At 37.5% G+C, this 72,089-nt stretch overlaps 3 protein-coding genes and 2 pseudogenes across 3 annotated transcripts; 2 read left to right on the top strand and 3 right to left on the bottom strand.

Annotated features, from left to right (window-relative positions):
- The first annotated feature begins 14,094 nt into the window (after nucleotides 1–14,094).
- LOC113306019 lies at nucleotides 14,095–21,761 on the top strand (annotated as a pseudogene).
- Nucleotides 21,762–23,429: 1,668 nt separating this feature from the next.
- Nucleotides 23,430–24,575, top strand: LOC113306018 (DNA topoisomerase 3-alpha-like). The gene has a single exon (XM_026555007.1). It carries the CDS (start codon nucleotides 23,430–23,432, stop codon nucleotides 24,573–24,575), a length of 1,146 nt encoding a protein of 381 aa, XP_026410792.1.
- Nucleotides 24,576–24,746: 171 nt separating this feature from the next.
- LOC113302975 lies at nucleotides 24,747–31,816 on the bottom strand (annotated as a pseudogene).
- A 10,118-nt stretch (nucleotides 31,817–41,934) lies between these two features.
- Nucleotides 41,935–44,980, bottom strand: LOC113302973 (calcium sensing receptor, chloroplastic-like). The gene is made up of 6 exons (XM_026551952.1): nucleotides 44,559–44,980; nucleotides 44,219–44,464; nucleotides 43,100–43,292; nucleotides 42,795–42,936; nucleotides 42,478–42,609; nucleotides 41,935–42,360 (listed from the first exon to the last, which is right to left on the bottom strand). The coding sequence occupies exons 1-6, from the start codon at nucleotides 44,823–44,825 to the stop codon at nucleotides 42,117–42,119; spliced, it is 1,224 nt and encodes a 407-aa protein (XP_026407737.1). The 5' UTR covers nucleotides 44,826–44,980; the 3' UTR covers nucleotides 41,935–42,116.
- A 273-nt stretch (nucleotides 44,981–45,253) lies between these two features.
- On the bottom strand, nucleotides 45,254–49,094 carry LOC113302974. Its single transcript, XM_026551953.1, has 6 exons — nucleotides 48,613–49,094; nucleotides 47,747–47,869; nucleotides 46,416–46,595; nucleotides 46,248–46,329; nucleotides 45,770–45,834; nucleotides 45,254–45,681 (listed from the first exon to the last, which is right to left on the bottom strand). Exons 1-6 carry the CDS (start codon nucleotides 48,901–48,903, stop codon nucleotides 45,415–45,417), a joined length of 1,008 nt encoding a protein of 335 aa, XP_026407738.1. The 5' UTR covers nucleotides 48,904–49,094; the 3' UTR covers nucleotides 45,254–45,414.
- Nucleotides 49,095–72,089: the final 22,995 nt, after the last annotated feature.

Here is a 72,089-nt window from a genome sequence, read left to right as displayed (position 1 = left end):
GTGAACGTTCTATTCTACGATGCATTCAAACGAATGAAGCTCCATGAAGAACAGCTAATGACCTCTTATTACACCATCTACGGATTTAATGGAGCACCCACGAAGCCCTTGGGAGACATCGTGTTGCAGGTTGACGCTGGACCCATGAAAGTAGAAACACGGTTCAGCGTAGTGGACGCCCCGTCCCCCTACAATGCCATCATTGGACGAAAATGGTTACATAAACTCAAGGGGGTGGCGGCAACGTACTACCAATATCTCAGATTCCCTACACCTGAGGGAGTAATGGAAATCAAGGGAGATCGGGTCTCTGCAAGAGAGTGCCAAGCCACTCAGGATCGCATCAACAACGAACAAGAAAAGCAACACAAAACCCGAAGACTTAAAAATAAAGAAGCTGCGAAAGAGAAGGCCATAGACCAGTTCCTCAAGGAAACTACAGGAAGGGATTTGACCAAAGATGATAATGTCCGGAACACAGAGACAAGTACTTCAGCAGCCAACGCTGTACAGAAACATACCAAGTAGCAATTAAAGAACGCCCCGGTCCTCGGGGATCTGAAGCCGGTTTTCACGCCAGTAGAGCCCGTAAAAGAAATCAACATAGGAACGGAGGAAAACCCGAAGATGATCAAAGTAGGAACCATAATGTACGAAAAGAGAGAAGATTCCCTGACCAAGTTACTTAAAGAATACGCAGATGTATCCGCCTGGAAATTAGGAGATATGCCTGGGATTGACCCAAAAATAATCCAACATGAGCTACGCATCAAACCAGGCACGCCACCTTTCAGACATAAAATAAGAAAAGTCGCGTCGGAATATCATAAGGCAGTGGAAAAAGAACTTCGAAAACTACTAGACGCAAGTTTCATCAAGGAGGTCAAGTACCCTACGTGGATCTCCAATATGGTCGTCGTTCCTAAGAAAAAAGGGGGGGGGGGTTAGGATATGCATCGATTTCACTAACCTCAACAAAGCATGTCCAAAGGATAGCTATCCATTGCCAAGCATAGACCATCTAGTAGAAGCAGTAGAGGGATATGAAGAACTGTCATTCATGGATGGACATTCTGGCTACAACCAAGTGGCCCTGGCAGAAGAGGATCAGCCACACACAGCGTTCTACACACCACATGGTCCTTATTGCTACACTCGAATGCCTTTCGGACTTCGAAATGCAGGGGCAACATACCAAAGAATGGTCGATGCTATTTTCAGGCCATGGATTGGAAGCACTTTAGAAGTCTACGTTGACGATATGCTCGTCAAAAGCAAGCTGCGCAAAGATCACCACAAGGATCTGAGAGACATCTTCGAAGCAATGAGGAAACACCGCATGAAAGTAAATCTAGAGAAATGTACTTTCGGTGTCACCTCAGGGAAATTCCTCGGGTATTTGGTAACAAAAAGGGGCATCGAGGTAGACCCAGCGAAGATTCAGGCCATAGTAGAAATGCCATCCCCAAAGAATTTAAAAGAAGTTCAGAAGCTCAATGGGTCCATAGCAGCCTTGGGCAGATTTATTGCCCGATCTTTGGACAAATGCAGACATTTCTTCAATATTCTCAAAAAAGGGAGCAAGTTTGAATGGACCGCAGAACGCGAAGAAGCTTTCCAAAAAATCAAAGAACGCCTAGCTTCGATTCCGATCCTGCAGAAGCCGGATCCTGATGAGGTTTTGGCATTATACATAACAACAACCGAAGACGCAGTCAGCACAGTGTTGGTCAAAACCAATACGAAGATAGAACAACCTATCTATTACGTCAGTAAGACCCTCAATTCTGCGGAAAGGAACTACACAAAGATCGAACAGCTTATCCTATCATTGGTATGGGCTACTCAAAAGCTGAGAACCTACTTCCTAACTCACTTCGTCCGGGTCCCATGCAAAGCACCACTGGAAGCAGTCCTCAAAAGCGCGGGAAAAGTGGGCAGAATAGCCAAGTGGAACACCCACCTGGACCAATTCAACATCATTCATGAAATTCAACATTCTCGAAAATCCCAAGTTTTGGCGGATTTCTTAGCAGACCTTCCCCTGGACAACGACGATGAGATTAAGGGAATACCAGAAGCCGAGGAAGAAAGCAAGGATCCAATGGATATCCTCGAACCCTCGAGTCAAATACAATGGGAAGTCTTCGTCGACGGTTCCAAAAATAAGGAAGGAGCAGGAATAGGCATTGTCATCACCACCCCAACCGGAGAAAGGATTGTACATGCACTAAGGTTAGAATTCAAAGAGCATACCAACAACATCGTCGAATATGAGGCAGTCGTACATGCGCTCCGAATAATAATAGAGATGGGAGTAGCCGACTTAAGACTAACAAGTGATTCACAGCTTGTCATACGGCAAATAGGGCTCGAGTACAATGTGTACGATGACACCCTCTCAGCTTACATGGCCTTGGTCCAAACATTGGCGTCACAAATTCCGAACATCAAGTTCCGGCACTTATGCAGAAGGGATCTCAGGCACGCAGATGCCCTGGCATACATATCATCCATGCTGAAGTACAAAAGCATCGAAGCTATTAAAATAACAAGGGTATACGAGCCTTCGATTACACCTCAATTATCCTTCGCTACCAATCAAGATACAGTGGAAGAAAATACCGAAGACCAGGTAGAAGAGGACATCCATAACAATTTCGACGAAGAAGATATCCTGTCAAGAGCAAATCAAGACGAAGATGATTGGAGAACGGTGATCCATGCGTTTCTCGAAAAGGGAAGTTTACCCGCGGACCATAAACAGGCTAGGAAAATACTCTCCAAAGCAGGGAGATATGATCTTCGGGATGGGGTCCTGTACAAGAAATCCTTCCTCGGACCGTTACTACGTTGCTTATCTCGAAAATAGGGGCACCGAATTCTAAATGACATCCATTATGGAGACGCAGGGAATCATAGCGGTATGAGATCACTAGCCGACAAAGCCAAAACGCAAGGATATTACTGGCCCACGATGATACAGGATGCCGCAAGAATGTCCCGACGATGCGAAGAATGTCAGCGTTTCGCCAAAAAGATACACGCGCCAGCAACAATGTTAAATTCTGTAGATATCCCATGGCCATTCGCAAAATGGGGCATAGATATCGTCGGGCCTTTCATTGAAGGATCAGGGAAAAGACGATTTTTGATACTAGTCACGGACTACTTCAGTAAATGGGTGGAAGCTAAAGCCTTAGCTAGGATCAGAGACGTGGATGTGTTTACTTTCATATTCCAGAACATCATCTGCAGGTTCGGCATACCAACAGAAATCGTATCCGATAATGGTAAGCAATTACAAGGGAAAAACATAGACATGCTCTTCGATGCTTTCAAAATAAGGAAGAACAAATCCACCCCTATATACCCTCAAAGCAACGGACAAGCGGAAGCCACCAACAAGACCCTCGCCCTTATCCTCAAAAAACAATTAGACGAACATAAGGGGGCGGTGGTGTGAACAGTTACACAATGTGTTATGGGCATACAGGACAACGCGAAGATCTGCCACTTGGGAATCCTCGTTTCTTCTCACTTATGGAGCTGAAGCAGTCATCCCTACAGAGATACTCATGCCAACCACAAAGACCGAAGCGTGGGAAAAAAATCTCACAACAGACATGATGTTAGAGAGATTGGACGACCTAGAAGAAAGAAGGGAAGCAGCATTGCAGAAGATGGAAAATTACCAACGAAGACTTGCAAGGGAGTACAAAAAAAAGGTAAAGCTTCGGAATTTTGTAGAGGGGCAGTATGTGTTGAGAAAAATCCCACAGTATCAACGGGAGAAGAGATGGGGAAAGTTAGCACCTACGTGGGGAGGACCTTTTATAATACACGATATTGCGGGAAGCGGTTCCTACTACCTTCGTAATCTGAAAGGCGAAGTCCTCCGACATCCTTGGAATGCTAAGTGGCTCAAACCATACTTCCCATAGGGGCAACGCAGCCTTGCAACTGCGTGAAGGGTACCAGAAGAAGAAGGGAGCGTGACCACTCTACATGTTTCTGTCTCTGGACGAGGAATTGCAGGCCTCAACCTATCAATCAAACAAGCTTTCTATATATCAACTAAACCTATCGACAATATTGGGGAAAGTAGTTAATCTACAATCTCTCAGGGATCCCCCGTCAGTGTCCATAAGTGTAAGACCAGGGGGAAGGCACCCAGCAGAAAGAGATACCCAACCAATCTTAAGGCAACGGGTCGACGGAATGGGTGTATGTAAATTTTTTAACCCCATATCCTAGAACGTTGCCTCGGCCCCCACCGTCTGGGAATCCTCTGGCCAAGGGTTCGCCAGCGGGGTGACAGGTCTCAAGACGATCACGAAGGTACCTCCCTTCGGGATCGCACCCAAACACTTCAAATCCTCTTATATTTTTAGAGTCTTTCATCACAATGACTAAAATAAAACAACAAACTGATATTGCAGGTATATCAAAAAAATGATCCATTTCATAAAGGTTGGTTACAAAAAGCGACAAGGCCATGGATTGTAAATATACACATCCAAAATTTACAAGGAATACACAAAAATATTCTCTTTTCACCAAAAATTTACAAGGAATCTCAACGGAAGGATAACGATGCTGCGGTCTCTACTTAGAAGAGGCCACCACATCAGCAGGATTGTTCCGAAGAGTTGAAGGGACGCTCCCACCAGACGAGGGTCCCGAAGAGCCAGGCAGGGAAGCAGGCACTGGACGACGTGGATAGCTTTTCACAAGGCCATGCTCGGTCTTAAGGCCAAGCTCAATCTTCTCCAGCATCTTGTTTGTCTCCTCAGCCAATTGACACCGAGCCTTGTGCTTAATAACTATCGTCCGCTGTTGGGCTTGGGATAACAATGAAGACAGACGATTCACTTCTTTAGAAGCTGCACCAACGGCCTCTTCGCGGGACGCCGCCAAACTCTTAAAATGATTAGTCTGTTCTTCCTGCTGCGTTAAGGAAGATTGAGCCTTTTTAAGCTTTTCATTTGCAACGCGGAGTTGTCCCTCGAGCTCTGAAAAAGACAACACAAGGGAGTTAGCACAGTAAAGACACAATCACACTCGATGAAATAGAGTTATACCTTCGACACAAGCCGAAGCCTCTTCATACTCATTAACAACCGCATCTCGCGCTTCATCAAGATGGTCATATTCCGCGGATAATTTCTTATAATCTAGTTGAAGGTTGGTGAGAGTAAATTGACTGGCATCTAATTCTACCTGCTTCATCGAATCCATGTGACGAAGGTGGTCGACCTCTTTGTTTATCTCTGATACCCCCTTGCTCAATCTGTACATACACACTTCAAGATTTCTCTCAGACTCAGCCTGACGAGCTACTTCAGCGCGGGACGCGGCAAGGGCCTTGCTTAGAGCATCGGCTTCGGCACGGGCATTGTCCCTTTCTCTGGCAAGACACACACACTATCCTTAACTCCTGGAAAAGGGAGGGATCGAGCCTTTTGTAATTCCTCTTCCAGAAGTTGTATCCTAGACTCCAACAAGGAAGTACGCTCATGGGATTCCCGCAAATTCTCACGTGTCCACAACAGTGTACCGTTGAATAAAGCACGGTCATGGTTATACAGATTCTGCATATCAACTATCTGAACATGCCTTGCGCGCCATACCTCAGCCCGAGCGTCCCACTTTTTGGCTTCGCTTTTAATTTTCTCAACAAGCTCTTTGATACGAGATTTCTGCCGTGCCCTTTCATTGCGGAGCCATATCAGCTCGGGGATGCCACCCACTGAAGATAGCGTGGGGAGACTCAGACAGAACACCCTAAGTAATGAAGGAATTATGACACATTGCGAGGGAAAAAGAGGAAAAAGAGCCAAACCTGTGAAAGCTGAAACTTGGCCGCGAGTTTGTTCTAACTCGGCGCGAACGACTGCAAGCTCTGAACGAAGACCAGCCTCCGCTTCACCCAGCTTTTCTTTCTCTTTGAGGTTTTTCTTCAGCTCTTCAATTTCCACCTCAGCCGCAGATAATTCCTTTTCTCTGTGACGAAGCTTAGCCTCGAGCTTCAGAGATTTCGCTTTGAAGAACTGATACAGCACGTGGTTACAATGCTCACTCCTCATCATCTACACATCAAGACGACAAACATTATTTTACCGAAGAATTCGATCGTCACGAAGAAATATGTACGAAAATTTACCTCCAAGACACGCTGCTGAGGAAAGCCATATTGATACCCGTCGGCTATGGCCATCATATCCGCAACGGAAGAAGGAGGCTCAGACACAAGGGTAGCTTCGGGAACACTCAAATTTCTTCCCCAGGCCTCAGATACCCGCGCCTTGGAAGACATTTCCATCATACGACGGGTATACGCATCAGAATCCTTTTCACCAGTAATAACCGGGGCGGGATGAGGGACAAATAGCAGATCCTTTTTCTTGAGCCAATCCATTATGGCGTCCTCACCCTCAGATGTCGGCGAATGAGGAAGATCCGCGGCAGGCGAATCAATCACCGACTTCCCCTTTTCTGATACGGCCCCTTCAGCACAAATGTCGGCACCAACATGCGCACCATGCTCCTCCGCGCCACCATCCTGAACAGCAGCGTCTTCGTTATCAGCAACCCCGAGCACATCCCAATCGTCATTGGGGGAAAGTAGAGAGAAGTCCTCAGGAAAATCGAGGGCATCGTCGAAGAACTCCCCTGTGGAATACATCCGGTCAAAAGAAAACTCTTGAGAAAGGGTGGGGAGAGTATCCGCGGCATCACCAGCAGGGACAGAAATATCACCATTAACACCGCCATCAGCTACCACGGCGTTGTTTCTCCCTTCATCACCATCATGACCCGCACGGACCTCTTCTTCGACATTGAGAGGGGAAGTATCAGTACGTTCCTCCCCATCTGTAATCTCCTCATCCTCAGCAAACTCTTCGTTCACCGGACTGGTAACTTCTTCATGAGCCTCAGCCTCACCCATCACAATGGTAGAAGACTGCTTCGACTTAATCTTTTTCTTCTTCGACACCTGAACCAACACCAAAAAGAGTTATTTTTCCCCGAACAGTTGAATTTCTAAAGAAGGAAAAGCGCAGCTAGAAACCGCATACCTGGGCAGTCGAGGCACTCCTCGGTGGAAGTATAGCACCAGAACCTTCCTCCTCGTCTCCCTCAACGACGTCAAGGGCATAAGGAAAATTCATACCTGAGAAGTTTAAACGCCAGGGACAGAAATCTCCATAACGAGCAGGAGGAGATTCACGTGGCCTGCTACTCTCAGTAGGACGCCAACCGCGTGGACCGGGAATCCAACCGTACGCCCAAGGACCAACAACTTCGATAACGGTAGCGTGCCACTCGTAGTCATGGTCGCGCTTGATCCTCTCGCGTGCCGGAAAAAGTTTCCGCTGACTAGACCCTTCCGTGCCGGGAACATACTTCAGCTTGGCATCGCTGACCTCATTTAACATACGAATTTCGCCCCGAGGAGCAGCAAGATTCCGAAGTCTAACACTCCACGGCTTACGGTTCCTACTATTGACGTAATCACCGAAGGAGTTATTGAAATTCTCAGGAGTATACCATTCCTTCTCCGCGGGATTGGGAACGTAACAAGTCATTGTCGTCTCTCCCTTACTCCGCAGATAGCACTCCCTCAGTGCACGGAGATAATTCCCCGATAGTTGCGATACAGAACGGCTGTGAGTATTGGTGGAAGAGCCTTCACGACTAGCAAGCACATCATAGTAGAAGGAATCACCTGACTTGTATAACGGCAGCATAAGACCAGCTTCGAACGCTCCAACCGTAGTCAACAAATGAAATTCATCGAACTCATACTTTGAGATAAGCTCATAAGTAATATCATCCTCAGTGGCATAGAAACGAACCTCGAAGGCTTGAAGCTCATGCTTTTCTTTGAATATTTCGAGATCAATATGCTTGAACGTTACTTTTTTCTTGCTGACCGAAACGCTGCGTATCAATGGGGCAGCCTCATCCTCCTCGGCGGGACCGGATGAACCAATGAAAGCCTCGGAAGCCTTTCTCTTCAAAGAAGGATTTTTTGAAGACTCAGCCCTCGGAACACTACCTTTGGTATTCTTCCATTTAAAAGAACTTATAGGAGGGGGCGGCAGATGACGCTCAGGCTCTACAGAACGTAGTGGAGGAACATCAAAAGCGACAGCACGGGACGGTGGCTGCGTACTCCTAATATCATCACGAGGACGAGACACCGCACGATCGACAACTCTTCGAGACCCAGAAGGATTTGTCGAAGGAACCTCTTCCCTAGAAGATGAGGCCTTCCCCCCAGAAGAAACTCGATTTCTACGAACATCATCTTGAAACTCTCTACGCGGAGGAGATCTCGATAGACCAGAACCAGGAGTCTGATAAGGAAGCCGCGGACGGTCAGACATGGCTGCGAAAAGATTAATCATAAACAAGTCAAAAACAAACACTAGGCCATCATAAGATCAAAAAATCCACATAAATAGCAATCCACACACGATAACGCAGAAACCCTAAAATTAGCATACATGCTCGAAACTCCTTAAATCACTACCCTGAAAGGCTCAAGCAAAACAGTGGCCTCCTTGATTTAAGACGAAGAACAGGGGCAAACTAGCATGAAAGCATTAAAAGAAGTTTTTCATCACAAACAAGGGACAACAGTAGCAGAAAATTTACAAATCAACATAGCGTAAAACAGTGGAAACAAAGAAAAAAAAAAACTTACCAGCAAAAACAGCAGCAGAAAGAACAAATCAGAAATAAAGAGGAGGCAAGTGTGATTAATGCTAAGGCGGAGAGAATTTAAGGACTGAAGAATGAAGACTGACAGAGAATTTAAGGGCTGAAGAACAAGGAATGAAGAGCAAGGAATGAAGACGGAGAGAATGAAATTAATTTTTCTCTCTTCCTTAATATACTCGAAAGAAAGAGGAGGAAGTTAAGAGAGGAATGGGAAACGTGCCCATTAAATGAGAAATTAATGCACGAATAAAGAAACATGCCCAAGTATCTAGGAGAAGTTATTAGGAGAGAGGAAGAATATGTAACGACTATTTTCTTCAATGCTCCCGCTAAACACTCAAGCCCGAAGAAAAGGGGCAAATTGTGTGCACATATTTCATCATCAAACACGTGTATATAGGAACATACGTGGAGAGCATGCGGACAAAGTCATCAAAGCATGATGACATGTTCCCACAACCAAGATGCTCATCCCGCCGACGTTGGATCGTCGCCCGAGCAAATCTAAGGGCAGAAGTTAAAGGATGTTCCGGTAACACGCTGTACTGCGGAGCACCAAATAACTCCCAATGAGTTACTTTATCTCATCCCCAAAAGAAGTCAAGATCAACGATGGAGAGAAGATGTACTGACAGACGCGACAGAGGCAGAGAACACTTGCCTGACACGAGCAGGCGCCTCAACTACCCGCATTAAACACTCTGAGCAGCATACGTGTCGATCAACCCGTGGAACGAACGAGGATGACTCTGCGTGATGAAGTTACGAACGAAGACCCCTGCGTGATGGACACAAAACACAAGAAGATAAGGTTCCAACGGCCTTCAGAGATGGGTCCCACACTCTAACCCTATAAATACCCCCTCTCCACCAAGAGTAAGGGGAGGGGAAAAAACAGGGGAAGGAGAGAGAGAAAAGATTGTAAGTGTAAGTTAGTCCTTTATAATAGATAGACCAATGTAAACTACAAAGTCACTCGATTATCATTGTAACCATCAAGTACATAGTGAAACAACAACCCCGTGGATGTAGGCCTTAGTGCTGAACCACGTAAATCCCGGTCTCATTTACACTTCAGCACTTTATTTTTGTCTAACGCTTCATGAGTTTTACTTTTATGCTTCGTTTTCTTTATCTCCCCTTGCGCAAACGCCACTCGCAGTATTCTTAGATGAGGCTATGATAAACCCGAAGGTTTTGAGCCAAGGAATCAATGTCATTGTATTATCAGCACGAGTTGGTACCTAGAGTTTGAATATTGTTTGTGAACATATAGATGCCTACGTGATTTACGTGTTCACAAAGTGTCTTTGCAATTCAATGATAGGCTTCATCACCAATCAATGTTATTTCAAAGTCATTAATTCTAACTGTATAAATTTCCAATTGCATTGCATTTTTGTCTAGTATCGAAAAGACCACGCGAGATCATCACATATACTAGTAATTTCCAATTTTCACTGGGACAGCATCAGTAGTGGCTATCATAGGTTGCGTCACTTTCATTGATCTTATGAACTACTTGGGTCACTGAAATTTCCATTCGTCAAGTAGCGCTCTATAATTACTTATATCAACTAATCACGAATCATGAAGAAACTCATCAAGTAGGAGGGACAAACAGTAGAGAACAAATCTTTTAATTTTAGGAGTAATATTGTCAAGAGTGCAAAATTAGAGTTTCTTATACAAAGAGGATCCTAATAAGAAGAGTTAGTGTCTTGGAAATAAATTTGCAAGAAGAAGCCATTGCTGATTGCTTTCTTCTTTAACATACCCGTAAAGGAGGCTTTAGTCGAAAAGAGAACGAACTAGTACTACGGTCGGGATACATGAACAAACCCTTGTGACAAACCATTTCAACAAAATATCTATGCCGTTAAATGTTGTCCATCGAATGGTTGACAATTTCAGCTGAAGTGGCAGCTAACTAACACTATTCTTTGTTTGGTAGCATCTATTTGCAAGGCAAGTAAACAAATTTTTGGAAATTTATAGTATATCATGTAGTGGTGAAGGATAAGAGAAGAATGCAGTGGGGGTTAAGAATTTGAATCAGGAATTCCCTCTCTCGGTCACACGTGCTTGACAGCTGTGTGTGTTCTGTATCCCACACTAGTTTATCACACGAGTATTGTGTTGACTTTCTTCTGTGTATTAATACTGTCCAAAATGCCTGTGTGTGGCTGTAATGAATGTAATGAAAAATACCTCTCATTGAGAGTTCTCTCTGTAAATGATACACTGCAATCATGGTATCATGAGCAGGTTAGATTAGGGTTCTTCTTTAATCTACATTTCTTTGATCCGACGTTTTCTTGAAAAGATCATCATCAGCAAGTGTATCATCGTTTAAATCTGAGAGGTATTGTTTCAACATTATCTGTTTTTTGTTATCAAGAATCTTGTTCTTGATTGATTCCTTCAGATCTACTTTCTCTACAACGTTTTTTGGCAAAAAAAAATTTGTTGCTTTCTTGATCCTCTTTGTCATCATCGTAATCAATTCTAGCTTTTAATTTCTTTTCAATCAATGGAAAATCCAACTGCTGCTGTTTCTTTTTCTAAAATTCCTTTAAATCAACTCACTGGATTTGTTCATCTTAAACTCAAAGTGGATAATTTCATTACCTGGAAGAATTTGATGAATCCTGTGATTCAAAAATACAAATTACGTCGCTATCTGGATGGAACTTTTCCATGTCCACCTCAATACACTTCATCTCGCAATCAAACTAATGGAATTGAGAATAATCTTTATCTGGACTGGATAGATGAAGACTCCACAATCATCATGTGGATTCATTCAACAATTTCGGATTCTGTTATTGCTTAATTCTCGATATCAACAAAATCTCATCATCTTTGGTATGGTATTTAAGAACGATTTAGTAGAGCATCTTCAACTCACTCAATTCAGTTGCGTACAAAGTTGTCATCACTTACTCAAGGTAACAAGTCTATTCCTTCATTGATTAATGAGATCAAGTCCTTATCTGATCAATTAGCTGCTGCTGGAGAGATAATTTTTGATAAAGAATTAGTTGTTGTTACACTAAAAGCATTATATTCCGACTATATTCCACTTGCAACTGCAATGCATCACAGAAATACACCAGTTACATGTGTAGAACTACATAACAATCTGCTCAGTGAAGAGACATTTATTAGTGAAAGACAGAAAACTACTTTTGAAAACTCAGATGAAAAAGCTTTTATTGCTCATAGGGGTAACTTTAAATAAGGTTATAATCATTTTAGGGGAAACCCTTCTAGAGGTAGAGGATATAATGTTGGTAGATATCCCAATCCCAACATATTTGGCAGATATAATTCGGGTAGAGGCCACTATTCAGCACCAGAACAAGAATCTTGTCAGTTATGCAAACAAGATGGTCATCTTGCACCAAATTGTACACAGAGACTGTACTTTTCCTATCAAGGAAGACCTCCACCATCTAATCTCAGTGCAATGCTAGCAGCAGCTTATATTTTCGACTATGAAGATTGGATTGCAGATAGTGGTGCAAACAATCATATTGCAACTTCTTCCACTCAGTACAAGAGGTGACCCCTTATGATGGTGCTGAGGCTATTCACACAGAAAATGGTGAAGGTATGTCCATTTATTACACATGACACCCTACTAGAACTGCTAATGATCATTCATTTGTTCTTAAAAATGTCTTAGTTGTTCCACAATCCTCACACAATCTACTATCTATACACAATTTCACCTCATACAATAACTGTTCTTTGACACTTGAATCTCATGGATTTTCTGGGAAGGACCTCAATTATGGGACCACTCTCTTCCAAGGACCACATAAAAATGGTCTTTATCCTATCTCATTCAACAAAACACTTCATGCTCATCATGCTTCCACCATCACAGATCATGCCTTGCTCCACAGAAGATTTGGCCATCCATATTTTCAAACACTGCAGATAATTTGTCATCAACTACAATTGCCAAATATTATAAATAAACCATTTTCTTGTACTGAATGCAAAATTTGTAGATATCATAAACTTCCTTTTCAATTGTCCTGTACTTCTGCTACAAAACCACTTGAACTGTTACATACGGATTTATGGGGTCTATGTCATGTTTCATCCACTTGTGGTGCTTTGTACTATGCCAATGTCATTGATGAATTTACTAAGTACTGTTGGATTCTTCCTATCTCTTCTAAAGTTGATTTCAAGCATTCTTTTGTAGCCTTAGTTGCTAGACTTGAAAACATGTTTCTCATAGAGTTATTACCATTAGGACTGATAATGGAGATGAATTTCTTAATATATTTCTTGCCCAATTTTGTTCCACTAAAGGCATAACACATGAATTGACATATCCTCACACACCAGAACAAAATGGTGTGGCTGAGGTGAAGCATAAGCATCTAATTGAGGTTATTAGAACTCTTATATTTCAACCAGGATTACCACCTACCTTTTGGGTTGAGGCCTTGCAAACTGCTAATTACCTCCTTAACAGGCTACCAACTAGGTCCATTTCCTTTCACACTCCTTTTGAAAAACTTTTTCATAGAGCACCAGACTACAATTTTTTGAAAGCCTTTGGTTGTGCCTGCTTTCCTTGGCTCAAACCTTATACCACAAACAAACTCCAACCCAGCAGTAAACACCGCATTTTTATTGGTTATAGTCTAACCCAAAAAGGTTACAGATGTTATGATCCTGTTTCTGGTGCTATTTATATTTCCGGGCATGTCTCTTTCAATGAAACAAGTTTTCCTTACACTGCTATTCATCATCAATCTGCATCTTCATATGTTGATCGTAAACACATTTTAGATGCTCCTATTTCTGCTTGTTCTTCACTCAATACTTCACCTCATTCCTTAATTGATAATACCACAAAAGTAACACTGAATGATCATAGCATGACTACTAGAGGTAATAATGGAATTTATACAACAAAATCTTATTTTGCTACTAAGCATCCATTACCTGTTGCCTTTTTGTTAAGAGTGCCTACTTGTATTACTGCTGCTCTCAAAGAGGAGGTGTGGAAAATAGCTTCAGAAAATGAGCACACAACTTTGCAAGATGCTGGTACATGGTCACTAGTTCCACCAGTTGAAGGTCAAAATATGGTTGGATGCAAGTGGGTGTTTAGAATAAAACATAATCCAGATGGGAGTATTCACAAACACAAGGCACGACTAGTTGCTAAGGGCTATCATCAATAGCATGGAATGGACTTTGATGAAACCTTCAGCCCTGTAGCCTACAATAAAGACCATTATATCTTTTGCTGTGCAATATAACTGGCCTATTCATCAATTGGATGTGAGCAATGCCTTTCTTCATGGAGAGCTCAATGAAACAGTATACATGACTCAGCCACCAGGTTTTGTTGATAAATACAAGCCTCATCATGTGTGTCTTCTTCATAAGGCCATCTATGGACTCAAGCAAGCCCCAAGGGCATGGTATGATAAGCTCAGTTCTGCTCTTTTGGCTCTTAATTTCAAGAATTCTACAACTGATACCTCTTTATTTGTACATCAAGAAGGTACTCAAATAACTGTAGCTTTAGTATATGTGGATGACATAATGTTAACTGGGCCTTCATCTATTTTTCTCAAGTTTGTCATCACTTAGCTTCAACATCAGTTTCCAACCAAAGATTTAGGGCCACTTCGTTATTTCTTGGGATTGGAAGCTACAAGAACTCCAGATTCTTTGTTTCTTTCTCAGACCAAATATGCAGTTGACTTGTTGCTCAAATATCATATGGAGGGAGCTCAGCCTTGCAACACATCTCTTTCAACTTCCACAAAATTATCTAAGGATGATGGCATTCTTCTTGACAATCCAACTGAATACAGGTCACTTGTAAGTGCTCTGCAATATCTGACTTGGACTAGGCCTGATCTCTCTTTTGCAGTTAACTTGGTGTGTCAGCATATGCAATATCGTAGGAGTTCTCACATGGTTGCAGCAAAAAGAATTCTCAGATATGTTAAAGGTACCTTGGGTTTTGGATTGCACTTTACTAAAGGAAGTGACTTTCTCTTGGGTTTTTCAAATGCAGATTGGGCTGGCTGTGTAGATGATAGAAGATCCACAGGTGGTTATTGTATCTTTCTTGGTTCAAATGTGATCTCTTGGTCTTTTAAGAAACAATCCACCATTGCCAGATCTAGCATTGAAGCTGAATATAGAACTCTGGCTCATAGTGCTGCAGAGGTTGTGTGGATTTGCTATCTTCTCCAGGATCTTCATGTCACTCTATCAGGTATTCCAAGATTAGTCTGTGATAACATCAGTTTTATTTCACTTGCCTCAAACCCTGTCATGCACTCAAGGATGAAGCATGTCCATCTTGATTATCATTTTATCAGGGAGTTAGTTCAGTCTAAAGCTTTGTATGTATTCTATATCAATACTATTGATCAAATTGCTGACATTTTCACCAAGAGTCTGCCTGCACCTAGATTTGCTATGCTCAGAGACAAGCTTCATGTGATTGCATCTCCTATCATCTTGAGGGGGGATGATAGCATATTATGTAGTGGTGAAGGATAAGAGAAGAATGCAGTGCAGGTTAAGGATTTGAATTAGGAATTCCCTCTCTCAGTCACACGTGCTTGACAACTGTGTGTGTTCTGTATCCCACACTAGTTTATCACACGAGTATTGTGTTGACTTTCTTCTGTATATTAATACTGTCCAAAATGCCTGTGTGTGGCTGTAATGAATGTAATGAAAAATACCTCTCATTGAGAGTTCTCTTTGTAAATGATACACTGCAATCAGAAATAATTCACAGAGAAGGAATTTTTTTTAACCTAGTCTAGCTTTTGTTTTTCTTTCCTTTTAATATGTATTTAGGTTTTAATCATCGCGGGTTGTTTTCTAATATATTTCTAGGTTTCGATCATCATAGGGTTCTTTTCAAATATATATCTAGGTTTTGAATCATCACAGGGTTCATCACGAACTTAATCTTTTTTGTTTAACCGTGGTATTTGCTAAGAATCTTACCATGTTGAATTAGAGAAGGTTAAAAATGGGAAACTTGATTGATGAAATGACTGAACTCCTATATGTTATTTAACGGAGACATTAACATGATGAATTTTAAATTGCTAAGTTAATTTGATCAGTTCACGTCTGATAAATTATAGTGGTGATTAGTGATTGCATAGTAAAGGGCGTAAAATCTTATGATCCATGTTAATGCATGGGTGGTTAAGTTGGGTTTGTATTTGGATTTTCTTATAAACTAGGGAGTAGAAACGGTTGCAGGCAGAAGAGCGAAAATTCTTATTGGTGAAAATATTTTGGTTTCAATATTTTCCCTAAAATCTCTGTCGATCAAACCAAACACAAAATAGGGTCAATTTAATTGCCACGTAACCACCACTATGAACCATTATATGTAGAGAATCTGATGTTTCGTAGGGTTTGTTGAAATGGTTTGTCAAAAGGGTTTGTTCATGGATCTCGACTCCTAGTACTATACCAACGTCCGTTAGATTGGTTTATAGATTTACTTTAAGGACTAAGAAACAAATAAAATAAAATATTAGATGCTGAAAAAAAAACTTAAGAACAAATCAAAATAATAAGTATAAATTTATTTTATAAATCAATTTAAAATATCATTATTTTGAAACGGAGGTAGTAATATCTAAGGGCTAGAAAACGCACCCCTACGGATGCTGTCACGAGGATGATCACGTCACAGCACGACTCATTAATTTTAGTATCGGGCTTTCAAGTTAGAGTGATGCTACGTTGATATCAAAAAAAAAACGGGGCAAATCCCGTGGATTGATTGTACGGTGGAGAGGGGAAGCATTGGGGGAGATTTGTAGGGGGTGGAGTATAAGGTGGGGGCCTCCATTTTTTTTTTCTCACACGGTGGTGGCTGCGGGAGATCGAAAATAATTAACATCCCACAAGTTGGATCCCGCGGGCCATCATGAGAGTGGGATGTGTTAGAGAGGGGATGGGTCCCACCCTTACCCCACCCATGCAAATCGCCGGTTCTTAGGGCTCCACTAATTTTGTTTCACGCGGGATAACCCGCGGGTTGCGTAGCACTTCCGGCGAGAGATACTCCCTGGTTCAAGTTATACCCTCGTATTGCTGTTCTGTGTGACTGTGTCTGTCGTTGGGGTGGGGTCCCAAAACCGGAAAACAAAGGAAGAACCACATACTTCAATGGTTAATTGGATCCCCGTTTTCCCACCTTTCACAATCATCTCCACCTTCAGATGTCTCCATGCTTCGACCCTAACGATCCTTACTCTCCCGATCTCTTCAGAGAATCAGGTAAATAAAAGCCCCTATGTAACTCTCTTTTAGAAGTATGTTTTATTTAGTAATTTCTACTAATTACTGTGATTGATTTAACAACAGATGATCTGAAATCGTAATTGCTAAAAGGATTTGAAGTTATCGGAGCGTTAATTGTTACCATTGGGGATAATTGGGAAGTAAATTCATCTAGCGATTGAAATTGTTCGAAAATTTAGAAAATATTTTTCGAGTAGTGGTGATCGTCAAAGGAATTTTGATATTATTGGAGGTTCAACTGATTTAACAACTGGTGAAACTAAGTTTTATGTTGCCAAATCTGAAAGTGTTACCAAGATTGAAGCATGTGATGTTGTTTACGAAGAGAATCCCGAGAAGTATATATGGGATAAAGGTTGTTTACTAAAGTGTGAGTTAGTAATCAAGTTTCCTATTTATGTTCCTGTCAACAAGCCTTCAGGTAATGTTTATAGTTTTTGCGTTTAAACAATTGTTACATTACTATTTTGAATCTTTATTGGTGTTGTTTGATAAGACATGTCCGCAATGTAGTCTGATCTGCCGTATGTTGGGTTTTAATTTGCACTCCTATAGAAATTTCAAACTTAGACATGCTTTATTAGTTCTGTGAGCTTGCTTTTATCTGTTTATATATTTGGCAAGCAATATATTGCAGCAAATGAGTTGCGCTGTTACGATGCTTATTGATTTGGAGTTCATAAAGTAGTCTGCTTTAGAGATAATTGGTTTGCATTTGCCAAAGTTACCATAAATCCACTGGTAAATTAGCTGGATGGCCTGTTTTGTATTTACTGAGCAACCTAGTTATGCATGAAGTGAGTAAAGGTAGTACTAGCATTGTTTTGTGTATATAGGTGCCTTTAACGGCATGTAGTATTTATGTTTCTCAGATGCCCTTGCTTGTTATGTACTCTGCAAGCAATACTAATGTAGCGAATTCCTTTGAAAACTACAATGCTTAACGATCCCAAGCTTGTAATATAGTGTGGCTTAGACATATTCCATTTTCATGTGCGTTCACTATACTGGTGATATGTTGCATGTGTCTGTTAGGTATGCCTGAGCAACTATTATGCATGAAGTGAGTAAAGGTAGTACCGATGTGTTGTGTATCCGCTTTTCTATAACTCCATGTAATATTTATGTTCCTCAAATGCCATTGCTTGACAAGCAGTGCTAATGCAGTAAACCGAGTTGCATCACCTTAGAAAGTTATGATGTTCCACGATTTCGAGTTCATGGTGTAATCTAGTTTTGAGAGATTGGGTTTTAAATTGCCTTCATTATCGAAGATCCACGACTAAGTACGTCTAGTGTGTCTAGCTGTTTTGTAGCCATTGAGCAGATATGTTTCATGAATTGAGTGAACCTAGCACCGGTTTTTTTGTATACATGTTGTTTGAACTATATGTAGTATTTACAATATTAAAAAAAAAAAAAACGATATGCAGTATTTATGTTTCTCAGATGCCAAAGAGATGTTAACGTCGGCGATTGACAAAGCTGCTGCAAAGTTGAGAGACCGAAACGTTGTTTATATGATTGAAGGGACACAAGAAACCACTGAACCAATATCTCCGTCTATCATCGTTCGAGGTGTAGACCCGGATTTCGAGACAGATTTGCCTGCTGTCCAGCATTCGGAGAACGTGATTGAGGAATATGATTGAAAGGCTTTACCTTGTTCATATTTCTGTTTGAAAAATAAACCTATTCTACAGCTGTCTGCTACTGAGGTAAATATGATTTCCTGGAGATTAATTGGATCTTTCTGATTTTCGTCATGTATTCGATTTAGTAGTTGTAAAAATTTGTTTGGTTAGAGTGCAGGTATAGTCCAGGTAAGTGTCCTGCTTAATCGATGGGGGAATTCGCATAACTCAGCTGCTCCCGTAGCCGAGTATTTTCCAGGTATTGATTTTCTGATAAGTTGAAGTTGTACCACTGTAACTTCTTCCAAAACCCGAAAATGCAATTTGGTTTCTGGATTCTTCTCTGATAGACTTACTGTTGTCCTGCTCCATTCTTACATTGAATAATGTTTGCTTTGCAGCTCCAGAACAAGTAGAAGTTTCAGTTGTTGCTTTTCGTATTGAAGTACTGTTTTATGCTGCAAAGAGCTTACCTGTGGCTTATGCAATTTCTAAGTCGATTATGCCCGCATTAGTTGACCAGTTGACTGCTATGAAGAAGATTCTAATGCCCAACCTCTTAACTCAGTATCCCGAGGTAATGTTAACCTGTGCAGAACTCTCATAAATTTAATCAGTACATTATGTTATTAAGAAGTATGGAAGCTAATGTTAAAGGCGTAGCTACTTAATGTTTCAGAATCGACACACAGAGCGGGAAGGTCATTGACTCTTGCCTGTTGTTTTTCTATTGGTCACCGTTGCTGCATCTGTTGTTCCCAACGGACATTATACTTAACTGATAATTCTTTTGTGATTGCAGCTATGTCCATACCATTTCTATCCTCCTGGAATTTTACATCCCATAACAGCTATCTATGAGCTAAACTATGGGGAGACTGAGATGAAACAAGGTATCCTGGTCTTTTCTGTCCTCTTGGAATCCCACATTTTTTGGTTTATCATGTGCTTGCTTGTACGAGTGTTTTTTAGTGAAGGGAACTCGTTAAGTTAATACCTTGTGCCAGAATAAAACTTCTCACAAGATTTCGTCATAGTTCTATGTTATTGTAATTCTAAATATGAATTTGAAATCTCTTTTATGAATGTTGTTACTAGAGAAAATTGAGTTGGTTTCTTTCATCTACCCTAAATTCTGTCATATGCTAGTCAGATGGGAAGGGTAGCAGACAAAAATACTTCAGGTTATTAATTGATTATACTTCACCTGCTGATAGTTAAACCTTTTGTGCAGTTGAAATTAGAAGGGCTTTACACTCGAGGCTAGGATTGCCCTTTGGATCGCCCTCTCCTAAGAATTGTTAATGCCCTAGATGTTTCCACTAGTAACATAACTGCGGGCAGCAATTCCACAAAGAATGGTAACGTGTGATTATTCTACCGATACCAAGTTCCTTATATTTTCGTTTATGTACTTGAGCATAACTCAGTTAAACATTATTGTATGATACTTGCAATTTCTTACCTGCTTAAGGATGTGCACGCTGGAGTTCCAAGAAGTGGAGGTGAGTCTTCGTCCGTGGGGGAAAATGTGAAACTTTTGTTTTTTGTGTGTGAGTAGTTAGTTTAATATTACTTTTTCTTTATTGCCAAATTCTGGTGCAGTTTCCGGAGGTCTCATGTCTACGGTTGAGGGCTCCTATGAATATTATCATTACCTTCAAGATGGCTTTGATGACAATGTAAAACACTGAGATTTCTTCCTTCATGTGACTTTTAGCTATTCTGGAAGTGGCTGATCGCTTAACTGTGAATCTTATTTCTGTCAACCCAAAGTGATAGTTTTGTTTGCCGTGTCTGCATATATTGTTTGTTTATACACCTTTTTTTGGCCTTTGAAATTAATATTTTTTCCCTTTCTATTGTTGAACCAACCGTTCATTTGCTATGGCTGGGGATGTGCTTACCGATCTCTGCAAACTATCATTTCGTGGTTTAAACTCCAAAACTACTCCTCCACTAAAGTGCCGTCTCACATGTATGAAAGAACCCTTCATTTTCTCTGCAAATTTTCAGTATCAAATTTTAAACAAACAATAGCAGTAACCGTGGTGTTTGTTTTATTCTCAGGGAAATTCAACAGGCCCTCGTTGAGATTGGAGATAAAGATCCTTCTTTTATTGGTTCACGTGAATGGGATTGGAGCAATTGAACTAAGCTTTGTTCTGGACAAGCTTCTTGGTGTAAGTGAACTATATTGTGAATAGATCTATTAGATGATTGGTAGTCTCCGAGTCTCTGTGATATGCATCACATTTCACAATACGAGATGAATCATGGATGTTAAATATTGGTTCGGAGTTGTGTTAACCTTCTCTTCAATGGTCTTGCAAATAATAACACATACAAATACATGATTTCTCCCAGCTTTATGACCTGCTTTTCTTGACAGGTCGGCTGCAAAATCATGAACGTGAGATCTGGAGCAGAGCTCCCTGAGAAATGCCAAGAGGTGGGCCTTGCATTTCGAGACACAAGGAATTCCTGTAATGATTGGTCAGTACAACTCTTTTGCCGTCTCATTATATACGGCTTACCTTGGAGAAATGACTTATGCTGCGGTGACCATAACATACTAACATATACTATATAAGAGTTTTGTTAAATCTTCGTAACTAATCAATCTTTTTAACTCGAACTATGGATGCAGGTGGTAGTGTTCTTGCATATACGCTGTTAGGAGTTGATTATAATGACGCAAGTGGAGATTGCGCATTCTTCATATTGGATCCTCACTATATTGGTGGTGAAGATCTAAAGAAGATTGTGAACAGTGGGTGGTGTGGGTGGAAAAAAATCAGTTGATAGCAAGGGCAAAAGTTTCTTTTCTTTTTGCATGATAAGTTCTGTAATCTTTTACTTCCTCAAAGACCAAACATGGTCGGAAGATCAAAAGCCAGTTGAAAACATGAATAAAATGATCAATTTTTCGTATTTTTTTTTCTTTTTCTTGACTACTACTCCAGCAACAGAGATGCAATAGCTGAATGTTGTCTATCTGTATTTCAGTTTCCAATTCCCAGTACGAAAGTTTCTTGGAAAGGAATCCATACGCAAGTGAACTGTGTCTTTTTTTTTCCTTTGGGTTGGGTGTGGGTGGGGGGCACTGTTTCTGATATAGTTTTTCTTTCTGAAAGGTGAAAATTGCTGTTTGCATGAAGGTTTTACGCAATAATCTCTGAAAGCACCGGTTTTAAACCAGGATGTTAACTGTTCGCATTCCGTGGATCAACTGCATCATCAAATAATTCACAGAACAGTCACAATAATTTGGTCTGCTATCATTCTCAAGCGAAGCTCTTTGGAGTTTGGACCATGTTTGAGGCTATATAGACTTCTCTGGAGCTTACACAAAACTTTGTGGTTGAGCCTTTGCACATACATTTAGATATGTGACCATGAAAAGTGGCGTTGGACACATAACATGATTTTACCTACTCGTTTGGCATCGGGTTACTATCTAGTATGAGTAAGATGTAAAAGTTTAGCATGTGCTGCGGTACCTAGTCGGACTTTGACTTTTATTGACGATTGGCTAAATAATAAAACCTCGAAAAGAATCTGGAATCCCTCTTGCAAGAGAATAGGGATCTGAGAACTTTGGAAGTTTGGAACCCTAGTGTTCGGATACCATTACCAACACCACTACTGCTGCTTTCTTAGGGTTCTGTTGGTTTTCCTTACCAGGGTTCCAATCCAATCTTATTCCTACATTCAGTTTTAACTTAATCTACCTCTGTCGGTCTTCAGTTTTAATGGCTCCTCGAGCTCTTATAGTGGCTGAAAAGCCGGAAGTAGCAGAATTCGTTGCTCGGTCTTTATCAAATGGAAACTATACAGCGAAACCAAAAGAAGAGGAGGATGAGGATCTACCTGATGTGTTCCAGGACTTTACCTATGTTATTGGTGAGGAGCCATGGGAGATTGCGGTGACTTCAGCTAACGGTCATCTTGAGAAAATGATTTTAAAGAATCAAAGAGGTAATTTGCTTAACTTCTATGATAGAGCTAGTGTTTTAATTGGAAAAGATTATGTCGACTTAAATGCAAAGAGGATTGCACAAAGATTGAAAAATGAAGCTTTAGATTCTCAACGTCTGCTCTTATATGGTTGGATATGGACGAAGAAGGAGAGAATATCTGTTGTGAGGAGGTGAATAAAATCTGTTTAAGTGTGAACTCAAACCTTATGGTAGATCGTGTGCATTGCGTAAAGCTTACCGATGATAGCATTAAGGCCGCAATGCTGAAATTTTTTAAAATCGATACAAATATGTCTGATGCTGTTGCTTTTCGGCAAGATATTGGCATTCGAGTTGGCTTTTCGTGTACACAATTTCAAACAAATTTGATTAAAGGGTTATTTTCTTCAGCGGAGATTATTACTGGTATTGTTGGTGATAGTATATCTTTTGGGTCATGCAAGACACTACTGTTAAACTATGCAGTGAATCTTTGGCTGGAAAATAGAACAAAAACACCCAAAACTTCATTAAGGCTCATTGAAGGTAAGCATTATTTCAAAGGAGTATGGACTCTGTTCAAAACTAAGGTTAAGCATTATGTGGATACCATGATAAATTTTTACAAGTGCGGTGGTGGGTATGTAAGCAAATGCCGGGTGGGGATGATCAAGAATCTCTGATACTTCCTCCGCGCCCTTTAAATACTCTCCAGCTCCAACTTTTAGCAGCTAAGCATTTGCGAATGAGCCCGGATAGAACGATGCTGGCCGCCCAAGATCTCTATGCAGGTGGACTTATCAGCTACCACCGTACAAAAGAAAATTTGTCAGACGAAGAGTTGAAGAGAATTGTGGATGACCAAGTAGGTCATCCTGTTTGGGGTGATTATGCGGACGAACTTTCGAGATCTATGACAAAAATGAAACGCCATGCTAGTACACAAGGGGTCGGTCCACATACTCCTATAGTTCCAATAAAATTTACTGCTGGGTCGGAGAAAAATTGGAGGAATGAAGAGACGAAGAAGCTGTTTCAATTTATAAATAAGTATTTCCTTGCGTCGCTCTCAAAACCAGCATCGATAAAAACATTTGATGCAGAAATGATGTTTGGTGCTACATCCTTTACTAGCAAAGGAGAAAAGATTATCACTAAGGGCTTCCTGGATATATATAACTACGAAAACCTTGCAGGATCCGAACTCCCCAGATATGAACAGAAACAAGATTGTAAAACAGCACCAACATTCTCAGTTGGATCTCCTATCCCAATGTCACCGCCTCATGTAACAGATTCAGATCTCTTGTCTTTCATGGACAGGATGGGAATTGGTACTCCTGCTACTGTGCACACGCACATTCAAGGGTTGATAGACAATAAACTTATTACTAGAGATCGTGAGACCATGGAGATCGAACCCACCGCTCTTGGGGTGGCACTAATCTGTGGCTATAATTCCATGGAATACAAAGCCTGGAGCAGGGATCTTAGAGATTACATGGTCCAAGGTATGCGTGCTATATCCTCAGGGGAAAGATCTAAAAATGATGTTTTAAATGAAACACTGGATAACCTGAAAGTTTGGTTTCGGAGGATACTAAAAGGCCAACTGGAGATAGTAAGGGGCGTTAGAACGTTCTTAAGAACATTCTTGAGTAATGAGACGCAATTGCATGATCAAGATCTCAAGATGTATACGACTCAATTGGAGGAGTTTAAGATTGCCGAGAGAGAGGGGCTGAAGAAGAATTCAGGGGTCGTCAACAATTTTAGATTGCTTGATACAACTCAAATGTTGTGGTTGAGACCAGATGGACATCCAAGTAGTTATTGGCAAAAGAAAAAGAGGTTGGCAAGTACAATGATTGTGTGCATTGGTGTTTGCCTGGCCCTATTGATACTTTGAATGATATCTTGCTTGAGATGTTGAAGATCGAAACTAATTGAAAAATCATGTGTTGGAAGTCTTTTTTTTTTTCTTAGTGACTGAAAATCATGGTCTTACTCTTATTCAAGGGTGAAATCAGGTGTAGAGGGGAAAACTGAAAATTATCAGCAGCACAAGGGAAGCAATTTCCACAAACAAAAAGAAATTAACTAAGGTAATCTTACGATTATATTGTCAATGTATCTGTGGGAATTGATCTATATACATAAAGGACTCCTTCTGAATTCAGATGGTCTCTGAAGACGTAAAGAACCTCAAGTTCATTTCAGTTAGGCAAATGATTAGACAACAACTTTTCTGCAAAAACAGACCTTTGCTGTAATATTCCCAAAAACATGTAGCTATAGATCCATAACACAAATATTACAACTTAGCCTCTCGGTTGTGCTGAACCAACTGCTGCCGCAAAACCCTTCTCATGACCTTATTTGAGGCTGTCCTTGGAAGAGCCGCCATAGGCATCACATAAGAAACCTGAAAAATAGAGGTACAAGAAACCAGAGTCAGCATTACTGTCTCAAAGCTATAGAAGTTAAAAGTATAAAGTCTTCCTTCCTCTTCGGTCTACAAATAGGACTGCAGGCAAACAAGATATGGTGAGAGCCTATACACATGCGATGTGTAGGTGTCAAGATGGCAAGTGGTTTGCCTTGCATCCTATCCAGATTACAAGAATCATGTTGAAATAATAAAATTTCAGGTAGACCAAGACTAACGAACCTTGAATAAAGGATTCAACTTCTGTTGCAGCGAAGAATTAAATACAGTCCTCAGTTGATTCAAGTTTGGCGCAGCATTTTTTATATCCTTGAAGACTACAATAATAACCAATCTTTCAGGGCCGCCTCCAAAAGTGGGAACCCCAATAGCTGCTGTTTCAAGGATAGTATCATCAACTGAATTACAGATCCGCTCAATCTCAGTTGAACTTATCTGCATTAACAAAATAGAACAAGTCAGATGTGAATTAGTTGTTGAAGCTCATGTAGCGTTGTAAACAAACCTTAATGCCCCCAAGATTCATTGTATCATCTGCACGACCATGCGCTTTATAATATCCAGCAAAAGTACGTTCAAACTCATCCCCATGTTTTCGAAGAACCTGGATGAGAAATGTTTAGATATATACATTAAATACAATTTAATGGCATTTAGTAAGCAGCGACACAAATGTGCTTACCTTCCCATTCACGATTGGCATCCCCTTGAAGTAGACATCATAGTGTTGAGCATTCAGCAGCGTATTTGAAGCGCCTAGCATTCTTGGATCAAGGGCCAGTTCACCTATCCCTGGAGCATTGTGTGGCTGGGAATTTCACCAATTCAGAATTAGGTTAATAACTTGCTAAGTGATTAGTACCACACTGTCCATCAAGTTACTACAGAGATTTAGTTTGTCTTCATTAATTGTGGTTCGGTAAGAATATCAACAGCACTTCTGTAGTTCTGTTAGTAAGAAACGTCCATTATAAAATATAGAAGCTGCTCAAAGACAGGGAAGTCATTCAGATGACAAATGCCAATATAGAATTGAGGCTGCAGCAAATGATAATGAAAATTGAGGCCTTTCAGACACATGTAGCACCTACACCACAAGAGTGCAATTTAACCAGACTAGTGTGGGAAGTCCAATGATGCAACAAACTGAAAGGATGAAATAACATACAATAGGATTTCCATCTTCGGCAAGGATATACAGTGTACAGCCCATTGCTGGAGTACTAAATGCAGCTAATGATTGAGGTTGCAGCAATGATCCACTAACAAATCCACCACCAATCTCAGTACCACCACAATATTCGATGACAGGCTTGTACTGAGCTCTTCCCATCAGCCAGACGTATTCATCGGCGTTAGATGCCTCACCAGTGGAGCTAAAGCATCTATCAGATTTCAATAAAATCCTAGACTCAGTCATGAAACTGACAGTTATCATGGCGTTTAAAATTTCTGTTTAAGATATGATAACAAGAATAGCTAAAACGCACTAGTGAGCTTTGAAAGAAAAAGAAACAATATGGCTGAGCCTGACTTACCGAATGGCAGACCAATCAAATCCATAGGTGCAGTTCGAATTTTTCCAGGCGCGGACAACACTGGGAACCACTCCAAGCATCGTTACCTTGGCATCCTAGTCAGTTACAAAGACGGATTTAAGAAAACTAATAAATTACGAAGATCAAAACTTCAAATAAAGAGAAGGCTCTAACATAGAAAATAAGTACACATATGCAGCAAGATTGAAAGCATATCCTGAGTTCAACACTTCTATTCAAAAATTGACAAGCTAAAACTAAGTAAAAAGGAAACACAGGAATTTGACAGAAATGTCCTCATTCTCTTCTAAGAAATGAGCAAACCTCCACCAAAGTAGCAGATGAAAAAGATGTGTTGTACGAAGTAAAGATAATACCTGTACAAACTTGCAAAATCCAGAACCAAGGGGTGACCCGTTATATAGAGCAATGGAAGCCATTCAAGAGAGACGCATAAACTAGCCAAGGTCCCGTCATCCAGCCAAGATTTGTAGGCCACGCAACGACATCACCTTTACGAACATCCATGTGACACCAGGCATCAGAAGCCGCCTTCAAGGGAGTTGCATGGGTCCATGGGATCGCCTTTGGTTCCCCTGCAAACCAGAAAGAACATGATCAGAAGTAAAACAAGATCAGATTACACGAAGTATCGGAAACTATTGAGACACAATATTATAGTACTGGTCGCATGCACCCAGGATACAGTTACAAAATGTTTATAACAACAAACTAAAAGTTTACAGTTAAAGGTATTTGGCATGATGCTAAGACTTCGAAATGATCGGTTAATGTTTATGCTTCCGTATCATTCAGCATAAAGTGAAAGCTACCTGTTGTTCCAGACGAAAAAAGGATATTTGTGAAAGCTTCTATTGGTTGTCCGACAGCAGTAAAACCAATATTTCCGCTACTTTGACAAATAAAAATAAGCAGTCAGGCTGGTGTAAACATGAAGTTACTTTCGAAGTCAGAACTAGGTCACTGATCACGATGTAACTTTTTGCATATCTCAAAGTTGACACATGAAACTAAGCAACTTCCATGTTTTCTGAATTAGCAGATCTGTTTTGTTCTTGAATATTGATCATCTGAAACCAGGATTAAGGTTATCCATGAATGGAATGGAAGCACGACTCACAGAAACTGACGTCTAAACGAACATGCGATGGTTCTAAGGAGACTGTTCTACGCCTCCCTTATATAAAGATAACCATCTTAGATTCTACATATAAATCAACTCAGAAAGAATCAAACTAATTTGAAACTTCACAGAGAACCCAATTTACCTGAACTTTAATCAGCAGTAAGAAAGAACAAAAAATCTAAGCTGCTGGCCAATATCTTCCTTTTAGAGGCTAATGGCAAAAACATTTTTTGTCTATGCACTCCATGATAAGAACATTATCCATAGACAAAATAGCTCAGAATTGTGAAGATGCAGTAGCCTTGACTAACTGTGAAAACTAAAGTACTATGACTCAAGATCCACCCATTCTAGGTAATAAGATGTGAAGTTCACAGAACGCCAAAAACTTAACACATGTAAAGATATATAACTTCACCGGAAAAGGAATGAAAACATACTCATGAGAGACATACTTGGAATATTTTGCTCTCTCCACGAAAGTAGGCCAAGCCAAATCATCATCCCGCAATTCGACTGAGATGCTACAGCCTCTAGAAGGAACAACTATAGCTAACGTTGATTCAGCATCAACAACTCTACTGCAAGAGCAAAATGTGGAACAGTTACAAACTAACAAAGTCGTCTTACAACAAGAAACAAGTAATGAAATAAGTAATGCAAGAATGAGAAAGAACGCACCTATACAGCGGAAGACTTTTTCCTCCACGTATAATAAAATCCTAGAAAGGGAACAGTTTCAAGATGGAATACAGTTGAGGTTTTATTAGAACAATAGGTGTGTGATTCGGAAAAAACATAGCATTTATCATCCAGGAAATGATGTGTTCATAAAAAAAAAATGCTTTGAGCTGGACAACAAAGAAATTAATTATTTTACTAGCATCGATAAAGCTCCTTGATGTTTAAGTAAAGCTGCAGAGTAGCATGGTTCGTACAGCATGATTTTCACAACCTAAATGAGGTTAACAGGAGAATGATGACATCATGGAATGCTTAGGCTTTCCCTTTTTAGAATATCATATTCTAAAACATGTAGCTAAGAATCCACTTGATACAAGATCTTTCTAAGAAATGGACAATCTTCATAACTCAAGCTGGCAAAATGGTGAAATACTAAACTAGGATTAATATAAAATATATAAAAATAATTCTAAACAATTAAATACAGCATCCTACACGAGTATAACTGTATAATAGCAAATTGGAATAGGTATCGTCACAAGAGCCACATCACATGGAATTGACCCAACACATTTATATTCAGCTGGTAACAGAAAAAAAAAAAAAAAAAAAAAAAAAAAAAAAAAAAAAAAAAAAAAAAAAAAAAAAAAAAAAAAAAAAAAAAAAAAAAAAAAAAAAAAGCACTCTAAACCAGTAGTAAAGTTTAGCAGATTTACCTGAGTTATTTCATTGAAATCCCACGAAAAAATTGGAAATGCAAATTAATAAGTACAACAACAACAATACCTGAGAGAATATTGCTTTTGCATTTGATGACGTTAGCCTCGTCGATATCTCACGAGCAGCAAAACTATCAGCAATGGATACAACAACAAATCTGGCCAGCACAATGGCTAAGTAAATAATCACAGCAGTAACATTCATTGGCATATCAATTGCAATGGCAGATCCTTTGTCCAGGCCCAATGTGTATAATGCATTTGCGACCAAACTGCAGAAGAAATGCCAATTAATAGCATGCATAAATATTCAGTTTAATACCATAACATTTTCATCTCTGCAAAAGAAGTGACATTAGCAATATGCACACATAGTACAAATATATTCTGCGGAGGTAGGACTAACCAAATAAGGAGAATATATCATACATATCTATTCCAACTGACATTGACATAAGCAATGAAACTATAGACGCATGGACTTTCAAATTAGTATGTTTGCAAACCAAACCGCATGTCAGAAGCCTATAGTAGATATTCTCTCTTCATGTGGAGCCCACAGTTTATCAAGAGACAACTCGAGTCAGGTTGGGGTTAGGCTCGTTCATTTATGCATGCCTGTTATAACTTCGACATTCAAATTATAACGTTTAGTAGTCTATTTATTTCAATTAAACTAGTATGGTGTGAGTTATGTCATATAACTTAGGCACTCAAGTTTGATTTGCACTAATCTAGATTTTCAGGTTATACAGTTTATTAACAAATCTTCAAATTAAGCTTGTTCTCTGCACTTAACCATTACACAATCGAGCTTAAAATAAGTTCTCTGAGCAGAAAAAATACAAAACAACTAAGGCCTGGTTTAAGCCAACCCAAATCTAAGCACCCTACTACTCCGCTCAGCTCTGCTTGTTTACACTCCTATACATAATTAATCCTTATTTTGGAGAATGGGTCCACCGCTTGAACCCGCAAAAGTACCTTTAATTTCTAAAAAAGTTTGAGTTTTTTGAGAAATTGTGTTTGACTTTAATTGTGACATTAAGAAATGAAGAACCTTCAAGATTCTAGGATCCACAAGGACATGAGTGCTACAATGCTCTATAAGGAACTACAAATTCTATCGAACCGTGGAATATGTCACTCACAGAAATCCAACATATCCTAGTTGAAACTTGATTGATTATGGCATAACCACGATCGCAATACATGACATTTTCGATATATTTGAAAGGCTTTTAAATTTGAAAATGTGACAGCATGAAGCTTACGAAGAATCAACCAAGACTCGTGACTATGACAACTTTAAAACCCTGTGTCGGAATATTCTACTGTAATATGCTTAAATGAGCAACAAGATCATAAACCAAAAGGTAATAACATTTGATCAGACTATTCAAACACCAACATCAATAAACTTATTTTGATAACATAAGACACCATTGACAGAACCTTAAATGATGGAAAAGAAACAAGAATTACATACCAAACCTCCTCTTGTAATTCCTCAAGTGTCATTTGATGCAAAGGCAAATTGTTATGTCCTTCATCTCTCCATATTACTGCTATATCATCTAAACATCTCTTACCATTCAAAGCCAAGCAATTTTCAGCAGAATTAAGAAAAGCTCCCGGTAACCATTGACCTCCAGGGTAAGATAATCGGCCTTCCTCCATAGGGTGCTCGCGGAAAATACAAATTGGTGGTACAGAAAATGATATGTTCATTTCATCCAGTACCATTTGCCAATAAACCTATTAAAAATAAACAACAGCAGAATTAAGACATCAGCTAAGGTCAAAAGAAGAAGAAAAAAAATGATGATCAGTCGTAATACCTCTGGATTGGAGACAGAAAATTCATGGAAATCTGAGAAGTTGGAAATGGGATTTTTGTATTTTGAACCAAGAAATTCTCTTCCACGTCTCTCTAATATCTTCCCTACATTAGTTGATAAGGCGCTCTGTCTATATTCGTCGACAAGTAATCAGAATCTATTAATTTTCGAGGATAAAAAGAACAGCATAAAAGAAAAAAGGAAATCATTTTGAAGCATTTGATTAACGAAAACCTTATTTACAGAACTTACAAGTCAGGAATCCAAGCAGGAGGATCAGGGCCAAAGTCTTTGTAACAACCATAATACATCAATTGGTGAAGAGAGAAAGGAAGATTAGGGTTCAATAGATTATTGGAGATATCATTCCATGTCTGAACAGTATCTTTTCCATGTTTAAGTAGAATTTCAGAAAGAAGTTTGTGAAGTTGTTTTGAAACATCAGTAGGTATCCCTAGCTTTGTGATATCTGATACACTGATTTCATCAAGAGATTTGTAAACCATGTTCACTTCTTCTACTGCTATAATTTTTATTTCACAAGAAACTGGTGATCACTCTCTACTTTCTTTTCTTTTTTGGACAGGGTTATCGCTCCACTCTCCCTTTCTCTGATGCGGACTAACCATCATTATCCGTAGTACTAATCAGCAAAATTCCAAACGATTTTCCAGCAATTTTCACTCAGTTTTAGGCTATCTAAGAACTGTGGGTTAACTCGTTGGACTGGCAGTACTTCTTCACAATTTTCCAGTTTTTCACTCCGTTTTAGGCTATCAATGAACGAAAACAATAAAAGTGTGACAAATAGAGGACACTGAATCCAGACCCAGCACGCCATTTTATTTATTTATTTATTTTATTTTTTTGATAAACCAAGAATTTTATTGAATCAATTGTGCTGAAAATAGGTGTCTCTTGCCAAAAGGCTACGACTGAAAATTTTTGATCTACCTCAACAGAAATGGTAGATTCTCTTACAGATTTAGCAATGTGGTCTGCAACCATATTATCATCCCTACTAATGAAATCAAAACTACAATAAGAAAAATTTAAAGCTAAATGTTGTTTTTCTTTGATAAGGTTTCTGTTCTCCCATTCGATAAGGAGAGTATCACCCTTAATGGAAAGAATGACATTCTTAGCATCAGCTTCTACTTGAATTTTTGTAAGCTGCTTATGTTTTGCCCATCTCAATGCTTCACGCACGGCTCTGCATTCCCCTTCTTCTGTACTTAATGTTTCATTAGAATATGTTCCTTTGACTCCATGACAGGTACCTGTGAAGAAGTCCCGTAAAACAACACCAGTTCCCAATTGGTTAGTGTCACAGTCAAAAGATGCATCTACATTAAGTTTAAAAATGCCTTCTAGTGGTGGATTCCATCTAGAGACTTTATCAGTACTCAAGTTTAAAACAGTGTTGCAGTTATCAAATAAATGTGAATCTAAATGATAGTTTATTTTGTGCACAAATGTAAGATGATTAAGAGAAACTCCCTGGAAAGCTACATCACATCTATCTTTCCAAGTAATCCAGGAACCAATCATGACAGCACGCTACCTATTCCAGTGTTTTTTTTGTTTGTATTTTTTTATAAAAGAACAATTTATTGCTTAAGAACATAAATGATGTAGCTGACTCTCTCTACCGCATATGGCATCTACCATTACAACAATGACTAAAACTTGAAATTTTATTTCCTTCATAATATTTCTTTTCTCCCGTTAAATCGTGAATCGTCCGATTCACTTCAAACAATACCAAATCGAGTTGAATCGTTCGGTCGAAGCGTTTCTTTTAGGAATCGTGTTTATTTCCCCGTTGACTTACGAGTTTGACTATTGCGAGAGTGAAGAGAGAATCAAACCTGAAACATCAGGCTTGTGGGAATCCAATCTTTACCATTGTACCAACTTGTCTGTTGTTGCTAATAATCAAAGATATATGCTACCTATCAGTGAAAGGTCAACATTTTAAGATGTTTTATGCGATTAATGATTTTTGTAGGCATACGCCTACCAATTACTAACTAAAAACCTAAGATCTAATATTCTTTTATAAATAAATAAATGGTAGTATTTATATGTAAATTAATTTTTAGAGGTATTAAAAAAATTGATTATGAATCTTCGATTCACGATTCGATTCCGAAAAATGAAAAAGCGATTTACGATTCGATTTACGATTTAAAACCTTGAATTTGCCCATAACTTAGCTTCACGTATTGCCATGCATTCGTCAGTTTCCGAACTTAAAACTCCATTTGTATAATGTTCTTGATTCCTTCACAAGTAATGAAATGAGTGGACGGGAATGAGTCTTTCACATTACAAAGAAAACAAAACAGAGTACAAGCCTTTATATGAGTAGGCTGAGATAGTTACAGAGACAGGCTGGCAGAGCTAGTTGTCACAGTTAACAAAAACACAAGAATTGTACGGATATAAACAGAATTGTTAACTGGTAACGGAAGAACTAACAGCACGCGCAGAAATATATCTAAGCGGACACTAAGAGAGTTATACTCTTGTACTATCCCCCCTCAAGCTGAAGTGACTGAAGTTTCAGCTTGTTGTACAAAAACTCAAATTTGGTTGCTGAAAGCCTCTTTGTGAAGACATATGCGACAAGAGTGTCAGTAGAAACATAGTGGAGACACAGAACCTTGGACTGAATTAGATCACGAATGAAGTGGAAATCAATAGCTACATGCTTCATCCTGCCATGAAGAGTTGGATTATAAGCCACATAGATGGATCTTTTGTTATCACATCGCAGTGTAGGAGACGAAGAAACAAACACATTAAGATCTTTGAGAATCTGACACTCCCATAACACCTCAGCTGCGGTATGTGCTACAGAACGATACTCATCTTCTGTAGAGCTTCTAGCAACTGTGGTTTGTTTCTTAGAAGACCAAGAAACAAGATTAGGCCCAAAGAGCACACAATATCCACTAGTAGAACGACGATCATCTGGATTGCCTGCACAATCAGAGTCTGAGAAAGAAGAAATAGCTTGCAGTCCTTGCTAAAGAATAATCCCATAGTCAAGAGTACTCTTTAAGTACCTCAAAATTCTCTTAGCAGCAACCAAATGCACATCAGGATTACTCACGTGTTGACAAACTGGGTTAACAACATAGCTGATATCAGGTCTTGTCCATGTAACATATTGAAGAGCACCAACCAATGATCTATAATCTGTAGCATCTGGCAAGAGCTTACCGTCAAACTTACTCATTTTAGAATCTGCAATAGATGGTGTTTTACAAGGTTTGGCATCTAGCATATTGGTTTTCTTGAGCAAATCTAAAATGTACTTAGTCTGAGTTAGATACATAGCAGTGTCATTTCTTTTAATCTCCAGGCCCAAGAAGTAGTGGATGGGACCTAAGTCCTTAACTGAAAAATAAAGAGACGGTTGAGAAATAACCTGATTACAAGTTGTCAAAGAAGACCCGGTGATAAGTATATCATTCACATAGATGATAATGATGATAATAAGATACCCTCTTTTGAAAGTGAATAAGGAGGTATCAGCTAGAGATGTCTCAAACCCCAAGCAAGAAGAGAACTCCATGAGCTTCTCATATCAAGCTCTAGGAGCTTGCTTAGGACCATAAATAGATTTGTGTAATATGCATACATAATGAGGCTTTTACGGATCTTCAAAACCTGGTGGCTGAGTCATAAACACAGTTTCTTTATTGTCACCATGAAGAAAAGCATTGCTAATGTTAAGTTGCTTAACTGGACAATTGTGATGAACAACAAGAGACAAAACAATTTTGATTGTAGCTGGTTTAACAACTGAACTAAAAATATCTTAATAATCTAAACCTTCTTGTTGGAGATAGCCCTTTGCCACTAATCTTGATCTAAGTCTTTCAATTGTGCCATCCGGATTATGTTTGATTTTGAAGACCCATTTACATCCTACCAAATTCTGAGATGGATGAGGAGGTTCTAGTGTCCAAGTACCTGCTTGTTTGAGTGCAGTACATTCAGTAACCAAAGAATGGAGCCATTTGGGATGTTTCTTAGCTTGTGCCACTGTCTTAGGAATGATGTCTTCAACTGAGGCTAATTGAGCTGCAGAAACAGGATATTTAGTACTAAAAAGAGCCTTTGGTGGTTTAGGTTTAAAAATCTCTATTTTCCCCCTTGTTGTCATCGAATGAGCATTTGTTACTGCAGGAGAAGAAGTAGTAGTTAATTCAGTTGAAGCAGCAGTTGAAGTAGGTAATTCAGTTGAAGAATTAGGTAATACAGCTGAAGTAGTTGTACAAGTAGTGACTGACTCGGATATTATTGGTGTAGCTGAAGAAGAATCCAAAAGTGAAGGTTGTAGCCGAGACAACTGAGATACAGTGTTGGAGATCTTAACAAGCTTGAACTGTAGAGCAGGAAACTGATCTTCATGAAAACTAACATGTCTAGAAATGAAAAATGAACATGGCTCACGACATCTGTAACATTTTGAGAAGACGAATATCCAAGAAAAATACACACTTTTCTTCTTGGTTCTAGCTTAGAGTGAGTGTAAGGTTTAAGCCAAGGATAACAGGCACAACCAAAAACTCTAAGTGTAGAATAGTTAGGTGCACTGCCATAAAGTTTCTCATAAGGTGTCATGAAAAAGATAGATGTTGTAGGTAGTATGTTAATTAACTAAATAATTTGAAGTTTGCAAAGCATCTACCCAATAGCAGTCTGCAAAATTAGCTTGAATGAGCAAGGTCCTTCATAATCCAATAAGATGTTTGTGTTTACTCTTAGCTACTCCATTTTGCTCTGGAGTGTATGCACAACTGTATTGATGAATTACTCCATGAGCAGATAAAATTTTACCCAATTCATTGTTTATGAACTCTTCTCCTCCATCTGATCTTATTACTTTTATTTTAGATCAAAGTAATTTTCAACTTGTGTCTTAAAGGAACTGAAGATAGAAATAAAATTATACTTTCTTATTAATGGAAATATCCAACAATACTTACTGAAATCATCAATGATATTACAATAGTATGTGAAACCATTACAATAAGTAACAGGACAAGGTCCCTAAAGGTCCATATGCAACAGTTGCAGTGGTTCATTGGACACAGTACTAGAAATAGTAAAAGGAAGCTTATGAGCTCTCCCTAACTGACAATCTCTACATGTAAATGACTGGTGAGTTGACATATTCTGAAAGGACTCTAAATGACTCAATCTCTTCATAGATTGAAAGGATGGATGTCCAAGTCTTTTTGTGAAGTAAAAGTGGAGAAATCTTTAAAGCAGACAAAGCAGTAACCTCTGAAGTAGATGTTGGTGAAGATGTCAGATGTAAAGGATAGAAACCATTATCACTCTGCCCTTGGAAAATGTTCTTCCCAGATTTGAGATCCTTCAAAAAATAATTGTCACCCTCAAATGTTATACTGAGATTGTTATCTCTAGTAAACTTATGAACAGATAACAACTTATGAGAAACACTTGGAACATGTAATAGTTTAGGAAAACTGATAGTAATAATAAGTAAGAATTTAGAAGAAGTACCTATGTCATATTGGCGTACCTTCACTATTAGATCTGGAGATTTGTTCAGTGCATGTGTAAGAATGGAAATCCCGAAGATCAGATGCATCTGAAGTAATATGAGTGGTTGCTCTTGGGTCACAGTACTATGGATTCTTACCAAGAACATCAACAGAGGCCAACATAGCATGAATATTGGAAGGTATTGGTCGACCTTGATAATAAAAGTTCATACGTTGATTGCACTCAATGGAAGAATGACCAAATTTGAAGCAAACTTGACAAGTTGGTCGATTTGGTCTCATGTTGAATGTACCACTAGCAGAAGTAGGATATGGTGATTGTGGTGGTTGAGTAAAAGGTTTGGAAGGAAAAGTAGATGAAGATGATATAGATGGATAGTATGAAAGAGTTTGAGGTCTTGAAGAGTAATGAAAATTAGATCTAGCATTGCTGTTATGAGAAAAAGACTTATTTGCTCTAAAAGCTGCAAAAGCTTTTGCTTCTTCTGAGTTAACTACATGTTTAGTTCTTTCAGAAAGAACAATATCTTCACCTAGCAAGAGATTACGTAACTCTCCTAAAGTAACTGGTGGATTGCGAATCCTAATTGATGTAGAAAAAGAATCGAAAGCAGGTCCAAGACCATTGAGAACACTCACGATCATTTAAGATTCATAAATAGGAGAACCAGCAGCAGACAAGGAGTCGGATATTTTCTTGATTTCATTAAGATAGTTAATCATGGTGGAATTACCTTGTTTGATTGAGGAAAGTTTTGTTCTAAGTTGAATAATATGAGTTGAAGAAATTGTTGCAAATATTTCTTCAATTGACCTCCAAAGTTCATAAGAAGTAGTTGGTCCAGCAATATATGATATAACACTTTTTGAAATAGCTGACTGAATCCATGGGATCAAAGTGTGATCTTCTTCATTCCATTTGATCCACTCAGGATTGATAGTTTATTCAGGATCTGCACCTCTTTGTGCATATAGAAACTTGTTTGGACATATCTTTGATCCATCTATGTAACCTATGACATTGTATATTTTAAAAAGCGGAAGAAATAATGATTTCCAAGTGAGAAAATTATGATCCTGGAGTTTAAAGGGAACTATACTAGCTATAGTATGTAAAGGAACTTTAGTAATACTTGATTCCATATCGAATCAGAAGAAGAAAAATAAAATTTTCAAGAACAAAAAACTTGAATTTGCAGGTTTAATGGCGGAAGTTAAAACTGGTTATCAGGTCCTAATCGGCTCTGATACCATAATAAAATGAGTGGATGGGAATGAGTCTTTCACATTACAAAGAAAACAAAACAGAATATAAGCATTTATTTGAGTAGGCTGAGATAGTTACAGAGACTGGCTGGCAGAGCTAGCTGTCACAGTTAACAGAAACACAGTAATTGTACGGAAGTAAATAGAACTGTTAACTGGTAATGGAAGAACTAACATCCCATGCAAAAATGTATTTAAGCAGACGCTAAGAGAGTTATACTCTTGTATTAACAGGTACCTGCAAAGTCATGCAACACAATGTCATTGCACAAGTTGGTTAGTAAAGTGATCAAAAGAGGCATCCAAAAAGTTTTATAATCTCTCGTTGAGGTGATTTCCGTTGTGATAACTTATTAATGCTCAAACTAGGATGATGCGGATGAGAACTCAAGTGAAAATGAATCTTGTATACAAAATCATAAGGGTTTAGAGAAACTGTTATCGCATCTATTTTTCCTTATGATCAACACCCCTATTATTAACGTATACGGCCCATGTTCGTCTTGATCAATACATTTACTAGAGAACCAGTTCTCGACCCATTCAGAAAAACTATTGCAGCTGCTTCTGACTGAGTATATATTAATATTAACACCTCTCCGTACAACTCTGGCATGTCTTCACTCAAAAAGAAGGTGTTCTATGGTTTCCTCAATACTCCCAAAAATTTCACAATGGATGTCAATGTTGTTATTGTAAAAGACTAGTATGCTTCTAGTAGGATTTAACTCCCTTATGCATTTCCACGCGAATAGCTTAATCATGTGAGTAGTATTGCACTGCCATAAATATTTTCACACTGCAGGTTGGATAGGTGTCTCATTGATTTGAATCTCATTAATTAATACCCAATATAAGTTTTTGGTAAGTGCTTTTCACGAAGAATTTTCCTTTTTTGGCAGGCATCCATATCATAATGTCTCATTTTTAGAAATATCAAGGTACAAACTCTGTATTTTTGGAAAAGTTTCCGCATCAAATAACTGATTAAGGAGGTCAACATTCCAAGAGTTAGTATCTGGTATAAGTAGTTCCTCGACATCCTGGTAAAACACGTAGATATCATTGATTGGTGAAGAAGGATTATTTAACCCTGTAATCCATCTATCCAACCAGATTTTTGTTTTCTTTCCATTGTTGGTTTCCATGAAATAGTTTTATTGAACAACCCGAAGCCGTTTATAATACCATTTCAAGTGTACAAGCAATTGGTAGCTTCTATCTTCTGGTGCAAGATATCTCCATTCTTAAATTACTTACTGCTCAAGATTTCAGATAAGAGCTCATTATAATCAACGCAAATCCTCCATGCTAGTTTAGTGAGTAATGCTAAATTGAGTGTTTCTAATTAAATCCCTACAAGTCGGACCTCCTATTTCCTTAGATTTGAAAAACTTATGCCAACCTAACAGATTAGCAACCCTATTAGACTTGTAACCCATAAAAACTTTATCTGAATTGGAGTAAGATTATTAGTAAGCTGAGCGGGTAACTTAAAAGTACTCATCCTAGTGTTAAATTTGGGTCCCTCACTACCATTTAAATTAACCCACATCACATCCAGTATAGTTAATCTCGGTCGAGGTGAGACTCTTAATCTTCGTGAGACGAGATTTAACCGAGAAACTTACCGAGAAGATTGAGATTCCACCGAGATGCGGCCGAGATGTCGCCGAAACAAGTTTTACAATAATTCGTTCGGAAATATGTATGAACTAACTCCAATATATTTCCAAGAGAATCAACTAGACAGCCAGACTCAATCAAGGAAAATACATCCAAGAGTTATATCTTCGTTTCTCAATGGAATCAACAATCAAACAGATAGAAATCCAACCCTAAAAAACTTAAAAATATATATGTATATATAGTTTCTTTATAATTATCCTGGAGACTATTAACTAAAACAAATTCCTTATGGGCTTCTCAACTAAAAACCTAAATATTTTGGGAAGAAATCTGCTTTCTGAGTTAAAACATCAGTATCTAGCTCCTGGATTTGGAAATGTATAAGTAAAGGAATCAAACTCATAGAACCAAAAAAAAAATGGGAGGTAGGTAATGGCAACAATATAAAAATTTGGAAGATAATTGGACACCAAGATTAGGAAATTATCTTCTTCAACACTGTAATGATAACAACAACCATCTAACACTTGTGGCCTATCTTCCAGATCCAACCACCAACAGGTGGAATGTTTCAATGATTTTCTTGATGTCCCCACCCATATTGCAGAAAGAATTTGCAAAATAAGGGTTTTTCTTAACAGGGATGCAAACCCTAAACCTGGCAAACTAAGATGGCTCTTGACTACATCTTAGGAATTCAGTTAAAATGTATGTATGCAAAATCAAATGAAAACAAAATTAATTCTCAACAATCTAAATACAGTAAAAACTCCATATATTAATAGCCTTAGGACTTCACAAAATTATTAATATATGGAGTTTATTAATATATAGAGGTATACAAAAAAAAAAATTACTCGACAAGACGCCTTAAACATGTTCGACGAGTTGGAAATATTTTGGTTTCAACAAGTAGGTGCATATAGTAGCGAGATCTTACGCATATGCAAATCAAAAGATGCGATAACAATCCAAAAAATTACATTCTTTTCTCAAACGACTTATAGATACATATTTTTCTTTATCTTAAATTTTGATGTAACAAGATCTATAATTTTCCGATTATGTTTGTTATATTAATATATGGAGGTAAACTTCTTATGGTGGGTAGAAAAATCTATTTATATTAAAATGTGGAGTTTATTTACTATTTACAACTGGCCCAAGTTGGGAGCATGATTTTTTATTAATATATGGAGTATCAATATATGAAGTTTTTACTGTATGAATTTAGATGTCTCTCAAAGAATCAAAACTTGGAAATGTCTTCAAAATGCAGTCTCAACAAACTACAAACTCTTTAAGATAATCAAAGATGTTTCACCTAGATGCTCCATTGGTTGTGTTGCAGATGAAACCATAGAGCATCTGTTCTTCCATTGTCACGATGCCAAATCAGTGTGGCCTTAGATCCTAGATCCAATGCAATTTCAATTTGACAGTTCTATTTCTTTTCTATTTCTTTTTTAGAGATCTGTAAATCTTGGATTTATAAACCTTGCAACATAATAACTCAACAAATAGTTATGACAAATGTAGTTCATATGGAAAGAAAGATGTAATAGATTTTTTCAGGGGAAACAAAGGTCACCTACCCAAATAGCTTAAGAAATCCAGAGACATGCAATTCTGGTACAAAGGTAGTATACATAGAACACAAATCAATATCAATAAGAAAGCATCACAGCAATCTAAAGAATGATGAAACCTACCCGAAAAAAATCAACACAAAATCAATGTAGATGCAGCTTGGGTATCAATGAATGACCCGTCTGGTTTTGGTATAATTCTTAGAGATGATGTAGGTAAATTTGAACAAGGAAGGCAGGACCATCCTCTGTAGCAACACTAGAAGAAGCAGAAGGACTTCTTCAAGCAGCGCAATGGACAAAAGAACTAAACCTCGCCAATTTCCGCATAGAAGGAGATTGCAAGAAATTTTTTGACTATCTAAATGGGATTCAAACTCCATCTCTTGGCAGAATCAAACTATTACGGAGGAAGTAAGACAGGAAATCAATTCTTGTTCTAATTCTCAAGGTTTTTCTTTCATTCCAAGAACGGCAAATAAGTAGCAGATATTTTGCCAAAGGAAGCAAAACACTTTAGATGTAACTTTAATTGGGATGTTACTCCCCCATCTTGTATTAACTATGCTTTAGCACACTTTAGATGTAACTTTAATTGGGATGTTACTCCCCCATCTTGTATTAGGCTCTACTACTTCTACATTAGATGGCTGTACTTTATCTGTAGTACGGATTTCTAACACCCAAATGTTAGTTTCTTTAAAGAAATACCAATTTGCAAAAAAAAAAAGCAGTTGGTCATAAATGGTAAGTCTTCTTTCTTATTGCCCTTGGGATGTCCTGTAAATTATTTCATTGCTCCTGCAATCTGTATTCATTTTCCAATTAGCTCAAATAAAGGATTACTACTCATATTGCACGGTCTAAACCAAATGATATCAATATATTTACCAAATATTGTACCATGAGACAGCACGATACACATTCCTCGATATACAACACAGTATAGGAAGCTCTATGGTAATGCTAATTAATCACCAATTCATAATCAGCACACTCTCTTTTACCGCAAGAAAACAACAAATGGCCTGTATAATTACTCGGTACTTCCACTAAGAAACTTCTGATTTGATCGTGAGCCGGTTGTACCAAAGCGACTGACAGCAGGAATGACTCGAGATGGTGATATAACCTCTGCAAAAGATAGATTAGGTGAGTCTGTACCTAACCGACTCTGCGCCCATCCCTTGCTCCCTGAGAATCCGTCAGCCATGATATAACAATTTTTGAAGCCAAGACTTGTCAGGGATTTTGCAACTATCTTGGCCGTGTCAGAGTACCTGATATTCATAAAGTGCATGTTTCATAAAACTACGTTTAACAAAAGAAAATTAAAATGAGTTGTAAGTAAGAATATAGTTAGATGGGAAAAGAAGAAATAGAGATAGGGAACTTACGAGTCCATGATAACGATGTTGGAACCCTTGTTAAGTCTTTTGAGATATGATATCTTTAAAGCAGCTATTTCAGCTTCAACTTTCTTTGAGTTTCTCACAATTCCTTTAATCTTGCTTGGGAGCTCTTCTAAACTGAAAGTTCAAAATAACCACAAGTAAGTAATAAAGTAGATAGTGCAGAGTACATCAACAGTACAAAACCTTTGTTGGATATAATCAAATGCTTGGCCATTTCAGACGCTACAATTGACTTTAATCATACATCAGCATAAACAAAACTGTATAATGAAATTGAGCCCGGAGCAATGAAAACTTACGGAACCGTGATCATCTTGTTTTTAGCACTGGAAGGAAGACGAGGAGTACCAGACTTATTCTTATCTTTTTCCGATCTAACATCAACCATAAGGTAATTCTTCGTGGATATGAGGTCTAAGGTTTGGGCAGGAGTAAGCTTCCCTAATGAACAAAACAACACAACCACAAATATTATCCTGAATGTTACATACCTTTTGCGTTTAAAAAGTGCAGCAAGCAATCAAAGTAGTAGTAGTTGGTAAACACTTAAGTAGCACAAACGAACAAACAAAGTCCCTAAGATACTGACAAAGAGAGCACATACCTTTGTAACCACGGAGACTATATGAGATTCCCGACCATATTGGCGGTAGAAGAAGATATGTTACAAAGAGGGCTCCCGCAGTCCCTAGAATCACAACTGGGTCTGTAGATGAGAGAGTTTCAACAGTTGATGAAGCAATGGGTTTTACTTCTTGAATTACTTTACCCGTTTGTTGTGCTGCTCCTGCCACCGTCTGTGATAATAAAATCTATCAGCTCATACAAGTTGTTACATAACCTGAATAGGTGTTTTTGAACTCTGATGAATCTTCGCTATGTAGTTGATGCATAGCAACATGTCAACATGTTTAATAAGATTAAGCCTGAATTTATGTTTTTGATGAAATCATGCAAACAAAAAAGTTTAGAAATGAATTGGCTGTTCCCCAGGATCCAAGTCTAGGCCCTAATAGTCAACTTGCATAAACAAACTAATTATACATGAAATAAGAGAATGAGCAAATTTTATTCATATCGTAATCTTCAATAAACAATCAAATCCGAACCCCAACAAAAATGCAGAATACAAGTTCAGCACTCAAACAGTCAAAACGGAACTTTAACCAGTCTTGGTCTTTCAAGATATGGTGCAAATCATTTCATTTTGTAATATTTACTACCGAATTTTTTTAAAAAAAATGCTGAAAACGTGAGTACAAAAAGTTCTATTTGATCAATTTTAATGCATCAGATGAATCCCCATAATCCTTTTATTGTTTGTTTAAGTTGCAAGCAAAATGCTCTACTACAAACCAAATCTTACTACTAAATTAGTTCTTGCAAAGTAATGAACAAAGACTCAATATATCTAAATTTCGGCCCAATCACAAGATGGGGATTGAGAAGCGAAACAAATCATTTTAAGTTAGAGATGTTAGAAAATCAGCACATAAACATGATTTATGCTTTACCTTATCATGTTTAGATACAACCACTTTGCGCTAATACTTAGGAACATAACATTCTACCACTAAATAACCACAAGTACGGTGCATTTTAGGGGCGTTTGAGGAGAATGCACTAATTGTTATCTCGTTTATTGGTCGGGCCCTAATAGTTATGTAACATAGAAATGAAGAAAAGCAGTATGAACATGTTAAGCAAAATTAATTAGGCTAACCTTAGCAGCACTAACAACTGGTTCTGTATCAAAGCCAGAGCTTTGAAAGGTTTCTTGGGCCTTTTTAGATGCTTCGGAAAATACAGGGGAGGCTATCTTCAATGCTTGATCTCCAGCACTTTTTAGAATTGGTAGAGCTATATCTACAGTTGGTTTCAGCCCATCAATCACCACTCGAATAACACGTCCGGTGAAATCAAAAACACCTGAACCCACTTCTTCTGCTTGATCAATTGTTCCTTCCACCTAATAATTCCCATAGAACCACATAGGTTAACTAGATGGTTTGTAATTAAAAAAAAAGAACAATATACAGAGAAAGAGAGAGAATTATAATTACTTGAGTTAGAGAATTCATGATCTGGTCTTTGGAGAAGCTGAATGCGTTGGCATCATTAGAAGTAAAGAGAGTGAAGAGAGAAACAGCTGTTGATGTAGTTGGAATGGAAAGTGAAATGGGTTTGATATGATTACGAGAATGGTGGTGATGAGGAGTTCCATTAGTTGTTCGTTTGAGAAGAGGAGGAGTTCTTTGTAGGTTTGAAGAAGGACAAGGAGGAGGCTTTGCCGTTGCTGCAGCTCGGAAAGCCATCTCCATTGCAACCATTACTAGAGTGATAGAGACAGTCTATCTAGACTCTGGAGAGTGAGATAGAATGTCTGAAACTCTAAATGTGTGATTGGAAAAAACTCTAAATGTGTGATTGGAAATCAGAGATAAATGGGTAAACTGGTTTTCAGCGCTTCTTCACTAAAAATAATAATTAAAAAGTACACACAAACCTTGAACCCCATCATCTAATCTTGATACTTTTGCCTCTCCATCTGAACCTCAGCCTCTTAATTCTTAAACTCAAGGGCCCGCAGTGCCACGCAAGCCAAAAGAATCAAGGGAATCTTCTCCACAACGCCTAGCTGGATGGCTAACCACAAGGTATAAGGTTCGAACCCCTTCCTCTAGTAATTTTTTTATAGATTTTTCGTTCATTCTTGGGGATTTTTTCCAATGGGGTTGGTAACAACACAAATTTCAAATGGATAAAACTGATGAAGCTGTACATCAAGGAAGCTTCCAAACTTTATTACAAATAGTTATGATAATATATGGAGCATTGTCACAAGTATTTGTTTCGGTGAAATTTCAGACCGAGTCAAAAATCAGAATGAAATTTTGATGAAAACCAAGATATGGAGAATTAAATGTAAAGCACAAACGCTGACCTAAGTAACATAACCCTCTGCTGGCTTTCAGTCCATGCTCCCATGTAGGTAGGCTTTGACTGTGTGTCTATAATGTAATCTGCAGAAGAGAAAGAACCTCTTGCAGAGAAACTTCTTACTGAGCGATTCCTTGCTGTATTTAAATCATCGTTTCCATTCTCGTGTCTCCTCCTTTGAACATTTAATCTCTCGAGCTGTTGCTCCATAACATGGTTTTCAGTAACAAGGCTTTCGGCTTGTGACTACAAAGCAAAGGGAGAACAGAATTGAGCAAAACCTTTTTAAAATGTTCATGATTTGTACAATGTAAGTAATGATAGAACTACTGACTTGCTTAGCTGCCAGCTGCTCAATCAGGCTGTGAAGTTGTTTGTCTAATACCTTCTCTCTCTGAGCTGAAAAACATGTACAGGGATCCCTTGTATTAGAAAACCATTTGTCGACTATGGTACAGGATTTCAGCATGATTTAACAACTATCTCACTTCGAAAATTTGGTAGAGAATATTTGAAATATACAAAACCGATACTTGCCATTCTAATTGATGCAAGCATCAGCAAATTTCTTGTACTAGTATTTGATGAAGAAAACAGAGTATATGTTTTAATTACCAAAATGAGAGAAAATAAGAGCAGAAATCGACACCAAGTTGCGAAAACAAAATAATATAGAGACACGGAAGAAGAAACTGCAAGCCTAGGCAATGCTGGAATAATAAGCTTGTATATATATATTTAGAAAGGAAGAAGACAAAAACGCATCAGTTTTGACTTACTAAATCCTCGTTTAGATTAATAGCAACAAGTACCTGGTGAAGGCTGCCTCAAAGAGTCATGCTGCACTTGTGCCCATTTCTTCTCCAAGTCTTGAACCATATCTTCCACAGAATTCTGACAGAACGAAGACCAACAGATGATTCAACAAAGATGAGAATATTAACTTATACTGACATGAAAAGCATATAGGTGTAAACTACCAGCTCATTTCTTTTATCGTCGAGCTTGTCTAATATAGCAGATTTTAAGGCTTCTACATCTGCATCAGCTTCATCTCTTATTTTCAAACCATCGGATGATGTACTGGATTGTTTCACCTCTAATGCAGCTTGCATGTTTTCCAGCTCCATTTTCAAATTCTCCGCACTGGTGTCAATTTCCTGATTAGATGGTAGTAGCATATAAGTATTAAGAAGAAGACTAACCATAACTTAAATAAATCAGGTGATCCAGATTTAAAGTTGAGAACACTTGAACTCCTCTATCGAGTTGGTATTATCACTACTTGTATACTTCGAGTCTTCACAATAGTTTAGTTTTTGCTCAAAAAGGCAAGCACATCATCAGTCTTTACCAACTTCTTAGCCTATCAAATATATTTATTGATAAACAACTGCAATTTCGATGTATATTGAGAACTGGAAAACTTCATTGATGGGCTAAGAAGTACACATTTATATAAACCAGTCCTCGTCTACATTCAGTACACAATTTTGCTAAAATAAGTTTGCATGTACAAGAGTTTATGGAAGGTAGATTGCCAATGTGATTCTGAAGTGCAATCGGGATGGCAACTAGATTTTAAAGTTCCTTCAGATCACAATATACCCATCTAAATTTAATTAGAATACAGAACAAGGCAGTTCATTACGAGACGTATAAAACCTCAAATGGTAAAAGAAATGATGCAGGGGCATATTGTGCTTCTTTGTGAATGTTTTACTAGTTTGTTTCCTTTAGGAGGATGTTTCAGTCCTCATTGTGTTTCTTTTCCTAGGAGTTTATTCCTAGCATAAATAGTTAATATCGTGTCCATAAGAAGGCAGACTTTTATGATATTTTCTTATGACTTATAATTAGTTGATTATAGACGAGAGTTTGGTTGAACCTAAGCTCAATTATCTGCAATCTTAAGTTCAACTTCATGTTCCATCTGCTTATATCTGTTTAATGGTGTTGTTTTATTCATTTAACTTCTGAGAAACCAATCAGGAATGTGTTCTTGTCATTCTGAATCTTAAATGTCAGAAACATTAAAACTTTCGTCCAAAGACTCCAATTGATTGCATTGAAACATTGACACAATAATACACGTCCAACCACAGTTACCAAAACGTCTGCTTACTATGTGGTCAACACTTATTAGCTGTTTGGGTGAATGATAAATGCTAAAGCCCCAGCTATGTTCTAAATGTATATGTTCTAGTCAGAAACTATTGCATCTAAACCAAAAATGTTGTATTGTAAGATTGCTACTTAAGTTTAATGTTTTAGAAAACAGAATAAGTTTCCACAACAAATCACTGGTGACCTGGATTTTCATCTGAACTAGATCTGCTTCCTGCAACTTTTCCTGCATTTTCTTTTCACAGCTCAATATAGCCTTTTCATATGCAGCATTTTCTTCTTGCAGCGTAATTTCTCTGAATTGTATCTGAGTGTTCAAAAAAACATCCAGACAATATACTCAGTAAGCTAGCATTCAAATCAAAACTATCATGCTTCAAAAACAAAAAAAGATCAAAACTATCAGCAACATAAGATAATGTGACAGCACCTAATCATCGACACATAAAACGATGAGTTTAAGAAATCCATTAAAAAAATGTGACTGCAATACCAATCTGGTCAATTTTTCTATCATTCACACGGCAGATTAGGAAACAAAACGTCAGCTTCCCAGAAGACCGACTGCGGAGACAACCTTTAGTAAAACTCACATGTCATATAAGTGCACAAAGTTGTGAAATTTCAGAAAAGCAGAAAAATGTTCACCTAGATTGGGGATAAAAAAGTAGAACGCTACATTAATGAAGCAATATTAAGATTACCCACTTCAATTTCAAAGAACTATCTGCTCCTGATAGACAACATTAACTTGAATAAACCAATGCCAATTTAAGGGAAAAAAAACACAGGAAACGAAGTTAGCACTTGAATTGAAGTTAGCACTAGGAAACGAAGATTATCCACTTCAATTTCTAAAGAAATATCTTCACTATTAGAGATGAAGATAAATGAAAACCCCGTGAAGATTAATGAACATATAAACAGGTTTAATATGAAATACTGGAACATTGGAACAAAATCACAAATAATTGTAACGAAATTGCCCACAATAAACTAAACTAACTTCAATTCAAGAAAAAGAAAAAAAGTGAGGGAAAGAGTTAAAACCTGTTCACGGGTGGTGGAATGGGCATTCAATTGGAGGGCAAGAGCAGCATTTGAAGCAAGGGAATGGGCATGAAGATGTGGAAGGCTTTGAGAAATGTTAGGTGGAGGGATTCTAAGACGTAGATCTTGGATCGATCGTTTGAGTACAATAGCCTTTTGTTCTAATTCTCTAGCATATTTTTGTTGATCGGGAGTAAACACAACTTCAGGAAATTGATTACCATTATTATCGTCTTCATCATTACCTTGAACACTTCCTCCTACTACATCTGCTGCCCAAAACCCAGCCATCTCTCTGTAACTTGAAACCTATGAAGAAACGAAACAGTTTTTACAAACAGACTCCAATTAACATGATTTCCGCCCTCGGTATCAAAATCGCATGGGGAAGGGGGTTTCTAATTTTCTATAGATTTTTCATTGTTTTCTGTTTCTTTGGTTTTGTCTTAGCGTTTCTTTCTGAGAATTTCCATTCTCTCTCTTGATCATTTTCATAAGTGGGTGTTTGGATAAATTTTCCGAAGTAATTTTTCATCTTTTCACTTTTATGAGAGCAAGTCTTATGGTGGAATCCAAACTATTCAACTGTGGAAAAATCATGGAATGTCAAGTCTAGTGGCTTCTAAGTTGGGGTCTTTCACAGAAAATCAAAGCAAGGTTCCACGATTTCGTGGAAGGGTTCGTGGAATCCATCTGAACGCCAATAAGAATAGAGTTAAACGCAATTAAGAATGGAGCTAAAAAAACGCAATTAAGAATTGCCATTTTTTTAATCCGTAGATTTAAAATGAGTTGCTGAAATCTAACGGCTGGAAAAAAAGCTCTATTCTTAATTGCATTTTTTTAGCTCCATTCTTAATTGCGTTTTTTTTTATCCGTAGATTTAAAATGAGTTGTTGAAATCTAACGGCTGAAAAAAAAAACTCCATTCTTAATTGCGTTTTTTTAGCTCCATTCTTAATTGCGTTTTTTTAGCTCCATTAAGAATAGCGTTTCTACTATTCCACCATTACACTTGCGCTTCCATCTACAGTTCCAAATGCTGAGGTAGCGTGGAAGATGGATTACACCATAAGACTTGCTTTAAGCAAAAAAAAAGAAAAAAAAAATCAGAAATGATAACTTATTTGGGAACATTTCGATTTCTAAAAATAAAAAAGTCAAAAGTTTAGTTTGTGAGTATAATTTCAAAATGACTTTTAAAAGCAAAATTGACAATTTTTTATTCGACGTTTAGTAGCAGAAGTGAAGCTCGGTAGTCGTAAGCAAAAACATTTTTCTTCGTACAGAGTTCATTTTCTAGCTTCTAAAAGTCGTTTTTAAATTTTTGTTCCCAACTTAATTTGTGAATCTTTTATTTTCAGAAGTCGAAATATTTAAATCTTTTTACCTCTAGAATTAATTTTTGTTGTCGGTGTCCAAAGATTCCAACCACCCTCTAGGAATTCGTTTTCTCACCCATGTCAGCGGCTTAACCAAACAAGCCCTACGGTTTGGGAGTCAAAATTTTCCCATATAAACATTAATAAATGTAAATAAATTGAATCAAGATTAAACACAAAAACTAAATCAACATCAAACATTCAACACAAAAAATGCATCAAGATCAAACGCTTAAGTTAAATAAAGATAAAAGAGTAAATTCGGTCTATTTTTAATTTACTCGAGGAAAGACAAGATATTATTGTGGATTTATTTTTATTTATTTATTTATTTTGAAATAAAAAACTTAGATTAACTCTGGAAAAGATTACAGGACTCTAAGACCAAATCTGAAGACCAACTCTGGATACGTTCTTGTAACTAACAAAACCCTGACAACTTCAAACTACTTAGAAAAATTACAACACATTAACAAATTCTAGATTCCTAAACACACAACTCAACTAAAACATCAGCTACTGAAGTTAACCATCTTCGAAGCATCCTTAACTAACAAAGGAATTAAAAATTTTGGTGGATCCGTTTTCCACTGCTTGTAGTTATTTAGACGGGCATGATTAGCTAAAGCATCAGCAATCCTATTGCATACTCTATGAACAAACTGAACTGAAATTTCAGATAAACTTGTAAAGATACTAACATATTCAGACAAGAGATTTTGATCTTCCCACCTATTATTGTCCAACTTCTGATTTTTAACTGCTTCCATCATAGTTCTGCTATCACCTTCAACCACAACTTTACTTAAACCTTTCTCTTTAATCCATTGAGCAACCATATGCAGAGCCAACACTTCAGCTTGATCTACATCTCTTGTCTTTCTTGTCCAGGCCACTGCTTCCACGAACTCTCCTAAACGATTACGAACCACAAAAGCAAAACCAGCTAGATTAGTATCAGGAATAAGAGAAGCATCAGCATTAATCTTTAACCAGTATAATGGAGGAGGATTCCACAATCTATTAGAAGTAGCGCAAAGTAAATCTTGAGTATGAGCATAGTAGCTAGGACTATAATGAATGCAAATGTTATAAGTATGACTCAAATGATGAATCTGTTGAATTATTGTCCTAGGAGATTGTAGCTTATCCTCAAAAAAATTTAGGCATCGGCTTTTCCATATATGCCACATGGTGACAGTTGCCAGATTCAAAAGATCTTTCCTAGCTGTTGAAATTAAAAAATTTGTGTCAGTCCAAGACTGAATCCAGCTCTGAATATCTGCAAAATTAGTGGTTGCTTGAATGAGAGATGAAGAAACACCAGACCAAACATCTTGATCATAAGGGCATTGAAGTAATAAATGAGTAATAATTTCAATATTGTAGAGCACATAGGACACTGAGGATGTTCAACTGCAACAATTCTCAAGTATCTGGCAGCAACATGTAAGATGTCTTTAGCTATTTTCCACATAAATAATTGGCATTTATAAGGGACTCCCAAGTGCCAGATTTTTGAGCAAAGATTCTTTGATGAGTTTGTTGAAGAAGAATAGTCCGATAAGTAGATCTAACTGTGAATTGTCCATTTTTGGTAAGTGACCATCTGATACAGTCTTTAGCTGGTTGAGAAGGAATGATAATATTCTCAGCACATCGAATCTGATCATTAGAGCAAATACTCTGTAATATGCCTAATCTCCAGCACCTATTAGGATGATCAATATAATCTGCCACAGTTTCTTGAGGATTGTAAATATTCAGAAATGCAGGTTGATAATCTGGTGAAGCAACTTGTCCAAACCACTGGCCCTGGATGTTAATGTTAGAGTCATCCCATATCTCCCAAATGTGAAATCTTCTTGCCCAATGAAAACCCCTTTGAATTGCATTCCAAATCCAAGTGCCCTTCTTCTTGACTTGCCCATATAGTGGATCGTTATTATAAAAATATCTAGTCTCTAATAGCTGAACCATGGTGCTTCTTTATCATGCAACATCCTCCAAGCCAGCTTGGTTAGAAGAGCTTTATTAAAGATCTTCAAGTTTTTAAAACCTAAATCCCCCAATCTTTTTGGTTTGTTGAGTTCTTGCCAGCTTATTATGTAGCCTTCTTTTTTATTAGGTTTATTCCACCAATAGCTTCTTTGTAAAGCCTCCATTTTTGTAACTGTTTTTTCTGGAACATGCATGCATCCCATCTGATGTTGTGTCATATTAGCAATAACAACCTGAATTTGAGTACTTCTTCCATTCTGGTTAACCAGCTTTCCTTGCCAAGATTGCAATCTGAGTTCCATTTTATCCAATGTCTCCTTAAAACATGCATTCTTGTTTCTACCAACAAAAGAGGAATTCCCAAATAAGTCTCATGTAAGGGCATAGATTGCATTTGAACCATCTCTAGAATCTCTTGCTTAACTTGGTTATTCAGATGGTTACTAAAATGAACATTGGATTTATTAAGACTAACCATTTACCCCGAGACAACACAAAAGCTAATGATATGCATTAAGGCAGAAACTGAAATCTTGGTGGATGGGGTGAATAATGCAATCATCGGCGAAAAAAAAAGTGAGAGATACTTGGACCATGAAGAGCTGGTGTAAGAGGAGATATTAACCCAGAGGATTTAGCAGCTTGCAACATGCGACTAAAAGCTTCATACACATAATTGGGCCGACCGACCGGAGGGCCCTTCGGGCCCGAAGGGAGGGAGTCCCTTTTATGACCACTTTTTTGTAAATCGAAATCTAACAAAAATGTTCAATTTAATAAAAAAAAATGAATTTGGTGAGGCTTTTTTTGGTGAAGCCTTTACACATAATTCCTTATGTATCCTAGTTTTCCTTATGTATCTTATTCTTTTAGGGGTATAATTGGAAAACAAACTTTAATATAACATATCTAAAAATTCGTGCCTTGGAATTTTACAAATTTTATCTCGTTGGAAAGGTTATAAAAAATCTACATAATGAGCACAAACAACAATATCAAATTTAGAGTTTTCACGAAAAATTCGGAAATGTTCATCACTTTAGGCACAATTTTAGAAAATTAAATGTATATATCCATTATGCAAACCACCACAAATGATACATAATACTTTATGTAGCCATATTTTGGTTTATACATCAACTAATTTTTCGTTACAACTAATAAAATGTATGTACATGCTTCAAAATATTTATGTGTGTATTCCCTCTGTTTCAAGAAAAATGACACTTTCACTTTAGACACAATTTTCGAAAACTGAATACATAATCATAATGTAAACCACCACAAAGGATGCATAACACATCATGCAACCATATTTTGGTTTATGGATCAACTAATTTTTTGTTTTTGGAAAAGTGATACTTTCAGATTTCGTTTCAGGAAAAGTGATACTTTCACTCCATTTCAGCAAAAGTGGTACTTTCGCTTCGTTTCTGAAACGGGGCGAAAGTATCAGTTTTTTCTGAAACAAGGCGAAAATATCATTTTTTCTTAAACGGGGTGAAAGTTTCATTTTTTCTGAAACTGGGCGAAAATATCACTTTTTATGAAACAAGGCGAAAATATCAGTTTTTCTAAAACGGGGCGAAAGTTGTCGCAGACATACCCCATCTTCAGATTCTTCTTCGGTCGGCCCTCCCACCGTGACATCGGTTGTACTAGTAAATAGATATGGTGATAACGCATCCCCTTGACGAAGACCTCTTATAGGAACAAAAAAAGTAGTAGGCGATCCATTAAGCAAAGAAGAAATGGTAGAAGTACTGATACACTGATTAATTAACTGGCACAATTTATCATCAAATCCTAAATATTGCATAATTTTTAGAATAAAACTACATTTCATACGATCAAATGCTTCGTCCATATCGAGTTTAATTGTTACTTCCCCCGAAGAAGCTATAGTTCTTTTCATATAAGCAATAACCTCATGCGCAATGATCGTATTATCAAGTATATTCCTTTCAGGCACATATGCTACTTGCCATGGAGATACAATTCTAATCAGATACTTTTTCAACCTATTAGCTAGTGTCTTCGAAATAATTTTATATGCAATATTACATAAACTAATAGGTCGAAATTCTGAAGGAGTCTCAGCACATAACTTCTTTGGGATTAAAACTTGATAAGTAAAGTTGAGTTGTTTAAGTAATTTACCAGAGTAAAAATAATGCTTAACCATACCAACCAATTCATCTTGTATTTCCTCCCAACAAATTTGATAGAAGCCAGCTTGAAAACCATCAGGTCCTGGTGCATCCCAAGCCCTCATTTGAAACACAGTTTTCTGAATCTCCTCTCTAGTTGGTATTCTGGTAAGCTCTTCATTATCTTCCTGAGAAATACAAGGAGTGATCAAATTAAAAATATCTGATTCTTGTGATGGATTACATGAAGTGGTAATGGTGCCAAAGTGTTGCGGAAGAAGATGTTGAATATCCTCACGAGAAGTATACCACTTTTCCGTATCATCCCTAATAGAATCAATTTGATTGTGCCTCCTTATGAAGTTAGTTTTAGTATGAAAAAACTTGGTGTTGCGATCTTGACTATGCAGAATTGTATCTATGGAGTGTTGAACCTTACTATCTGCTTTGAGTTGGTACCAGTGTTGAAGATGTTCTTGAAGGTGTTTAATAATATGTGGTGAGTGAGCAGGAGATTGCAAAGTATCTCCAATTTGCTTCTGAATATCTTGAATTTTGGTATCAATATTGCCAAAATGAAGCTTTTTTCATTTCTGATACCTTGTCGAACATTGTTAAGCTTCTTAGTGAATTGAAAATCTGGACTACCTCTCTGAGTAATGTCCCACTGTTTTTTAATCATGGGTTTAAAAGATTCATGCTATGTCCAAGTTTCATACAATCTAAAAGGCTTATAAAGGTTATGATTTTTGGGGTTGGTAGTTAATAAAATGGGTGCATGATATGATCCCATGGGAACAAGATGACTGATAAGATCATTTGGAAAGAAGGAAAACGGTGATATGGAAGCTAATCCCCTGTCCAATATGGTTTGAACTATTGAATTGATTTACGGTGGTTGGACCAGGTGAAAGGATGACCAGTAAAAGGTATCTCTTGAAGACCACATTAGTTAATAGTATCTTGAATGATAGCAGGAGTGAAAGGTTTATGAGCTGAGAAGGAATTTATATCATGACAAGATAGGGTAACATTTAAATCGCCAATGATAATCCACGGTAAGTCCATATGACATCCCATATCCGCAATAATTTGCCACTCTCAGCTCTAGCACCGGCATAACAAGGACTAAATAGACAGGTGTGAACCCGTTGTTGGTTTTTAGGACCATTGTGAAGAATGAAATTGACCATGTTATCCGTAAAATGCATGAGTTCAATTTTAAATCCATCCTTCCAGAAGACAACAAGACCTCCATCTTTCTGTTTATTATTATGACGCCAAACATGGGGATAATTCATAGCATGCAGCAAAAATGAAGATTTTTTATTTTGTTGTTTCGTTTCTGACAGGAAAATGATGTCAGGGTTGTATTGATATATACAATCCTGTAAATGATTTCTAGTTTGCTTATTACCTAAGCCCTGAACATTCCAAGCTAAGATGCGCATGGTATCTAAATAAAAAAACTTATGAAACTGAAAATTAGTGGAGCAATTAGAAATCTTATAATTCAAAAGCAGAGAGCAAACAAATTAAAGTTGTTGAAAAAAGTGCGTAATAATAAAAGTTTGAGATTAAACCTAATCTTTCTGATATGGATAAGAGGTTCCACCTTGAAGTCCAATAAAGTTGTCCCAGTCACCATGCTGAGGATAAGGCCTATATAAGCTAGGATGCATCTGATGTTCATAAGCATAGTAGGTTGGCTGAAAGTAGTGTTACTGGAATTCACTATTGACTGATTCCTGATTGGAATTTGTAGGCAACTCTTCTTGTATCTGCACACTAGGAGAACTGCTTGCAATTGAGCCTTCTCTTTTTATTTTAGTATGTCTAGCTGTAAAAGTTTCCCCTCTCCTTCAGATATGAAGTATATAGTGAAAATATGAAAACCATCCTCATGGATTTGAGATTTCTTTTTCTCCATTCGTTTTTTGTCTCTTGACTTCTTAGGAGAAAAAAGGATCTTCTCTCCCTGCTTATATTTAGGATTGTTAGCTCTGGGATCAATTATCTCACTGAAATCGATACCAAATTTAAAAATATAACTAGCAGTAGTTTGAACATGATCTGCCTTATCAGAGCATGCTGATTCATCATGGTCTATGATAAGACATGTAAGACATAACTTCCTAGGCTGCCATTGAAAATAAATAGGAATCCACTGAGTGATTTTAGATGCATTGTTGTCATGACACCTCTTAACATGGGATTAGATACATGGAATTCGATTGAAACACTTATTGCATTGGTATCAATAGGATTACTATCTTCAGGTATTACCTTAATTGGATTTCCCAGGATGCTTGCAATTTGATTTTCCACTTCAAGATTAAGGAATTCCGGTGGAAGCTTTTTGATATCAATCCAAAATTGCTGAGTGTGAAAGTCCATCTTTTCAGTAATAACCGAGGTATTCCATTCTCTAAAGACTTCTAAATATCCATCAAAGCTCCATGGACCTTCCTATCATACTGTGTTATAACTGGTCCAATCATAGAAACGAAAGAGGAACGTATTAGTAGCATGTCTCCTGATTTGAAAGTGTCCATGACCCCAAGCCATAGTTGCCTCTTGCTCCGCCTTATAAGTGATCAAAGGATGTTCACAACAAAAATTGGCCATCAAACAGACTGACCATTTTTGGATACTAGGTTGCAGCTGAATATGTGGATATCTGATTACCCTCTTAACTTGTTCGTCCTCTTCTAAGTTTGTATTTCTAATTTTCTCAATGAGATCAGAAACTTCTTTATTTGATTTTTTAGTTGACATATTAAGATAACATAAAAGAAGGAAAAAGTAGAGACAGTGAAACCAATGTTGGGATAACTGAGTTACAGAATCTCCTCTATTTAAAATAATTTTACAGGGAGACCAGTAGCTACGTGGTAAAAAGTTCATAGGAATATTTCTACTTCTCTTGACATTCAGCTAATGATTCAATCGATGTTTATTATAAAGTAGCCATCCGTTGAAATACCTGAACCGTTTGTCTGTAGTATTACCTTAATCTAGTTCCTTCAGCCTTATCATCTTGAATCTTCACAAACAACCTTTGAGTGGGAGATAATCTTTATACTGGAATCCTTTACCAGATTGAAAGATCAGAAGCCACCTAGCAATACCTGCCAGACATGACTAACCGAAAAACAAGAGAGGATAAAAAGCGAGATTTTCAAAATTAGGTTAAAAAACAGACAAAATTAAATGCTATGAACCATTAAAATATGAAACAGACTAGTTGAAAATTAAATTAATTCAAGATAAGAAGAAGAAATTTATGATTTTTGCTTGGATTGAAGAGAAAATTGAAAACTCAGTCGACCGATTCGATCGTCGGGTTAGTCGCTGATTTTGTCTCCATAACCTTCGTTAGCTCATTTCACTCTCTTGCTATTCGATCCTCCTCTTATTTTATTTTGGATTTAAACATGATTATAGTGTTTATATGATCATAAGATCATTATATGAATAAGGTTTTATAAGTTAAAATAAATGAAAACAATTTTTTTGGAAGTTCTAAAAGTTTTTTGAAAAAAACAATTGATTAGGTTCTTGAGCTCTAATAAAGATGAAATCTCTTGATATATAAGTCGACGAAACTCTAATTTTGATTTTAAGTATTAAATCGTACGTTGAATATGAAGCAGACGTTTATTCTCAATATGTAATTTGTCAACATAATATCTCACGTATGTATATAATTTTTTTATTTAAATAAAGTACCAAAGGTTAATAAATCTAACCTTGGAATGAATTAGTCAAATTATTGAATCATATTTAACTAGTAAAACTAACTCGGCATCATGTCGCTTTGAAAGCATTATCTCTGTGAGATGATCGAAGTAATCTTCTGATAGCTTGTTTCCAAATTTTATAGTTGTTATTCTATGTCACGACACTGGTTTCATACGCCTTAGTTACAATGTCAGAAAAATATCGGCACTGGATGGTTGTTATGTTGAGAAAATTACTTCCAAGTTGATAAATTATGATAGATCGCATCCATTTTCCGATTTCACTAGAACTGAAAGTTGATGAAAATAAGAAGAAAAAAATCAGTGTATTTTGATATATCGGTACTTTTTCCAAATATGGTAAAAGTCCATGGAAATTGAAACGTTTTATTTTTCTCATTTAAAATTAAATGTTGAACCTACATTAACTTCAACAAGCAAAGAGTATTCCAAAATAATATAAACATGAAAAAATAAAAACAAATATATATAATAGTTTATGGGACTTGAAAAAACGGGGGTTTAGCAACCTCACCCAATATTTCTCTTAGCAATCTGTATGGACTAACTCCAATATACTCTCAAGAGAATCAACTAGACAGTCAGACTCAATCTTAATAAAAAAAAAGTATATCAAAGAGTTATATTTCAATCTCTCGATTCAATCCGCAAACAAACAAATAGGAATTTGCGAGCCTGATTGAATACAAGAGAAATAACTTGAACGGTACCAAAGACCAATGTTCAAGGATGAATCAATTTCAATCAACAACCAAATGTTGGATTTACCAATTGATCGATTCAACGCAAAACCTATCATATTTCAATTATATAACAAGATATAATGCGGAAAAGAAATAACACAAACACCATAATTTTGTTAACGAGGAAAACCGCAAATGCAGAAAAACCCCGGGACCTAGTCCAGATTTGAACACCACACAATATTAAGCCGCTACATACACTAGCTTACTACAAGTTAACTTCGGACTAGAATGTAGTTGAACCCTAATCAATCTCACACTGATTCAAGGTACAGCCGTGATACTTACGTCTCTGATCCCAGCAGAATACTACATACTTGATTCCCTTAGCTGATAGCACCCACAACTAAGAGTTGCTACGGCCCGAAGTCGAAGACATGATAAAAAATCTGTATCACACAGAAAAGTCTAATGAATAGATAAATCTGTCTCCCACAAATATACTATAAGTTTTTGTGCTGTTTTTTGATAAAGTAAGGTGAACAGGAACCAATTGATAACCCGAACTTATATTCCCGAAGAACAGCCTAGTATATCACCTCACAATAATCTTAATCGATTAACGAAACAAGATATTGTGGAATCACAAACGATGAGACGAAGGTGTTTATGACTACTTTTCTATCTTGCCTGTCGGAGATATAAATCTCAATCCAATCTTACGATTGTACTAAAACACGATAGAAAACAGTAAGATCGGATCACGCAACTACAGAGAAAATAGTTGGGTCTGGCTTCACAATCCCAATGAAGTCTTCAAGTCGTTAACCTACAGGGTTTCGTGAAAAACCTAGGTTTAAAGGAGAATCGAATCTAGATTATGCAACTAGTATCACACATGAGGTGTGGGGATTAGGTTTCCTAGTTATTGATTTCTCCTTTATATATATATTTCAAATCAGGGTTTGCAATCTAAGTTACCTTGGTAACAAAGCATTCAATATTCACCGTTAGGTGAAGACCTGATTAGATTCAAGCTAATATCTTTCAACCGTTAGATCGTATACACAAATGAAATGTACCTTCATTTAGGTTTGGGTAACCGTACCTAAATGTGTACACCTAGTTGGTTCAACAATAGTTAACCAATGGTTAGCCATATGAGCACTTTATATCAACCTTATTCATCTTCACCATAACTAGTTCAAGTGACTCAAATGAAATAATTAAAGAGTTGTTCAATTGCTTATATCTCATAGAAGTATACAAGACACAATCAAAGAAATATCGATTTTGATTCACTCGAATCAATTCATGAACATTATATCCACGTTTTGCAAAGATTACATTCCTTATTATATAAATGTTTTAGTTCATGAACAAACCGATTTTAGAAAGTAACCTTCTTAAGTATGCAAACGGGTACGCATACTTAAGTGACCGGAAATAGTTTGTTTTTTACTTCCAAACTCCAGCAGAAATTCACGGACGTGAAACTTCCGCCAGTATGCGTACGTGTACGCCTACTTACCCCAACAACCGTCGGTACGCGCACGGGTACGCATACTTTGGGTTCTCGGTTTTGGACTTTTACACAAATGTGAGAACACACTATGTTTATATCCAAACATGGTTACTTGTTCTAAACTCTTATTTCAATCATTTAAACTTTCTTAGAGGATGTTAAAATAGTTGTTATCCATAAAGTATTTTCATCAAAGCGATTTTCAAGTTATTGAAATAATCAACATGACTTTTGTCATGAGTAAAGATGAACTTGGCCAAAGCGAAAGCTTACCAACATATATTTCGAGAAATAGATAAGCGAGATAAACTCGGCTCGACATAGCAAATGTGTATAATTGAAGTCTATATAGCAATACGACTTTTGTCTCAAAATAGAAGATACAATAGATATACTTTTGAGTGATAGATAAGTTCAAGTCTCCACATACCTCTTTGTTGATGAAGTTCCATAAGTTCCCTTGAGTAGTTCTTCGTCTTCATTCGATGAATGTCGTGGAGTCTAAAGCTCAACTACACTTACTATCCTAATCCGAGACATGGCTATAAGTAGACTAGAAATCAAGACTTATAGTTTTGTCAACTAAACTTGAAAAACAAGCTTGAGATAACAACGCTTACGAGTTTAACCTAGCAATGCTCTAACAATCTCCCTCTTTGCCAATTTTAGTGACAAAACTATCAATACATATGGAATACAAAATAAATAAACTTTGTAGCTTCTCATCCAAATGCTTGATCTCCTTAGTTCTTCAACATTACTCGAAATCTTCGTCACTTCCAAGTACTCCAATGATTCCAAATGTGTTCAATTCCACATCATTGTTGTTGAAGATCCGTAGCAATAACAATGAGAAAACAATAGCTCTCAATCATTGTTATACAATGTTATAGTATTATTACACATCATCAAAGTTCAATGGTATCATAACTTCGACAACAATACTATGGTGATATGTATCACTCCCCCTTAGTCAATACTCCATCTCACATGAAAACCACTCCCCCTTACATAATGATCCGAAAACCATATGTATTTGTAGTGTGAACTACACATTAATTCTCCTCCTTTTTGTCAATAAAATTGGCAAAAGTACGAAAATTAGTGGGATCCTAATGAAATTTCCATAGAGACACTTCATGACCAAAAGAGAAAAACGTATCAACTTTTTTAGATGCAATCATATAGCCGAAACTAAATGCATTCATCAAGGAGTTTATAAAGATACAAGATAACCCCTATAATATTCCATAGCCGCAGTCCCCACAAAGATTTGGCAATTAAGCACAAGTTCAAATAAGAACTCTCCCCCATAAAATGTCATTCCCAAAAGAACAACAAAAGCGACCTTACTTTTACAAGAAAAGAAGGATTTCTTTAGACATTAACAAATCACATGAAACATGAATTTGTATCCAAAAATCTCAATTAAATTAACCACAAGAGAACCCATGATTAATTTAATTGGAATCGCTCACATAAGAGAACTTACGGAGCCGCGCAGTATTTACATAAAGATATGGATTAGGAAGATCAATACTGCTGAATAAACAAAGATTCATTATATTTTTCATCACTATTTGCACAATGACATATAATAAACTTAATCTTTGTAAACAAAAGTTCATCCTTTCTTCCATCCATATTTGCATAATGACATAAAAGGCTTAAATTTTGCTTGTCAAAATCTCATTCAATATTCTATCAATACTTGCATCCTGACATAAGAAAGACTTAACTTTTGACCATGTATGGGATAATCAATCATAGTTCACAGACGCAAACACACATATCCCATAACAAGTTGCAATATATAAAACCATAAAGATTAATACTGCAAAATCATCTTCCAAATAAACTTTAGAATTTAAATAAATAAATCTAAAAACTTTGCAAGATGAAAATCGTTGGAAATAGCTATGTGTACTCACAATAATGGTTATTCCAAACCCTAATTATCCTTCTTAATACATAAGAATAAATTCTCATAAGAAGATTTCTAGACAATATAAGAATCAAGTTTCTTTGATAACATCATACCTTTGAAAGGGTCCATCATAGAAGGTGTCACTGATATCCTTGATTCTTTTGACCGTAGAGACCCCATGTTCATGAGTGAGAACATTAAGATTTCGATAAAAATGCGAGCAAGATGCCTAGCTTTGACACAGTCCATGATGGGTTTCTTCTGATTCCTGATCAAGATGTTTTTATTATCAAGGATTTTGGCATGACCATGAATAAGCTGATTTTATTGCAGTTGAAGGTTTGCAAACTCGACCCTAGAGTCATTATGAGAAAGAATTAAATCCTTGACAGATTCTTCAACCCAAGAGTTGTACTCTTTCATTTCAATGATCCTTTTCAAGACAAGTTCTCGAACAGAATCGCATCCTTTAACGTCTTCGTCCATCTCAATATTCAAAACTTCTTGAGGTCTTGAGGAGTTTTCCATACCCCTTTATTTATTTATTATGGAAGGAAAAACAATATATATATATATATATATATATATATATATATGTATGTATGTATGTATGTATATGTTTTTCAACCAAGAGAAGGACACCCTTGTTGTGAAAACCCTAAAACTCCCAAGAGAGACATGGACGTTGGTGGACTGGTTGAAAATGACATATAAAAATAGATCCAAGAAGTATAAAATACTCTATGTTTTCATATACCCCTCGTCATCATGACTCAATAATTAAAAGATTTAATCAGAGCATAATAGAGAGATACAGAGCAACAAGGAGTCAATAAGTAACTCTACTTTCACAACAAAGAAAACAACGTAGTCAAACACAATACAAATGAAAAACTACAGTAGACTTGAGTCTCCCCCAAATGCCATTCTTGCATCCCTCAAGTTTAGACACAAGGATGAAATTTCCTACGATTAGGTATACAAGTGAGATGTAATCCCATTGTGAGTATTGAGAGATCAGTTGTTAATCCCATCTGAAAGTTTGACCCAGGTATTCCCTACCTTCTTTCGGTTATTTCTTATTTCAGAAAAATTCAACATAACCTTGTTAGGTAATCCATCAGAGAAATTTTTCTGAGGATTAAGTCTAGGACCTCTAGAAATTGGTTCCAGAGTATTAGAAGATACATGTTTCCATCATCTAGACTTAGATTTACCATACTTATTCTCATAAACACTGGGAATGTGTATTTTCGTGGTGTAAGAATTAGCACCATACGAAGGGACAAGAAAGCTGTGGAGATTTTGTGATGAGTAACATTTGAAATCCATTTTATGAGAATCCTGTTTTTCTGCAGGAATGAAATCCATTGTAGTGGTCATTAGAGAGTTTACTCTATCGACAGTGAAAAAAAATAGATTTTGAAGATCACAAATCTGTTTATTTCTAGCAAAACAATGTAAAACATGATGCTTCTTTTTCCTACAGAAGGAACAAGTTCGTGGAAGAGAGGCATTGTTAGGAACCTGTTTTAAGTTCATATTTCTATTAGAAGACTGCAAGTTATGTAACCACTTCTTAGTAGGAACTTCCTTTTAAGAGCTTTTATTCATGTACTGTAATTCTGTTTGAAAATTAGTGATCGGTACAGAAGAATTTCTCGTTAAAACAGAGTTTTCCTTTTTCAAGGATTTGCACTGTTCCTGGGCTAGAATAAGGGACGCACCCATTTTCTCTTTTTCAACACGAAGTCTGTTTAGATCAGATGAATGCGTTTCGATCAAATGTTTTTCTCTAATTGAGTCTTCTTTAACAATATCCTCAAGAACACTAATCTTTTCACGTTGTAGGGTAGTTTTTTGAATTAGTTTTTCGATATTGTTGGAGAAGGACTCAATGATACTATAGAGTTCCCGTTCTTGACCAACAGACTTTTCAAATTCATCAATGAGTTGAGCATGATTATTAAAATCAATAGATATTTTTGAGATTCTAGTGAGTTCCATTTCATCTTTTGACAAAGTGTCAAATGTCTCATTTGAGGGAATGTTATTAGAATTTGATAAGGAAACCTTTCTACCTAGGGATTCGAAGAATCGGCTAAAGAATTATCCTTTGAGGCAATCCCAAGACATTTGGCATAATTAAAATGTATGGAAGACATTTTGGTATGCGTAAAGGCAAGAGATAAAATTCAGCCCAGAGAGTCAGATCGCTACAAACACGGACTTATGAGGTCTTAAACATGTTTGCCTGCTCTGATACCACTTGAAAAAACGGGGGTCTAACAACCTCACCCAATATTTCGCTTAGCAATCTGTATGGACTAACTCCAATATACTTTCAAGAGAATCAATTAAACAGTCAGACTTAATCTTAATAAAAAGTTTATAAAAGAATTATATCTCAATCTCTCGATTAAATCCGCAATCAAACAAATAGGAATTTGCGAGCCTGATTGAATACAAGAGAAATAACTTGAACGGTACCAAAGACCAATGTTCAAGGATCAATCAATTTCAATCAACAACTAAAGGTTGGATTTACCAATCGATCGATTCAACGCAAAACATGTGCTATTTCAATTATAACAAGATATAATGCGGAAAAGAAATAACACAGACACCATAATTTTGTTAACGAGGAAAACCGCAAATGCAGAAAAACCCTGGGACCTAGTCCAGATTTGAACACCACACAGTATTAAGCCGCTACAGACACTAGATTACCACAAGTTAACTTCGGCCTAGAATATAGTTGAACCCTAATCAATCTCACACTGATTCAAGGTACAGTCGTGCTACTTATGTCTCTGATCCCAGCAGGATACTACGCACCGGATTTCCTTAGCTGATCTCATCGACAACTAAGAGTTGCTACGACCCAAAGTCGAAGATTTGATAAACAAATCTATATCAAACAGAAAAGTCTATTGAATAGATAAATTTGTCTCCTACAGATATACCTGCGATTTTTTGTTTTGTCTCTTGATAAATCAAGGTGAAGATGAACCAATTGATAACCCGGACTTATATTCCTGAAGAACAACCTAGTATTATCAATCACCTCACAACAATCTTAATCGATTAACGAAACAAGATATTGTGGAATCACAAACGATGAGACGAATGTGTTTGTGACTACTTTTTTATCCTGCCTATCGGAGATATAATTCTCAAGCCAATCTTACGACTGTGCTCAAACACGATAGAAAACATCAAGATCAGATCACACAACTACAGAGAAAATAGTTAGGTCTGGATTCACAATCCCAATGAAGTCTTCAAGTCGTTAACCTACGGGGTTTCGTGAAAAACCTAGGGTTAAAGGAGAATCGACTTTAGCTTATGCAACTAGTATCACACATGAGGTGTGGGGATTAGGGTTCCCAGTTGCTAGAGTTCTCCTTTATATAGATTTGAAATCAGGGTTTGCAATCTAAGTTACCTTGGTAACAAAGCATTCAATATTCACTGTGAGATGAAAACCTGATTAAATTCAAGCTAATATCTTTCAACCGTTAGATCGAACTTAACTTGTTATACACAGATGAAATCTACCTTCATTTAGGTTTGGGTAACCGCACCTAAACGTGTACACCTAGTTGGTCAACAATAGTTAAACAACGGTTATCTATATAAGCACTTTCATATCAACCTTATTCATATTCACCATAACTAGTTCAAGTGACTCAAATGAACTAGTTAGAGAGATGTTCAATTGCTTAGATCTCATATAAGTTTTAAGCAGATCGATTTTGACTCACTCGAATCAATTCATGAACATTATAGCCACGGTTTGTAAAGATTGCATTCCTTATTATATCAATGTTTTAGTTCATGAACAAACCGATTTTAGAAAGTAACCTTCTTAAGTATGCCAACGGGTACGCATATTTAAGTGACCGGATTGAGTTTGTTTTTTACTTCCAAACTCCAGCAGAAATAACGGACGTAAAACTTCCGCCAGTATACATACGGGTATGCATATTTACTCGGATTTCCAACTACCTCCGGTACGCGCACGGGTACGCATACTTTAGGTTCCCGGTTTTGGACTTTTACATAAATGTGAGAACACACTATGTGCATTTAAGTTTCTTATATCACAACTTCGACAACAATACTATGGTGATATGTATCACTCACCCTTAGTCAATACTTTCATCTCTTGAGACGGAATACTACTGAGGTGATTGATAATACTGAGTTGTTCTTCGGGAATATAAGTCTAGTTTATAAATTGGTTCATGTTCACCTTGATTTATCAAAAGACGGAACAAAACTCGTAGGTATTTCCGTGGGAGACAGGTTTATCTATTACCGTAGACTTTTCAGTGTGATACGAATTTGTTTATTAAAGTCTTCGACTTTGGGTCGTAGCAACTCTTAGTTGTGTGTGAGATCAGTTAAGGGAATCAAGTGCGTAGTGAAAATACGAGGGTACCCAAATATACCTCAATCTAAAACTTTTCCTACCTATAAATAAGTCCTTTCTCCGAAAGTGATTGTCTATAGAATGAGTCGAGACAATACAACTAATCAGTTCACACTTCATATGATCGTCTATGGATACGAGATCGAGACAATACAACAACGAAGTATGTTTACTTGATAAAAAGGTTCAAACTTAACCAAACACAATAGGATTCACTTATCAAGTAAATAGGAATTAACGTTTTTGCGATTTACTTTAATTATAATAAAACAATTATAATGCGGAAAATAAAAGTAAATGACACAGCAAGATTTTGTTAATGAGGAAACCGCAAATGCAGAAAAAACTCGGGACCTAGTCCAGAATCGAATACTCTCAGGATTAAGCCGCTACACAAAATTACACCAACTTTGTATATTCGAGACCAAATTACTAAACCTATAGTTCACCTAGTTACGTCTGTATTCCCACGCCTCCAACTTATAAATGAGTCACGTACTTGGATCAATTCCTTTGGTTCGTATTCCAAATAGTAAAGAAACAACAAATCTATTTGGTATCAACTCTCTTCAACCAAGTGATATGATTCGGACAAAGGCTCTTCTGTTTATCTTAACATAAACTCCTCTGTCAGGTCCTTAGATCTATCTTATCTTAAATTACTAAAGTAATCGTTAATATTTTGCGATCAACACTCTTAATCCAAATAATTGTGTTGATGCCGATCTACTCAATTAATCAATCCAATTCTATCACAAGGATAAAACCGATTATTAATTGGATCCTCTTTTTACCGAAACAAGTATTGTGCACACCAAAGATTATGAACTCACAAATCAGAAATCTTCAATATCTTCTTCGTCTTCAAATCTTCTTAGATCTTCAATAAACACCTGCACACAATCACTTGAATCTCTTGTGATCAATCATGCACAGAACGGAGTCTGTTAACAATGGATTATCACAAGATCGTCTTTAGAACTAAAAACAGTCTAAATATCCCTGTCGAAACTCTGAACTAGTTTGAGTGAATCTTATATCAGAAGAGAATATTCTCAAGCATAAACAAACTAGGTGCAATCAAAGTTCATCCACCGTTAGTCAATCAAATCAATGAAAACAAAAGATAAACCGCAAGTATCTATTTTCCCACCAACGGTACTGACTAGAGATTCTCAATCCCAAAGAAGACTTTAAACCGAGCGTCCGTAAGAGATTTCTCCTAATTAGGTTACTCTCCTCTCAGCGGCTTCACCAGTAGCAGCACAACAAAAGGTAGTTTGCTGTTACGAAGGATTAGTTTGCTAGAAATGCAAACTTTAAGTATTTATAGACTAGGAAGTTTGGACACCAAGGAATTTCCAAAACCGAAAATATTCTCAAGATATCCATTAAAGCACAAATTCGGTTTCCATAATTTCTGGAAATGCTCTGTCCAAAAATAATGATCGAAATCTCTCGGAAAATCTCTAATTAGTAAATGCACATTATTAATTCTTATTTCCCTACAAAATGAAATTAATAACCTTAATTAAAAGATTCTTAACTTATTTATGTTTCGATCCTGGGATTCTCTTCCCTTAGCTATTAAGGAATAACTTTGAACAATTAAATAATAAACATTCACAGTACGTGTTCAAAGTATGTCGACATCATTACTTTGTAAGTTCTCTTTCATACTTACAACCTTGAAACCGATTTTCCACACTTCCAAACAAGTTTAGAATTGGTTCATCTGACTTTCAAGAACTATGCGATTGATCAAATAACATTCAATCACAAATCATGGGTTTAACGGTTCTACCAAAATAAGTTTCGGTTTTACCTCCATGTGAGTACTGTGCATAGTCACACTAGCTTTCCAAAATTCGGTTGACTAGGTACTGGGATCGGTTCCCCACATATATATGGTATCTAACTTGAATGTGTTGCACATGTCCATAGGATCGGTTCCCCTTTGCCTAAAGACGTGTTGCACATGTCCATAGGATCGGTTCCCCTTTCTGCTATAAATCTGTTGCACCTCATACAAGGATCGGTTCCCCTTTGTGATGTGCTACACTTCTTACTAGGATCGGTTCCCCTTTTCCCAATTTTGGTCAGACATAAAATCACAAACCCGATCATACCATCTCAGGTGATTACTTAAGATCGGTTTCACTAATAAAAGTCATACCAGTACATAAGTTAGGCCTTTGTGAATAGTTCTACCAAGAACACAAACAAGTTGTGAGCGGTTATACTCAATCACACATATTGGTTGTTCATAATATAATCAATGAATAACAAAACCAATAACACCTGGAAATTTCCTTTTCGGTTCACAAACAAGTTTATGAACTTACTTCCTTAGAACATATGTAAACATCGTTCTCTGGGATGAAATCCTCACCTCATACCCGTACATAATCACAATAGCATTCAAATGATTATGGCTATGTCTTATCTACAAAGTTTAATGGTTAAGCAATAAAACTTGTATTGTATTCCTTAATACTATGTCTATCTAGAGTTCAAATATGCTTCGCAGTTTTGTTTTCAATATGCACTACTTGAAAGATACGTTAGGGAATGAAACATTTCAAGTCAAATATCACTAATCTCAAGTGGAAGGATGATTGTTGTCGTTGTAGCTCCTTTCTTCTTCACATCTTTAAGTCTTCGCAATACTTGTAAGGTCTCGTATCCTAATACTTTCAAGCTAACCTAAACGAAGTTGACTCTAGTACATAATCAAGCGACTCTTAACATGAGTTTTGATTCACTAAAATATGATAACCAAACTTGACATACCAACGCTTGGTGGGTTCGACCGAGCTATGTGATCTGATGGCTGAGAACGGAGGCGCTTTTGTGTGTAGAAAATGAGGTTGTGCGCACCATTCTTCGCGGCTTCCTTGCGTAGTTTCTCCCGGCTTTTCACTACTTTTCTGCTCTTTTTGCTCCGCAAGTCATCCAGACTTTATTTATTACCTAAAAATGCAAAATTAATTAATAAAAATATTTATTCTTGAAAACAATGAAAATACAGAAACTAGTTCAAAACAATGCAAGTCAAATACAGAAACAATGAAAATACAGAAAATACAGAAACAATGAAACTAGTTCAAGTAGTGCATATTGAAAACAATGAAAATACAGAAACAATGAAAATACAAAAACAATGAAAACAATGCAAGTCATCTAGGCCTAGTTCAAAACTGTAGAATCCCCGGCAGCGGCGCCAAAAACTTGGCAGGCCTCGAAAAGGGTATTAGAAATTATCCCCGGCCAAAAACTTGGTGGGCCCGGAGATATGTATAAAAATGAGCGCAATAAAAACGGGGGCCTACAGTAATACCGCAAGTGCACGGTCGTCAGTTGTAGCTCGTGCAAGTACGGGTCGATCCACAGAGATCGGGTGTGTTTTGGAAGTGTTTTAGCTAATTGGGTTCCTAAATTGCTATTGGGCTATGAAGCCTTTTGGCTTAAATTGGGCTTTGAGTACTAATGGGTTTGAATGCCCTTTGAATGAATTGGGATTAGTGGGTTTGTTAACAATAAAATGAACTGAGCTTGGGCTCAGTTATCTTTGAAGTGTAAATGGGCTTTGGCCTTACAGGGAACTGAACTTGGGCTCAACAGTTCACTTGTGAATTGGGCTCAGTGTCTTTTGTTGTGAACTGGGCTTTGGATTCAGTCAAGGTTCTGGGCCTTTGGGATGAAATGTATTGGGCTTGGCTATTGAACTAGGCCTTTGGGCTTCACTGAATTGGACTTTGGCTTTGTAACTTATGAGCTTTGGAACAGCAGCAGACAACAGCAACAGCAGCAGTGCAGCAGAAGCACAAGGCAGTAAAGAGGAAGGAAAACAGCAGCACTGCAAGTGAAGCAACAGCAGCAGGAGAAGTGCTGCAGGGCAAGTGCAAGAGAAGTGGAGTGGCAGCAACAGCTGCAGCAGTGCAGCAGCAGCAGCTGCAGGATAAAAGCAACAGCCACAGCAACTGCAGAGCAAAAGCAACAGCAGCTGCAGAGGGAGGCAGCAACACAAGGCAAAGAAGAGAAAGCAGCAAGCAAAGACAACACAGGGCAAAAACAAGGAACAAAGCAAATGAAAACTAAACAGCAACAAATCAGTGAACAAAAGCAAAACAAAACAAGATGAACCAAGGCCTAAGGCCAAGGGCAGGGATGTGGAAAAAAAACTGAAATGAAGCAATACTAAGGCAAGAATACAGGCATTCACAAATAGAATGGTAAGATAATCAGCTTGCTATAAGCACTGATTTCTTCCATTGCACAATCAGCACATTGCAATCTAAGCATACACAAGGAATGGCAAGAAAATCAGCTTGCTATAAGCACTGATTTCTGCCATTGCACAATCACATCAAAGCTTCAAATGTATATAGCCTAGCATTCACAGGAACATAACATTACATGACAGTGAACATTTAACTGACATGACAAATTAACAGTGAACTAACATGACATTGCACATTCAACAGAAACATTAACAGGATATTCTAGAATCTAACAGAACCTTAACAGAATTGAACTAACAGGAGACTAACACAACTAACATGAACATAATTGAAATTAACAATGAACAATTAACAATGAACATAACTGAAATTTAACTGAAACATGAACATGAAACTGAACTGAAACACATTAAAGAGAAAAAAACATTAACATTAACAGGACATGAAAGTCCTGGATGCCGGCTAATCCAAGCATAGTTTCTAACACAACCCATAGTCCCAATTTATACCCAATTACATCATTAGGGTTTTCCAATAAAAATCCCCAAACTGACAGTAGCTAGGGTTGGTGATTACTCACCTAATTTGATGTAGCCACATCAAATTGAGCTCGACCCATTACCCTCCTTGTCCTTCTCTACCTCTCCATGCCTTCAATTGCTTCTCTAGCACACGTTAATCCATCAATCCATAACCTAGGGTTTAGGTTAGGTAATGAGTTGATGGGATAAAGGGCTAGAATGATGGGGGAAGGTGTTCAATCACGTGTAGGATGATGACGGAGGTGGTATGGTGGTGTTTGGTGGCGACAGGGAGTGGTGGTGATGATGGTGGTGCGGCAGTTGCAGGGTGATGGTTCTGCAGAGGGGTAAGGTGGAGAAGAAAGTGGCTCGATGGTTTGGGAGAAGGGTGCGTTTGGGTGAGGTGTAGGTGCTCGGTCGCTAGGGTGTGAGGCGAGTGTATCGAGTTTGATGATCTGCGACGCTTAGCCGTGGGATGCGAAGATGGTAGGTAGATCGGATGGTTCCTACTGATGAGGTTGGTAGCGACCGTCAGATATTTTGATACAACGAAGTTAACGGCTCTAGATGGGGTTAGGTGTTGTAGTGTAAAGCGGAGATATCAAACGTTGATGAACAGCAAGGGAGCGACCGTTGGATTCAACTACCATCTAATCTGAAGGCTTGGAATTTCAGCGCTGTGGTGCTCGGCAGAGACATCAGATTTTGATGATCTATGAGGGAGCGACCGTCGGATGCTTCTGAGAACTGATCTGATGGCTGAGAACGGAGGCGCTTTTGTGTGTAGAAAATGAGGTTGTGCGCACCATTCTTCGCGGCTTCCTTGCGTAGTTTCTCCCGGC

The sequence above is a fragment of the Papaver somniferum genome, chromosome 8 (genome assembly GCF_003573695.1).
Source record: "Papaver somniferum cultivar HN1 chromosome 8, ASM357369v1, whole genome shotgun sequence".
NCBI lineage: Eukaryota > Viridiplantae > Streptophyta > Magnoliopsida > Ranunculales > Papaveraceae > Papaver > Papaver somniferum.
The sequence above is the reverse complement of the archived record's forward strand: the minus strand, read 5'-3'. Positions and strand labels throughout refer to the sequence as shown.

Bases quoted from the DNA above. Each gene is read 5' to 3' on its own strand.
- LOC113306018 (XM_026555007.1), top strand. From the start codon at position 23,430: ATGCTGGCCGCCCAAGATCTCTATGCAGGTGGACTTATCAGCTACCAC.
- LOC113302973 (XM_026551952.1), bottom strand. From the start codon at position 44,825: ATGGTTGCAATGGAGATGGCTTTCCGAGCTGCAGCAACGGCAAAGCCT. The intron at 44,465-44,558 runs GTAATTATAATT...GGGAATTATTAG, and splicing joins TCATGAATTCTCTAACTCAA to GTGGAAGGAACAATTGATCA. The intron at 42,937-43,099 runs GTATGTGCTCTC...TTTGTTCATTAG, and splicing joins TAGTCTCCGTGGTTACAAAG to GGAAGCTTACTCCTGCCCAA.
- LOC113302974 (XM_026551953.1), bottom strand. From the start codon at position 48,903: ATGGCTGGGTTTTGGGCAGCAGATGTAGTAGGAGGAAGTGTTCAAGGT. The intron at 46,330-46,415 runs GTAGTTTACACC...TCGTTCTGTCAG, and splicing joins ACGATAAAAGAAATGAGCTG to AATTCTGTGGAAGATATGGT. The intron at 45,682-45,769 runs GTCAGTAGTTCT...TTTGCTTTGTAG, and splicing joins AGCAGCTGGCAGCTAAGCAA to TCACAAGCCGAAAGCCTTGT.